Source organism: Antechinus flavipes, chromosome 3 (genome assembly GCF_016432865.1).
Source record: "Antechinus flavipes isolate AdamAnt ecotype Samford, QLD, Australia chromosome 3, AdamAnt_v2, whole genome shotgun sequence".
Lineage (NCBI taxonomy): Eukaryota > Metazoa > Chordata > Mammalia > Dasyuromorphia > Dasyuridae > Antechinus > Antechinus flavipes.
In genome coordinates, this window is record NC_067400.1 from 617,440,174 (window position 1) to 617,501,121 (window position 60,948).

Genomic DNA, 60,948 nt, shown 5'->3' on the forward strand with positions numbered 1-60,948 from the left:
GTCATGGAAATGGATGAATCAAGAAACTGGAGATTAGGTTATTTGAGAGGGTATCAGTATACACATGGAAGTCCCCTCACTTGAGTCAAGGAATTAAGGAGAAGAGAAAGACTATGAGCCCAATACTAAATTCATTGAGGAAGACAGGTGAATACCTTTGGATTGTTGAAAGATAATAACAATCAAGAGCTCAATTGGTAATAAATTTGAATAGAATGAAGCAAATGGGAAAAGATAGCACTGAGTGACATTGGTGGAGGAAGAATCTGAAAGCAGAGGCAGGAAGCAGGAAGCATTCTAACTCCTTTATTCTGATCAGAGAGACTAGGGGAATGAGACAAAGTATAGTTAGTTCTGGAAAGTGGGTGAAGGAAGCATTAGGAGGGAGCCAAACCTCCATGAGGGCCAGAAGAAGGAAGGAATGAGAAAGAAAGAGATTTATAATGAAAGGAGTTTGTTCATTTTGGGACAGACATTCAGAGGACACAGGGGAAGGGGCAGACAGGTCTGGGTGGGACTTTGGCATGGGTAGGGTCAGGTGGATAGGTATGAGAGACTAACAAAATAAACATGAGGAAAACTGTTTTTGCATATTGGAACTTGGGGGTTCCAAGTCATTGGGAAGGAGTGAATATAAGAGAAAGGGAATATATTAACCAAGCAGAGTGTCAGTGCTTGGAGAGAAGCTCCTTGAGGGATACTGTAGATTAGACTAAGGATAACAATAGCAACAATAGCAATTAGGAGAGGCAGTTTATTACAATGTATTCAGAGCACCGAAGGCAGAATAAAGGAGAATCGAGTTCAAATTCTGCCCCTGTCACTTATAGACTGTGTGGCTGAGCAAATCACTCCACCTTTGCATGTCCAGGGAGTTCTCTAAGATTATGAATTGCCGAGCAGGTGCTAACTTGCTCTCATGGGGTTTTCACAAATGTATGTAATAGGATCCACAGATCCCTTACAAGCACTCAGGGTGGCTGAATGATATCCTAGTCCCACAGCCCCATAATTTTAGTATTGCTCTGCACTCCTCATTTACCTTATATATTCAAACAGTTGCCAAATTTTGTCATTTCTACCTCTACAACATCTCTCAGATCTGAGGCCTTCCATCCATTCATGGATTCACCTCTCATCACCTTTCACCTGAACCATCTCAATAGCCTCCTTTTTTATCCCTCCATTCTAGTTCATCCTCTCCAGGCTACCCTCTCCAGGTGTTGGAAAATCAATGGTATGACACAGGAGACACTGGCATAGGACCACCTGTGAGGATGTGCCCTCTCAAGGAAGGCTCTGTGCTCTATGAGCAAAGCACTATTGAATTAGCCCCAAAGAACCCCAAATTTAGAGAAGCCACTCCAAATGTTCATATGGACTGTTTGCACATGACCTGTAGCAGAGCATTCTGAGCTCATATTGGTTTGGTCAGCCACAATCAGACATGATGCAATTCAGTCCTAACATTATGATGATCCTTTCCGAAAACAAAGGACAATAACTACCAGATGCTAAAATAATTTCCCCTAAAATCCACATATGACCCTGTTCCTCCCCTTCTGATGATTCCTCTTGCTTCTAGGGTTGAGCATAAGCTTTCTAATTAGTTTATTTTTCGGACCTTATGTAATGCCGGAGAAACTGAGGCAAGATCGAGATTAGAGAGTTTTTAATATTTTATTTGAAAGGGCGTGATGCCCCCAGGGCTGATGTCCAAAGCATCCAGAATGGAATGTGAGTTCTCAATGACATATTTACGCACAGTAGCCAAACAAAGGCTGGGAGGTGGAGTCCAAACTCTGGTGAGTGGGAATCGCTTCAGTTCTGATAGGCTGGGGGGTAGGATCATAAATTCTAACAAAGTGGGAGTTAAAGAGGTGTCCAGCTTAGAGCCTGGAAGTCTGGAGTCTCCCTTATCTTGAGTTTACACATTGACAATTTATTAGAGCAAATAGCCCTGAGTTATATCAGTCTTAATGAACCGGAGCGGGGTTTGCAACTAAGGAAATCGAGGCAGGACAATTAAGGAAACTAAGGGAGGACCAATTAGGGAAACTGAGGCAGAATAATTAGGGAAACTGAGTCAGGACAGTAAAAGGGAACTGTGGCACAACATTATTATATGAGCCCTTCCCACACAGCATGAACCAGTAAAATGGGTCTTTTTGTTGACACTTCATTTCCCATTATCACACTTTTTTATTGGCCTGGAATATGCTCCCACCTCACTTCTGTCTCTCAAAATCCATTGTTTTCTTCAAAACTCTGCTCAGATACCACTTTTTGCATGTGATCATATCAAATTAACAATATTTGTAAAGTTCCTGCTACATAGTAAGTGATTAATAAAAGCTTGTTTTCTTCCCTTTTTTTGCTTTCCCTCTGATCCTCTTCCCTCCACCTATTGCTTGGGCCTTCCTTCCAAAACTGACCTTGCATTGTTTTTGTAGAAATTTGTGTAAATGGTGTTCCCCCATAAAAGCTAAGCTGAAGGAGTTGTTTCCCTTTTAATAATAATAGCTAGCATTTTTAAAGGCCTACTATGTATCAGGCACTATGCTAAGCAATTTGTAAAGATGAACTCATTTCATCCTCAGAGAAACTCTGGAAGGTAAGTGCTTTTATTACAGATGAGGAAACCGAAGCAGGCAGAGGTAAATTACCTTCCCTAGAGTCATACAGCTAGTTAAGTGTATGAGGCTGTATTTGAACTCAGGTCTGACTCCTGACCAGTGATCTATCTACTGGGCTACCTAAAGAGTTTTTATTTTCATAGCCTCAGGATGTCCACAGTGCCTGAGTCATATTGGGTACTTAGTAAATGCTTACTTGCTGGCTGGATTAGGTTGGGTTGGACAGCCTATATTCCCCACTCCAATCTCCATTTAATGCAGAAAATTATAGGACTCCCAGAAGTAGTCCATAATCCCTTAGAAGTATCATGGTTGGGGCTGCTGGACAAGCAATAACACTTCCCATTGGGCCCACATCATCTGAAGTCACTCCCTTTATAGGGGAAGAGGAGCATGGTGTTTGTAGAAACGTCCAGGGCTATTGTTTCCCCCAAGTGACAGGGTCCTGCTCTTGCTCTTCAAGAGCTTGAGAGTCACATGGGAGATTCTCCAAAGACTTTGGTTGTTCAGAAAATCCCCCTCTGGAAGAGCAATTCTCTGAACTCTTGGACCTGAAGTAATCAACAGATTGATCCCACTCAGGATCATGCTACCTGGGAGACACAAACTCTGTTTCCTCTGCTGTAAAATGGGGATGATAATAGTATCTACTGTTCAGGAGTGTTGTGAGGATTAAGTGAAATAATAATTGCAAAGTGCCTGGCATTTTAAAAATAAATATCTACATCTTCCCTCTCCTCCCATTTAAGAATAGTTACCACTTTAGGTATTCCTTTTCTCTCATCTGGATTGTTGCAATTGCCTTCTAAATGGCTTTCTTCCTTCAGTATATGCTCCCTCTGATATATTTTTGAAATAGTTGTCGGAGAGTTACCCCCACCCCAAAAACTCAGGTCTGACCATGTCATTCCCCTACTCACTAAACTGGGGTCTTCCCATTACCATTGTCATCATCTCCCCCAAATCCTCTGGCACTTAAAGCTCTTTACAACTTGGCCCGAGCTTACCTTCTAGGCTCATTATATATTACTTCTTTTCCTACTAGATAATCTGTGCTTTTGCTCTGAGTGTATCCTATACCCAGAATGCCATCCCTCCTCATCTTCACTTTTTAGAATTTCTTATTTCTTTCAAAAGTCAGCTCAGGGATTAGTGTTTACATGAAGATGTTCTTTCCCTCCTCCCCAAGACCACCTGGTATGTAGTCTTTCTATCAGTAGAATAGGGTTCAGGGGCGATTGCAGTTTCAATTTTGCCTTTGTACTGCCCAACGTACTGTCCAGTAGATATTAGCTGCTTAATAAATGTTTGCTGCTTGATTGGAATGAGTGGACATACATATGTAGGCTTCTGCCATGAACTTCTGCTGGAAATATCTTAGTGCCTTGACCACCTTCTGAAAATAGCCTCAGTATCTGGAAACCAAAGAGTAGAGAAAAAGCTTGATCAAGGATTTTCTTTTTTTCTTTTTTTCACATTTTTAAAATTATAGCTTTTTATATACAAAACATATGCATGGGTAATTTTTCAGCATTGACCCTTGCAAAAACTTCTGTTTCAACTTTTTCCCTCTTCCCTCCACCTCCTTCCCTAGATGGCAGGTAGTCCCATCCACGTAAAATATGTTAAAGCATATGTTATATTTAACATATATGTATACATATTTATACAGTTATTTTGCCGCATGAGAAAAATCAGATTTAGAAAGAAGGTAAAAAAACCTGAGAAGAAAAAACAAAAATGCAAGCAAACAATAAGAAAGAGTAAAAATGCCTATGTTGTGGTCCATTCTCATTTCCCATAGTTCTTTCTCTGGGTGTAGCTGGATCTACATTCATTATTGATCTGTTCATTATTGATCAATTGAACCCGATTTAGATCCTCTCATTGTTGAAGAGAGCCACGCCCATCAGAATTGATCCTCATATAGTATTGTTGTTGAGGGGTATAATGATCTCTTGGTTCTGCTCATTTCACTCAGCATCAGTTCATGTAAGTCTCTTCAAGCCTCTCTGAAATCATCCTGCTGGTCATTTCTTACAGAACAATAATATTCCATGACATTCATATACCACAATTTATTCAGCCATTCTCCAATTGATGGGTATTCATTCATTTTCCAGTTTCTAGCCACTACAAAAAGGGCTACCAGAAACATTTTTGCACATGTAGGTCCCTTTCCCTTCTTTAAGATCTCTTTGGGATATAAGCCCAGTAATAACACTGCTAGATCAAAGGGTATGCACAATTTGATAACTTTTTGAGTATAGTAAGGATTTTCTCCATCAAATTGTACATATCCCTCTCCCATATAGTATGGATATATACACTGACCCCTTCATTAAGGGACAATAGACAAATCTTGATTGTGACTGCCCTCCTTCCCACCCAATATTATTGGCTATCTCTAAAGGACTGAAAAAAGCTGAAAAGAGACCACTTATTGGAAAGATATGAGCTAGAAGGGACTAATCTTGAAGAGATATAGAAAAAAGATATTTCAAGAATCTTTAACCATGGATCATCTATATTTCCAGACAAGTTAGAAAAAGTCAAATCCTGATATAATAAAGATTGGAGGTGACTCAGCTGCAACATTGATCTTAGTCAAAAAATCACATACACACATACTCATTATATACTATTTTCATTATATATCCATTTGTTAATAAAAGATATGTGTTCAGCAATTTTAATATTTACTTTAATGTAGAAAGATAAGAGTAATAATATTGAGGTTGGGAAAGGGGATCCCAAAAGTTTGGGGTCATAGACCAATGTCAGAAGGTGTCTCAAAAGAATTTGCAGACTTGGACCCATTTCCTAGTCAGGGGGCAAAGTTTTGTTGTAATTGTAATGCCATTACAAGCTAGCTAACTTCCAAAAGAAATTAGCAAAGTGCTAAGAGAGAGGTGACCCCTTTATCTAGCTTTCTATCATTGACATGCTTATTCTATGGCCCAGAGGCAGGAGAAAAGTGGTCTCCGGAATTTGGTTCTCACTGACCAGATTATCAGTAAGCAATGAGTTGAGAGTAGTCTACTCAAAATCAGACAGATTGTTGGTCTTAGATTGGGAGTGTGGGAAGTTCCTGAGTTAGGTCTCTTTGTCAAAGAAATCCACTTCCATCAGAATACATCCTCATACAATATCGTTGTTGAAGTGAATAATGAGCTCCTGGTTCTGCTCATTTCACTTAGCATCAGTTCACATAAGTCTCTCCAAAACTCTCTGTATTCATCCTGCTGGTCATTTCTTGCAGAACAATAATATTCCATCACATTCATATGTCACAATTTATCCAGCTATTCTCCAATTGATGGGCATCCATTCAATTTCCAGTTTCTAGCCACTACAAACAGGGCTGCCACAACATTTTGGCACATACAGGTCCCTTTCCCTTCTTTAGTATTTCTTTGGGATATAAGCCCAGAAGTAACACTGCTGGATCAAAGGGTATGCACAGTTTGATAACTTTTTGGGCATAATTCCAGATTGCTCTCCGGAATGGTTGGATTCGTTCACAACTCCACCAACAATGCATCAGTGTCCCAGTTTTCCAGTGTGGGAAGTTCCTGAGGCAGACTCCAAAACCAGAAGATTTAGGATTTACTGACTTATTGTTAGAACAGAAGTCCCCTTAAAATCAGGGGACCACAAAATCATATTACATCAATATCTGTTAGGAAAGGAGGTTATTTTAATTCATTAAATAATATATAAACAGAGCCTTATTCTACTGCTTCCAACCATTCTGACCCTTGGAGCCAAATAGAGTAACTCTTCCACAACCCTTTAGATATTGGAGCTATCACATGCTCCTTAAGTTTTCCATTTTTTATGCTAGAAATTCCCTGTTTTTTCAGTCAAAACTTTCATGGCACCCTATTCTTCATCATCTTGTTTGCCTTCCTCTGGACACTCTAACTAATAAATATTCTTCCTAACATATGGTACCTAGATCTGAACACAAAATAATGTCTAACCACATTAAAGACAGTTAGTTGACTCTGTGGAAAAAGCTTCAGACTCAGCCAGGTAACTAAGTTCAAATCCATATTTAGATACTTGTTAGCTGTGTGTCCCTGGACAAATCACTTAACCTCTGCCTGACTCAGTTTCTTCACCTGTAAAATGGGAATAATAATAGTACTTACCTCTCAGGGTTGCTATGAGAATCATATGAGATAATTATTGTAAAATTCCTTGCAGTGATTAATAAAAGTGAATCATCATTAATTAGCAATAACCAATAATTAGTTGTTTATTATTAACAGATTGTCTATTATTAATGTTAACATGAGCTCTGTAATGAATGTACTATGTGTTAGAATTTCTCTTCTTCACCAGGGAACAGAATGATGGAGCTACACAATAATCAGCTAATTAGATGATTTCTGAAGCTCAGATCTATTTGACATATCAATGATCCTTTGTGAGTGAACTCTAGCTGAATTTGGAGATGCCTATAGCTGCCAGAAATCACAGAACTAGCCTTGATCAGCTCAAGGACAACCTTGAGCAGAAGCTGCAGGCTTACAGTCTTGCTCAGGACTTTCTAAATATCCCACTCTTCTTGTTTTCTGTTCTTGAGTCTTGGATTCTGTGTCATTATGCTTATATAAATGTTACCCATGAACTTAGTGTTGCTATACTTGGAACCCTCCACTGTCTGGATTCTGCTCACAGAAGAACTTTGGCACCAACCCTAACTCTGATCTTGGGTGAGGAGTGAAGAGGTGGAATTCAGAAAGATAGTCAAGCAGGAGTCCATTTATTCAAAGTCCTCAGCTTTATCTACTGCATGTTTATGTAATACACTTACATACTATAGGATACTGCACATGTACTAACTATAGGATACTGTGCATGTGTGACCACATAAACTTGTTATTATGTGTAGATGTTTCCTTGCCATGTGAACATAATTCTGTTTCAAGTATGACAGAGGTTGTCATGCCCCTGACTTCTCAGGAAGCCCGAGACGTCCTTAGGGAGGATGGGGAGCCAAACCAGACATATCAGCAGGGTTCCTTACTAAACTAAAGGGTTATATATCTTGTCCAGAGGTCCCCTCTATGTGTGGCCCTCAATATCTCCCTCTTTCTTTTGTTTACTTGGAGCAGGTACATATCCATGGTTAAATCTGTAAAATAGCAGATAAGTTTCAGCTTAGGGGGAATCACACAGGCAAGCAGTAATATAACAAACAACATGAGTAAACAGAATGCTATAAAAGACTTCCATGAGTCCCAAAAGGAGGAATGGAAAATAACTGTTGTCTTGCATCTCTCATCCATTGAGCTGCCTCATGTAGATAATATATGTTTGTGGTCCCTGTTATGAGTTATTGATATACATACAAGAGGAATTCACAACCACATATACATCTCTTTTAGCAGCCACAAGATAGTCCAAAGTGAATCTATTGTCCATCACTTCATGTGCCAGGGAATCCAATGATTCCTGCAAGTTTTGAAGTCCTACAGCAGTTTCAGCAATTACACATAGGGCTAACTGCCATGATCTTTCAGTGGTTGATGTAGTCAGAAAGGGAACCACCGGATGTTTCCTGGATCTTCTCCTTCATTTTGAAGGTCTTCTCTTTTTTTCATCTCTCTGCAATGAACAAGGTGAATACAGCATACCAGCACCCATTGAGTGCTTATCCATCTGTAGAGACACAAGCAAACCCTCTCCCCCAGACTGTTAATCTATCTGGTCCCTTCCATTCACAATGCTTTGGATCTCTCCACATCACCTGGTGATTATCTAAAGATACTGGAGCTGCTTGCACTGGACACTGCCCTTTTAGGGAATTATGAAACCTATCTGCCAGAGCCAGTGGGTTCTCATCAAAAACCAAAAAATTAATAGTATAAAAAATAAATAATAATAATAATAAACAGTATAAAAATAGGGCTAAGTTTAGAAGTTCTCTAGGATTACCTGTGGCTCCCCCTTTCTTTTGTTTTTGGAGGAGCATCTTGATAAATCTGTTTCTCCTCTCTACTATTGCCTGCCCCTCATTGAATGGTTTGCCAGTTGTTTGTGAGATCTGATAACTGTGTGCAAAAGCATGTAAAATATTTGGAAGTATATGCAGGTCTATTATCTGTTTTTATTGCTTGTTGCACACCCATAAATGCAAAGGCCTGTGTAAGGAATTCAGTGACCACCTGGGCCATCTCTTTTGCTGCTGTACTGCAAAAGCAAATCTTGAGAAAGTGTCCATGGTAATGTGGCCACATAGAAGAGAGAGATGGCCAAAGGATTTATAATGAGTCACATCCATCTGCCAAATTTCACTGGGCCTCAAACCACGAGAGTTTTCCTTGGAGGCAGCGTAGGAGCATGAAAAGAGACAAGCCATGCAGGCTTTTACTACGCTCCTAGCTTCTTCTTTTGTTATCCCAAACTGCAGACATAAAGCTCATGCAGCCTGATGATATTTAGAATGAGAGGAGAATTATGCATAGGTCCCCCTTAAGGATATCCGGGCTATTACATAATTGGCTATGGGTTTTTGAAAAAAAGTTTCTAAGGACCAACAATCTTTACAGATATGTCCAAACATAACCTTTGTGTCTTATATTTTCCTGACTTAGCTATAAGTCTTGGGAGGCCTAAATTAGGGGGAGTGTTGGCTAACATTGTGAGAAGGTGATCTGCCTCTGAGTTTCCATAAAAAATAGATCCTGGAAGACCAGTATGAGAAGGGATATGCAAAAGGTAATACTTATCTGGGCAGCTTCGCTCTTGCTCTTGAAGTTCCTTAATGAGCTGAAATATGTAAGAAGCTACAAATTTTATCTGGGCTATGGCAATTTGTATCACATCTACTGAATAAGCCGAATCAGATATTATGTTTACATCTCCTGGATAACAAATAAGGACTAGAATAATTGCATACAACTAATTCTGCTGCGTAGATTGAAAGGAAGTTCTGACTACTCTTTCTATAGCTAAGTCAAGAAAATCTACAGCACAAACATTATATTTGGACACATCTGTAAAGATTGTTGGTCCTTTAAGAAGGATCTTAGAAACTTTCTTTTTTCAAAAACCCATAGCCAATTATGTAATACCTAGGCTATCCTTAAGGGGCATGTGTGCACAAAATTTGGAGCCATGGCCAATAAAATTTGCCACTGGAATGATTTCACAGCATACAGTAATTTGTACATAGATATAAAAATATATATATCTTGTTAGGTTCTATCCAAGATAATTGTATTATTCGTTTAATGGCCTTTAACAAGATTCTAGCCACAAACACTGGCTAAGAGCTAAGGCTTTGGTCTGGTTGTGCTGAGAGGGTTACCCACTATATTATACTGTTTCCTTTATGAAGGACTCTGTAGGTGTCTCTTTTGTAGCAAAAACTGATATTTCCAAGGGTTTTTGGGTGACTCTCTCAACCACATTGGATAAAGCCAGTGCAACCTCACTCAAAACTCCTTTGTAAGTTGATGGGGGGAGTCCAAAGTAGTGTCTTCCCTTATGATGTTGTACAGCGGTTGTAGTTGATGAATAGTTAAACCTAACACTGGATGCATCCATTAGATATCTTCTATAAATTTCTAAAAGTCAGTTAAAGTGTTCAACTTCTCCATTTTTTTTTTTTAGTTGAAACAACTGGGATTAAGTGACTTGCCCAGGGTCACATAGCTAGGAAATGTTAAGTGTCTGAGGCCAGATTTGAACTCAGGTCCTCCTGACTTCAGGGCTAGTGCTCTATCCATTGGGCCACCCACCTGCCCCTAAACTTCTTCATTCTTAAAGAAAGTTTTTGTATCATAAATACCTTAGGATATACTTCGTATCCTAGATATTGAAAAGGAACATGCCTTTGAATTTTTTCTGGGGCTGCATACAATTGGTAGTTCCTTAATGGTCTTTTGTAGGCATGCTTCTCACATTTGCTTCTCAGGTGCATACTCCAAGATATCATCCATATAGTGTAATAGTATAATTTGTGGAAACACTTTCCTTACTGGGGCAAGAGCAGCAGCCACATATATGTGACACATGGTGGGGCTATTTTTCATTCCTTGTGGTAAAACTGTCCATTCAAATCTTTATAAGGCTCAGCTAAATTCATGCTGAGCACTGAAAAGGCAAATCTTCATATCCTCTCTATCCAGAGGGATAGAATAGAAGCAACCTTTAATGTCTATAACCCAAAGAGGCCATTCCCTAGGCAACTGAGTAGGGCTTGGAAGCTCAGACTAAAGAGTTTCAATTGTCTCCATTTGTTCATTTACTTTTCTCAAATAGGTTAACATTCTCCATTTTCCAAAATGGAGAATTTCTCTTTTATAGCATACAGAGAAATTATAAGGACTCAGAGAAGGTTGTAGTCGTTCTTGTACTATATTTATTAAGGCCTGGATTTTTTCAGTGGTTAAGGGCCACCAGTTAAGGACTGGTTTCACCCAGTCCTGTGAATTAATTTTCCATTGGATGGGGATTAGATATAAGGCTGGCAGGCCTTCAACAGCAACTCTGCTTAAAATGCTGAAGTGTAATCCTAACTACTGCAAAATGTCTCTTCCCCACAGGTTGATGGGTATTTGTTTAATGACAAATAGGGTAAACACTACCATTTTATCTTCAAACTTCCATCTCAAAGGGGTGGCACTAAGTTCATATGATGTAGATCCTCCTATTTCAGATATATAGTTGTTTGCTGCAGTCTTTGGCAGTAGTGCTTCTAATAACCATGTGATCTGCATCCCTGTCTACCAAACCCTTCAGTGGTACACCATTTACATAGATAATGAGCATAGGCTGGTCAGCTGTAACAATTGCTATCAAGAATATTCCTGGATTTTGTTGCCAGGGTTCAAAATCTGGGTACATATCACCAAATTGCATATCAGGAGGCCTAAGGCCACTATTTCTGCTTGGTGATAGGTCACACATTGTCTACCTATATTAATGACTGGGATATTAGTAACATGCTCCACAATTTCCCAGATCAGTGTATGGATAGACACTGTTTTGTAAGCACTCTCAGGGGTGAAATGGTCAAGCCTACTGTGTGTGGAAGCAAAGGATCTATAGGCTGGAAGGGACAAATTTCACCTCTCAAGGGGATCTCTTAGTAGTCCCAGCTGCATACAACTCTATTCATCCCAATTGTGAATCCCTTCCCTAATCAGCATGTTTCTCTTCTGACTGATCATGTTGGAGTATTGAACTTTTTAAAAAAGATTCTCTGGGTGAAATAGCAGCTGCCATCATGCCCCCAAATGTTTTGTGCCTGGGGCCCTGGAGCCAAGCCCTGCCTCCCATTTCCCTGAGCCAATCTACATTCCGATGTCCAGTGGAAACTCTTGTTGCGTTTTGGACATGGGGCTTTAGGTTTTGCTCCTTTGCCCTATTCTTTCACTTTATTATTTTTATTTTTTGGCCAACATTGAGCTTTCAAATGCCCTGCTTTACCACATTAAAAGCACTGATAAGTCTCCTTGGAAGTCCCTGCCCAAGAGAGTCCCTGTTTTTCCCATGTTCAGGTCTTGAAAAACCTATATCATAGCCTGGTATAAAAGGGTATTTGTACCTACTGTGGCTCAGTGCCTTATGATCTCATCAAAAGGAGAATGCTTTTTCAGCTTTAATATAACTCTTCTACAATCCTCATTACTGGTTTTTTTTCCCTAGCAAGTTGCCTTACCATAATTTCCATTGATTCATTTTATCTAATGGTTCATGTGATGGCTGTCTGCAAATGCCCCACAAAATCATCAAAGGATTCATAGCGACTGCACTATTTTTGTGAAAGCTTTCCCTTTATCTTGTTTTCCTGGGAGGGTGCCCTATGCTTTGGTAGCAGCAGAAGTAATTTGCTCATATGCCATCAAAGGATAATTAATTTGTGCTAAGTGTCTGCGTAAGAACCTACATGTCAGTTGGTCAAAGGTGACTTGAATATTAACTCCAGGCTGCCTAATTCATTAGGCTTGTGTGCCACAGAGTTCAGTATACTCAGAAAGCCACAACAGGGTCAGTCCAGGTTCTAAACATGTTTTTGCTATGGATTTCCAGTCATTAGGGGTTAGGATTTCATAAGCCAAATTCTCTAATAGCATCCTAACATAAGGTGATGTTGGCCCATAGAGGGTGCAAGTTTTTTCCCCAGTTTTTGATAATTTCCAGATCAAAAGGAATGTCCTCTCCTGATTTGACCCAGGGGCCCATTAGGATCCAGTTCTTCAATTACAGCATATATTCCATTCAAACCAAACATATCCCATCTCTCCTCCTTTGCCTTTACCAGTGCCTTTTGTAATCGGGACATAGGAGGACAAGATGGTGGTGTGGGTGATATTGATGGTGCCATTACTCTTCCTGTTTTTCTATTTCCTGCTCACGAAGATGGAGTTAAGGGAGGAGAATGAAAAAGCAGTGGGTCAGGAAGTGGTGATTTACCAAGTGCAGGGGGAAGTGGAGGCACACTGAGAAATGGGGAAGTGCCATACCTTTCAAATCTCCTAGAGCCAGCATTGTCTTTGTTCAGTGTGCTGCACTCTTAGAGTTGTCAGCACCATCTTTTTGTTTATTTTCCTCATCTTCCTTTGTTTGGCACTTTTTACTAAAAGCCTCTCTGCCTCTCCCCCCTTTTCTTTTGATAATATGTAGGATCTCTCAAAGCCAATTTTGTTAAATTATACATAAGGAATGTATGCTTGGGGATTGAGCCAGGACCTATAATCTGGTCATATTCAGTTAGTTGTTCTCCCACTATTTTCCACTTCTCTGGCTCCGGTGTTCCCTCCTTAGAGAGTCATGGAAACATGCACTTCACAATATCTAAGCACTCAGTGATCTGCTTCTGAGCTACTAACAAACCTTGCTCTTTTATTAACCTAACCTAGCATTTTTTATACTTCAACAGGGTTCCTCACTGGACTAAAAGGTTTTATGCCTCGCTCAGGGTTTCCCACTGTCTGTGGCCCTCAATGCTTCACCTCCTTGTGCCTTAATTTACATCTATAACCTCCTCTCCCCTTCTCAGACCAGCCCATTCCCCACCTTTCTTTGTTTGAAAATAATATAAACTCATCCTTTCCCCAAATTCAGCTGTTTTAGCATTAGGCTGACTCCTCCACATGATCATGTTTGACCTGCTTAATAAAGATCACTCCTGACTTTTACATAAGCAACATCAATAGCAGCAACAATAACCAGGACCAAGTACAGTTTTATCAAATTTATTGTTTAGAATTCCAAATGCACTTCCTTGTACAGACTAAAATTCTATTAACTTTTTGGTTATCATATCACACTGTTGGCTCATATTGAATTTATGTGGTAATGCATGTGTGATATGTGTCATGAAATATCAAAGATCAGTTGTGAGGTGGTCATTTGGAAAGTCAGCTCATACCTGCTAGGCCAAGGGTAAAAATCCAGTCTAGAAGTTTGAATGAACTTATGTACAATATTTTAATTAGCCACCAAATAAGATTGGGACATAAACCAATCTTTTCCAATCCAGTGGCCATTGTTGCGTTTTCCAAATATGTTGGCATATTGAGAGCAGCACTTCAATAGCATCATCTTTTTATATTTTAAATAGTTCAGCTGGAATTCTATCACCTCTACTAGCTTTATTATTAGCAAGGCTTATTTGACTTCAATCTTCAGGATGTCTGGCTTTAGATTGTAATTGTACCATTATAGGTATTGATGATGTTAAGATCTGTCCTGTGTAGATCTTTTATATATATATATATATATTGCCATCTTGTCTTAATTTCTTCAAATTCTGGAACAATTTCACTGTTTTTGAACTCCAAAGAGGTTGTGCTCAAGATTCTGTAAGTTAGACTTCAGCAATATGTAAATCAAGAATTATCAGATTATTTTCTTTTAAAAATTTATTTATTTATTTACAAAGCATATGCATGGGTAGTTTCCTCACTCACCCTTGCAAAACCTTTTGTTCCAAATTTTCCCCATCTTCCCTCCCCACCCCTCACTATCCTTAATTGGTTGAACCAACTTAGTTGGCTGAATGTAACATTCAACATGATACATATGTTGAAATACATGTTAAATCCAATATATGTTTATATATTTATACAGTTATATATATTTATACAGTTATCTTGCTGCACAAGAAAAATCAGATCAAGAAGGAAGGAAAGGAAAAACTGAAAAAGAAAACAAAATGTAAGCAAATAACAACAGAGGGAGTGAGAACGCTATGTTGTATTTCGCACTCTGTTCTTAGGGTTCTTCCCTGGATGTAGATGGCTCTCTTCATCACTACACAAGTGGAACTGGTTTGAATACTCTCATTGTTGATGGAGAGCCACTTCCATTAGAATTGATCATCGTATAGTCTTCTTGTTGTTGTGTATAATGATCTCCCGGTTCTGCTCATTTCACTTAGCATCAGTTCATGTCAGTCTCTCCCAGCCTTTCTGAAATCATCCTCCTGGCTGTTTCTTATAAAACAATAGTATTCCATAGCATTCATATACCACAATTTACCTAACCATCCTCCAACTGATGGGCATCCACTCAGTTTCCAGTTTCCTGCCACTAAAAAGAGGGCTGCCACAAACATTTTTGCACATGTGGGTTCCTTTAAGATCCTTTTGAGATATAATCCCAGTAGAAACACTGCTGGATCAAAGGATATGCACAGTTTGATAACTTTTTGAGCATAGTTCCAAACATTTCTCCAGAATGGTTGATTCGTTCAGTTTCACCAACAACGTATCAGTATCTCAGTTTTCCACATCCCCTCCAACAATTGTCGTCATCTTTTCCTGTCAGCTAAGGTAATCCAAGAGGTGTATAGTGTTATCTCAGAGTTGCCTTAATTTGCATTTCTCTGATAAGTAGTGATTTGGAGCACCTTTTCATGTGACTACCCATAGTTTTAATTTCTTCATCTGAGAATTGTCTGTTCATATCCATTGACCATTTATCAATTGGAGAATGGCTTGGACTATTATAAATTTGAGTCAATTCTCCATATATTTTAGAGATGAGGCCTTTATCAGATCCTCTGGATATAAAAGTGTTTTCCTAATTTTTGAGCAAACTAGTTTTCAAAGAGTCAGAGAAACTGGTGACCAAATTGCCAACATTCAGATTACGGAGAAAACAAGAGAGTTCTAGAAAAACATCTACTTCATTGACTACACTAAAACCTTTGATTGTGTGTATCACAAGAAAATGTTCCACATCCTCATGGGAGTACCAGGTCTTCTTGTCTCCTGCAGAACCTGCGTGAAGGCCAAAAGGCAACAGTTAGTACTGAACATGGAATAGCTGATTGGTTTAAGATTAAGGAAAGGATGAAGGATTAAGATTAAAGGAAAAGAGTACAATAAGGTTATATCCTATCACTTTATTTATTTAACCTATATGCAGAGTATATAATGTGAAATGCTAGATTAGATAAATAAAAAACAAGAATTAAGGTTTCTGGAAGGAATAAATATCAACAATCTCAGATATATAGATGATATATATATATATATATATATATATATAGTAGTATATAGATGATGATACCACTCTGAAAGTAGAAAGTGAAGAACAATTAAGGGTCCTTTATTAGGGTGAAAGAGGAGAGTATAAAAGCTAGCTTGAAGCTTAACATCAAAAATACTCAGATCTTGGCAAATGATCCTATCACTTCTAGGCAAACAGAGGGAGAAGAAATGGAATCAGCATCAGATTTTCCATTCAAAGATCTTTGAAGATTGAGACTGAAGCTATGAAACTATAAAGTTTTTTTTTTTTTTACAGAAATCTATGACAAATATGGACATACTAGACATACTGGACAATTACTGAACTACTAAATAAATAAATCTGGCATACTAAAAGGCAGAGAAATTACCTTGTTGCAAAGTTCTATTATCAAAGCCATGGTTTTTCTAGTAGCATGGCTATGGGAGTTGGATTGTAAAGAAATCTGAGGGCCACAGACTTGATGCTTTTGAATTATACAAAACTAAAGTCTCTTCAAGAGCAGGGAGATCAGAGCAGCTAATACTTAAAGAAATTAATTTGGGCTATTCACTGGAAGATCAAATACTGAAGCTGAAATCACACATGATGAGAAAATGGAACTAATTAGAAAAGATTCTGACATTGGGAAAGATTGAAGGCAAAAGGAAAAAAGGATGGCAGAGGATGAGATGGATAGAGTATCATGGAAACAATATGCCTGAACTTAGATTTTGAGAAACTAGGGGAGGATAAAAGGGCGTGGCATGTCCACAGGTTCACAAAGAGTTGGACCCGACTGAACATTTGAACCAAAAATGTCCTGCCTGGACCACAAGATAGTGCAGTGACTAGATCGTGACACTGCAGTCAGGAAGACCTGAGTTCAAAAGTGGTCTCAGATACTTACTAGCTTGTAACCCTATATAAGTCAGCTACCCTGTTTACCTCAGTTTTACTCATCTGTAAAATGGATTAGAGAGGGAAATTACAAACCATTCTATTATCTTTGTTAAGAAAACTCTGTTGGGATCAAAGGGAGTCAGATGTGACTGAAATAATTCAACAATAGTATTCCACTTGAGTAAGCTTTTTTAAGAGGCTGCAGTATCTCTACTGGAAACCAGAGGGCATTCAAGCTTAGAAACATTTAGTTGGCATAAAGTGGCTCATAAATCCTGATTGTTCCCAGTTTAGCCTAAGAGAGGAAATATTGATAAAGCATTAAAATATGGAATCCAATTTATTATGCTTTGGTTCACCTCCTTTTAAAGGTATTATTTCTTTTCTTGAGACTCAGTATATGATCATGTAGTTTATTATACAGTATAAACTAAAATGGAAAACATGCAAAGCACTTCTTGGCCCCAATAGAGACATGATGCCCATCTCACTCCTAGATCTTTGGTAAAGAGAAGTCATAATACCCCTAGTCAGGAGAAGGACATTTAATCTCCCTTCTCAGATTTCATGGTTTCAAGCATATCAGGGAAGATGTGACTTTGGCTTAGTTCACCAGCCCGATAGTGAACAAGACTTCTCGTTGCTGTAATTCTTAGTTAATTCTTGTAGACACCACATAGTCGTGGCATGGCATTTGTTCCTGTCTGCTTAAAGGTGATCTCATGGCTTGTCTCAGTCTCCTTGGCCTGCTACCAGAAGTTTAAATGGGAAGGGAAGAGGTTGAACACAGACAGTACCTCCATTTTTCATGTTTTATTGGGGCTCCTATTCCCATGATGGGAGATATCTCAGAGTTTTCTTTCTTTCTTTCTTTTTTTTTTTTTTTTAATGAATCAGTTCTTGAGCCCAAAGAGGTAGGTAAAAAGGCAAAGTTTTCTCATTCAAAAACATTTTCCCATTCCCCCATTATAATTTTTTTTTCTGTTCAGAAACTATTGGCTAGCCTATTTGCCATCTTATTGCTTTGAAATTGATTTTTTGAACCCAACAGTAGGGACTTTGCATTTATGCTCATTACATTTCATCTGCCCCAAGATTCTGGTGTTTTTGAATTTGTCTCTTGTCATGCATACACTAACACCCTCTCCTGACTCCATACCATTTGGTAATTGTATATTTATGATCATTGATAAAAATGTTGAACATTACAGAAAAGGACACTGGAGAAGTCCCTATTGACTGACATCAACCTATGAGTCTCCATCCTTTAGACTTTGTACTTATTATTGGGTGTGGTCATTTCTAGAGCATTTAGTCTTACTCTTGTTTTTTCAGCTCATAAAAAAGACCTTTGTGATCCAAAGTCCTCACTTTACATAAGGGAGACTGACTTACAGTGTCACTTCAGGAGTAAAGAGCAAAGCCAGGATTCAAACTAGGTTCTCCAAATTGTGCATCAGGGAAACTTAATTCTGTAGTCACATAGAGTCTGAGACAGAGCTGGACCTCCTGGTTCTTTCCACAATGCTATGGTATGCTTCCTGAAAACGGTGGGCCAAGGAAAATCACGCCCAGCCTGCTCAGGGCCCTATTCACCCTCCCTTTTGTCTTCCAGAGAGGCGGGGAAAAGGCTGGGTTTGGGGAACTGAGTAGTTAGAACTAGCAGTTTGCTGGCAGGTGAGACATCTCTTGAGCTGAACTCTAACTGTGTTGCGTGCCTAGAGTGACTCACACTTACATGAATCCAATGTGTTCTAGTGCCTGAAGTAATGGCCTCTGGGCCACACTCAGGGGAGCCAGTCTAAGAGTATGTGATTGTGGATGGATGGTCAGAGACAAGAAGGGAAAGGGGATTCTCTCTCTCTCTCTCTCTCTCTCTCTCTCTCTCTCTCCCTCCCTCCCTCATTCTGTGTCTCTCTCTCTCTCTCTTTTTCTGTCTCTCTGTCTCTGATTATCCCTATTTCTATCTCTGTCTCTGTCTCTGTCTCTGTCTATCTCTTTTTCTGTCTCTGTCTCTATCTCCCTCTCTGTCTCTCTCTGTAGGAGGTAGAACCAGTTTCTGCAGGGGTGGGTTGGACCTTCAGAGTGTACTAGACGGCATCTACAGGGCTCCTAGGAATCATTGAGTATAATCCTTCCATTTTACAGATGAGGAAACTGAGGTTCAGAGAAATAGGATGATTTGCCCAAGATCACAAAGCCAAATAGAATAGTTTTAACTTGAACCCACATCTTTTGACTCCAGTCAGAGTTATCCCTGTGATAGCACACTGATTGATTTACTGTTTTTATCAGGTTCTTCTATTCCTTTACTTCTTTGAGCTCACTTGGGATAGAAGCGGGCCAGTGTTGCCATTTTATTAGGCCAGAGCAGGGAAATAGAGATGTCCTGCTCACAGCCCCAGTCTATCCCTGATACCCCAGGCTCACAGAGAAGTCTAAAAATGTACAGCATTCAAACTCCTATTCTGGCATTCAAAGCCCTCCTTCTCCTGTCCTTTTGGCCTATGCTCAATACTCTGGGTGACTTTTTGAAACTTTAGCAGGACCTGTGCTCTCCCAGCACTGAACCTTTGTTCACACAGTTGCCAGGAGAGACCTTCCTTTCCATCTCCTCTAGGAAGCTCGCCCTGATCTCACCCAGCAGTTTGCACTTCTGTAATAATCCCAGTAGAGTACCGGATCGTGCAGTAGATAGACTGCTGGATCTGAAGTCAGGAAAAGTCACCTTCCTCAGTTCAAATCCAGCCTCAGACACTTCCTAGTTGAATGACTCTGGACAAGTCACTTCACCCTGTCTGCCTCAGTTTCCTCATCTGTCAATGAGTTGGAGAAGGAAATGGCAAACCACTGTAGTGTCTTTACCTAAAAAACCCAAATGGAGTCACAGAGAGTTGGATGCAGCTGACCAAGGAAATGTGTCATTCTGTATGTTCCAATTCTCTCTGTATTTTTTTATTTCCTGATTAGACTATGAGCCATATTAGAACAAAGAACAACTCTTAATTATCTCTCGGTGTTCTGCATACAGTAGGCTCTGGAAAGTGTTTTTTATTGAATTGAACTGAATTGGATTTCAAGTGAGGAGGGATTTTAGAGATCACCTAGTCCAGCTTGTTCAGAGAGGAAAAGCAAGTTATCCGAGGGAGCGCAGCAAGTTGGTCATTCCAGGCCTGGAATCCTGACTTGGTCCCTGGTCCCACTTTCTTGAGCTGCCTCTTAGCTTAACCCAAGCTGTACCTTAGTTTATCCTTCACTCTTCTTTCTGTAATTTGCCCTGTTCCTTCCTTGTCTTTCCCATCCCATTCCTTCCCATCTGGCCTGGGGGTTAGACATGGAGATGGCCAATCCAGATGTTTACAGGCAACCAGACCGCTATTTCTGATTAGAATGAAGATGGATGCTCATCGGGCTCTTTCTTTAATATGAGGGGATGCAATAAGAGCATGTCCAGTTTCCTTTCCAGCCTGCCGTTCTCTCTTCTCCATTGTAAAGTTCCTTCTGAGCCCTAGCATTCTCTATTCTAAGCCCCCTCCCAGCTTTGGCATCCCCTGTACTGAGCCCCTTCAGCCCTGACATCCCCTGTTCTAAGAATCCTCCCAGCTCTGACATCCCCTGTTCTAAGCCCCCTCCCAACCCTGACATTCCCTGTTCTAAGGCTTCTTCCAGCCCTGACATCTCGAGTTCTAAGGCTCTTCCTCCCTCTGATGTTGTCTAAGATCCCTCCTAGTCCTGCCATTCTACATTCCACATTTTAAGTCTCTGTCCAAGTTTCCTTCTCTTTTCTTGTCTGGATTTTACCTTTTGGGCTGAAGAGCTGGTGTCCCAGTCTCAGAAACATCCACACTGACTCTTTCTTCCATTTCTGCAAAGGAGAGGGGAGAGGGAAGTTAAAAAGATGGAGAAATAGTCCCTTAGTGGGCCTGAGCAAGGAGAAGAGGTGCTTTGAGTCTAGGAAGAGGGAGGAGAACTTTGTCTCTTTAATAGTGGGGCAGAGGACTGTTCCCTTAGTGGAAGAGCTGGACTTGGGCTGGGCCAATGGACTCGGTAGGCAGTGCGTGTTGCTACCTAGGTTATCTCAGAGACAGAACTAGGATGCAGCAATGGGATGTGGCCTCCAGGCAGCAAAATTCAAAGGGGTACATGCTATGAAAAAATGAGTTATTCTATGATGATGTCATTGACAATTGAGGACAATGTCTCCCCCCTTCCCCTTCCTCCCCCCCCCCCCAGGAGGGATGGGTTACAGAATTTTTCACGACCCGCCCAGCACCGCTCCAGGAGAAAGGCTACTTGGGCATGCCCCCAGAATGGCCACCAGTTACCCTATGGAGGGGCTTCCTTACTGCAGTGCTTTCTTGTTGATCCCAGCATACAACATGCACCCAAAGAAGGTGATCAGTCCTGCCCCTCCTGCGACAGTCAGACAGATGGCAGGAACTCCAGAGAGGGAATTAACGGGATCGGGCTCAATGGGCTCAGTGTCCTCTGGAGGGGTCTCTAGAAAATGGGGAGATCGATGGAGTGAGGGCTCTCACCGGGTAATGGGACGTAACCCCCCACCGGGTAATGGGACATAACCCCCCCACCGGGTACGAGTCTGAAGCCTTCTGCTTCCTCAAGGCCCTTGAGCTCAGGAAGCCTTCCACTGAGCTCTTAACCCTGATTAAAGCTGCGCCTTAGGCATTATTAATGATACTGGTCAGGACAAATATTAGACCATTTTTGCAAATGAGGAAATTGAGGCTCAGAGAAGTGAATTGACTTGTCCACAGCCATTGTGCCAAAAAGTGACAAGAGGCAGATTGGTCTTCGGAGCCAGAGCCAGTATATTCTCCAAGGGTCACCTCCCACCTTAAATGCGTTTCATCTTTTTGGGTAGAGGATAGAGATCATGTCTTGTGCTATCCCCCCTCCCTTACCCCCCACAACGGGGCTCAAAAAGGCCTTGCTAAGTGCTCATTGATTGCTTTGGGGTGGGAGGGGGGCCATCAATGATGAACTCACTGGGCAGTTGCACTTGGATGGGGGGGGAGGTCAGCTGGCCCACGTTGTTCTGAGCCGTGCACGTGTAGTTGCCCAGGTCCTTTGGGGTCAGCCTCCGGATAATGTGCTTTTCCCCGGTACCACACACCTTGCCATTAAGGGACCAGGTGAACTGGGGTTCGGGGTTTGCCGAAGTCACACAGTCCAGAACCACCGAGTAGTTGAGGTCACTCTCAAGAATCCCCTGAGATGATTGTGGATATGATAGCGTCACTACCGCTCCTGGTCCATCTATGAGGGAATGAAGGGGTCACGGTGAAGGGGAAACTCTAAGGGTGTATCCTTGGAGAGACAACATCAAAGAGACAGAAGGGGCCCCATAATTCCCTTCCAGTGGTCGGGGAACAATATTGGAAAGGGGGAGGTCAGAGCCGGGAGGGCCCTGAAGGAACAGGAGAACCTGGCCCAGTAAGCCAAGAGCGGCCATTATATTCCTGGTTTCTTGAGTCTGAGCACAGTGTTCTTCCTACCAAAGTAGCCTGCCTCTCCCTTCTACAGGCAGCTATTCTAGACCAAAGTTTGAATGTTATGGGAAAGCAGGTTTCCCTTCTCATTAATAGTCCTAATAACTGGTATTTATGTAGCACTTTCAAGCTTCCAAAGCACTTTACAATTATTGTCTGATTTGATCCTCACCCCCACCCTGGAAGGATAAACACTATCACCATCTCAGTTTTACAGAGTTTTACAAGTGAACTCTGTTTCTTTACAAGTGAAGAAACTGAGGCAAACCAGTGGAATGACTTGTGACTGAGTCCTTGTCCGAGGCTGGATCTGAAGCTGGTTCTTCCTGTGCTGTTACATAGAGCACCCCACCAGGTGTCCCATTGCTGGATTTCAGAGCCCAAGAGTCGCCATTTGCAAAATGAGCATTGAGCTAGCGCCCCTTGCAAGGGCAGAGTGGTACAGAGCAGTCAATGCCAGTAAGGGGACTTGGACTGAGTCACTTTGGGCAAGTCACCACTACTCTGGCCTCAGTTTCCCCAGGGTCTTTGTACCAAGTGACTTCTTCTGAGCTCCGGGTCTAGGGCCCTGTGCTCCTCGAGGAGGGGTGTGCCCCTGGCACAGGCTTTCTGCCCGGGGAGAGAGGCTGGAGCCAGCTCGATGAGCTCAGTCTCTTTGCCAGCCCATTGGGGCAGGGTAGGGAGCAAGACAGGTGAATGCCAGAGGTGGCCATTACTCACAGATCACGGTCAGAACGACGGTATCGCTGGTCTTGTAGTCAGACTCGTTCCACACCCTACAGAAGTACAGCCCTTGGTCATATCGCCTCACTGACCGAATGGTCAGCGTCCTGTTATTGTTGGACAGCTCCAGCCGCTCTCCCCCCTGCAGCAGCATGCCCCCGTTATACCAGAGGACCCTTAAGCTGTCTTCGACAGTGTGACAGGTGAAGACCACCGAATCCTTTGACTCCAAAGCCACATTCATGTTGACTGAGATGTTTGGTTTTAAAAGAAACTCTAGGTGGGACAAAGGAGTAGAGGAGTGAGACATTGAGTGGAAGTCATGGAAGAAGGCTTTTAGTTCACCTGTCTCAGCTCAGTCCCTCCCTGTGTGCCCATGGGCCAGTCACTCAGAACCTCAGTTTTCTTATCTATAAAATGGAGAGGGGGATTGGTCTAAGTGGCTCCTGAAGTTTTCCCTAATGCCTAGATTCTTGATCTTAAGCATGACTTTGGGTTGATCATTCCTCTGGCCTTAGTATCCCCTTCTGTAAAATAAAGAACCTCAGAGGTCCCTTCCACCTCCATTTTAGAGGCCTTTGGGAATGTCTCATCTCCAGCATCTCCTTTGTTTCCTTTGAGGTTTGATCACACTTAACATCCCACAAATTCTCCTTGGTCTTTGATTTTTTGGGGAATATTTCGCTTGCTCCAGGAGGGAATGGGGCTGAGCCCACAGTACCCATCCCATAGTAGCCCGCTTCAAAGGGGGCTGTCCCTTCTTCCGCTTTCACCCTCATCTCCTGGGAGAAGGAGGAGGGATCCTGTGAGATTATTGGAGATGTGTGGACTTTAGACAGCATTAAGTCCTCCTTGTTTTCTAGAGGAGGAAAGTGAGGCTGAGAGAAAGGAAATGACTCACCTAATGCCACTGGGCTGAATGCACCAGATGAAGGATTAAAATTGTGCTTCCTATGAGCCCCATTCAGCAAGAATCCTTGAAGCCCTACTATCTGCTGGCTTTGTACTAGGCACTAGGGAAAAATTGAAAGGGTCCTTGCCCTTAAGGGGCTTTCCTTCTACAAGGCAGCAGAGGCTCTTACAAGAACTCAGGGCAGGTGTTAATGGCCCATGGCCACCGCAGACCCAGCTTACCAGTGTGTGTGCGCTGCACGTGGACGTAGGTGGATGCCTTCTGCAGGCCCGAGTCAGTGTTTAGCACCAGGGAATAAAAGCCAGAGTCAGAAGGAGCGATGTTGCCAATTTCCAGTGTGTTCCAGCTTGTCAAAATTTCCCTGTTGGTGTGGGCAGGACCAACGTGCTGGACACAAGGGTCCACCTGGCTGGTGGAAACACAGTGGGTGATCATGTCAGGATAGCGGGCCTGGAGCCCCGTGTACCATGTGGCATTGTGCACATGGGCTGGGAGGTTCAGGGCAGTCAGCCTCACGTTGTCTCCTTCTACAGGCCGGTCTGGGACGGTGACGATGGAGAGCCGAGCAGATCCCGGGTGGGCCCACAAGCTGAGCAGGGTAGCTTGGAGAAGGATTAGAAATGAGATTGAAGGCAGGGTGGTAAGAGTAGCTCTGGGAGGGATTCAGTGTCATCCTGGGGAAAAGTTGGTGTTCTCTTCCCGGAATGTTCCTTCCTTGTGTAGTGAGAGCGGGGCTGTAACTTTCCCATATGCATGGTTAAATGGCCCCCCCTCTTTGGGGCAGCTAGGGGGTGCAGTGGATAGAGCACCAGCCCTGAAGTCAGGAGGATCCGAATTCAAATCTGGTCTCGACACAACACTTTCTAGCTGTTTGACCCTGGGCAAGTCACTTAACCCCAATTGCCTCAACAAAAACAAACAAACAAAAAAACAAAACAAAACAAAACAAACAAAGAAGAAAGTATACCGTCTTTTCTTCCAGGGATGGTGTCATAAGGTATGGTCCATTTATTAATAAAGAGATAGAGGACTTGGGATCCCAAGGCAATGCTGTGTTTGGAGGAATCATGTAGAATCTTGGGCAATATTATTACACTCACCCTCACCTGCTGTTTCAAGGAATCATTCTTGCTAACTAGGTGCTTAGTGTAGTTACCACCTTTAGATTAACCTGGGGTGAAGCAATGGCTATGTCACCTTTATTCTCCTACTGGAAAATGTTTGTGTGAGACTCTTGTATGTCTGACAAAGTATTTCATGCTTTCTGGATTCACCTGTTGGGCCACTTCGGGATCTCTCCAAGGTCCCGCCATCTTGGCCGTATCTCTCTAAGTCTTTGGTGATGATCCCTAAGGGTCTGTCACAGATATTTCCCATAAAGCCTGGATGAAGACATAGCTAGATGTCATGCTCATAAAACTTACAAATGGCACCAAACTAAGAAAGATGGCCAATATGACGAATGACATTTAGGTTCCCCAGAGATCACGACAGGCTAGATCATAGGAGAAATTCTAATAAGATGAAACTGACTAGACATTACTGTAAAGTCAGTCCCTTGGATTGAAGAAATCAAGTCTCAAATATAAAATAAGAAAAACTAGGATGAATAGCTAATTGTCTGAAAAGAACCCCCAAACTTGAGTAGACTGCAAGCTACTCCTAGTGTTCATAGGACAAGATAGCAGACATGAAGGTCCCAGTTGGCTGCAGTATGATAGAAAGGATTTCTGGGAGAAGAGAGATGATGGTCCCTCTGTACTCTTTCCTACTGAGATTAAATCTTAGATTTAATCTAGATTCCTACTTAGATTAAAGTATGGTGTCCTATTTTGGGAAATTTGATAGGTCATTGGTTGGTGGGGTTTATAAAGGGAGGCAGTCAGGATGGAAATGATGGCATGAGACTTGGGAGCAGTGGGCAGCTATTTCCAGTGAGCCGAAGTGCTGTTACATAGAAGAGGGTCCCATTTGGTCTGCTTAGCTTATGAGGACAAAGTAAAGTAGCAAAAGGACAACTTGAAAAGAGACTTCTTTGGTCTCAGCATAAGGATCAACAGATTTCCTAAAGGTGGGAGCTGTCTCTATGTGGAATGTGCTCCGAGGCAACTGGGTACTCTCTCCTCCAGGTTATTTAGATGGTTTCAGAGGTCTCTTCCCAACTTGGGGATTCTGTAAACCTGTGTCTCTGTAGTTAAGGATGGGGGCAGGGTTGCATGGAAAGAGCATTGGAGATACTGGATTCTGTTTCTCATGCTGTAACAAAGTAATCTTGAAACTTGGGGTAATTTAGTTGGCCCTTATGGGGAAGTTTCCCCATATCTGACATTAGACAGTTATACTAGATGATTAAAAAAACAACACTCCTCTATGGCTCTGAAATTCAATGCTCTGTTCTAAGGACTTTGATATGTTCTCCTCCAAGGTCTTTGTCATTCTGCAGAGCATTTCTGGCTTGAACATTCTGGATTCTAATGCCCCTTTCAGCTCTGATCTTCTATATCGTGTTTTCTAATGGCTCCTCTAAATTCCATGTTCTGATAGCCCTGCCAGCCTGGACATTCTGACTGTCATTCTATATCTATGCATATGAGTGCCCGAGAGTCCATGTATGGGTGCCCGAGAGTCCATGTATGGGTGCCCGAGAGTCCCTGTATGGGTGCCCGAGAATCCATGTATGGGTAACCAAGAGTCACTGTATGGGTATCCGAGAGTCCCTGTAGGAGTGCCCGAGAGTCCCTGTATGGCTGCCCGAGAATTCATGTATGGGTGCCCAAGAGTCCATATATGGGTTTTTGTGTCTTGCCCAGAGTAGGCGCATCTGTCTTATTATTCCAAGTGTGGGCTTGGGTTGGTTTGAGCTCATCCTTGGATTTCCCGTCTCCCTGCCCTTATGGATCACCCTAATCACACAGTGGGATGTGGGGATGATGTCCCCCTTACCTGTGAGCAGGAACCTCTTCCAAGGGCTGCCCCAGTTATGGGGAGGATCACTGGACAGCAACATGACTGTGCCTTCAAGGGACTTGCACCTTGATTACTAGTTCTTGCCTTCCCTTCCTGAGTGGAATTGTTTTCTTGACCAGCAGCCGATGTTGCTCTTGTCCAATCTGACCCCAAAACAAACCTGTGTCTGTTCTTGTCTTTCACTTCACCAACTGGGCTTGTCTTGCTCAGGATCACATGGTCTGCCTGTTTGAGTAGGGACTTTGCCCTTGACCCTCCCTTTCCTGAGCAGTACCTGAGTTCTTTTGCCTTTCCAGGTGAGTCCTTCCTGGACTTAAACCCTTCTTAACAACGACTCTCCAGAAACCCCCTAGGCACTATCAGCTTTCTCTACATTCCAACCCATTTCTCTATTTATAAGAGAAAGGCTGTGTGTGTGTGTGTGTGTGTGTGTGTGTGTGTGTGTATTGTTGTTGTTGTTGTGTGTATATGTGACTTGAGGTGGAATAATAACCAGTTATATCTCTATAGTATTTCAAGATCATAATCCCATGGTCATACAATAATGCCTTAGGTAAGATTCTTTCTTGGGTCACCTGTTTCTGAGCTCTTTCTTTTTTTAAAAAAGGGATTTATTTATTTAAAATGATACAGAAAATACATTTAAAACAATATAGAAAAAGAAAAATGACAGGTAATAAAGAGTCATGTGCATATCAAAACATAAGAGGATTCAAAATATATAACAATAGATTTCTAATTCAAGAAAGCACATATAATAATAGAAGACATTGTATTCAGAACTGTCCATTTTTACTTCCTTGAAGGTTTTTTTTTTTTTTTGTTCTCTTCATGTACTTTTTACTTTATTCTTTTTTCCCTCTTTAATTTCCCTCCTCCACAAGCAGACAACTTAAGCATGGATATATTTATGTAAACGCACATACTCACACACCCTCTCTATCTCATACACCATACACTCACACTCATAAACACACACACACACACTAACATATATACACACACTCCCACATACACGCACATACAGATATATCCACCCTCCCTCCCCCAACACATTCACACAATCATAGACAAATAGATCTTCTCTGCTCCCATTTCTCCTCTAAGATGCCTGAGTCTTCTGCTCTCTCATCCCCAGGTAAAGAAGAGAAGAGGGGCCCCAGCTAGGTTTATCTCTTTTCCCCTGCCCATGTTCAATGTAAAATCTAGAACCCATGTGATTAGAGAAGAATGGAGTGGAAGGAGTTTCTTGCTCCTCTTAGGAGGGTTGCTGAATGGTGATGGTGGTGATGGCCTTGCTGTGTCCTCTGCTTAGTACCAAGGCCTTGTTTTAACAGGTCACATGTTCCTAATTCTTCTTGTCAGTGCTCTATGGACTTTCTCCCCACAAAATTAGATGTTCCAAACCCTTTCTCAGTCCTCATAGTGCAAAGGTTCCTAACTTGCTAGATATAACGTAAGAATAATAAAACTATTATATATTAGTCACTGAGATCAGGAAAAGACAAGGGACTCCTTACTGTTTTCTCCTCTCCCTACTTTGTTTTCAAGGCAACAGATTATAATAGCAAAAGTCCTGAACTGAGAGGCAAACCCCAGGATCCTATCCAAGGTTCTGACAGCTCCTCGAATAGAGACTGGACCAATGATCTTTCTCTCTCTCTCTCTCTCTCTCTCTCTCTCTCTCTCTCTCTCTCTCTCTCTCTTTCTTTTTTTTTTTTTTATTATAACTTTTTATTGACAGAACATATGCCAGGGTAATTTTTTACAACATTATCCCTTGCACTCACTTCTGTTCTGACTTTTCCCTTCCCTCCCTCCACTCCCTCCCCTAGATGCCAAGCAGTCTTATACATGTTAAATACATTACAGTATATCCTAGATATAATATATGTGTGCAGAACTGAACAGTTCTCTTGTTGCACAGAAAGAATTGGATTCAGAAGGTAAAAATAACCCGGGAAGAAAAATAAAAATGCAGAGTTTACTCTTTTCCAAGTGTTCCTTCTCTGGGCATAGCTGATTCTGTCCATCATTGATCAATTGGAATTGAATTAGATCTTCTTTTTGTCGAAGACATCCACTTCCATCAGAATACATCCTCATACAGTATCATTGAAGTATATAATGATCTCCTGGTTCTGCTCATTTCACTTAGCATCAGTTCATGTAAGTCATTCCAAGTCTCTCTGTATTCATCCTGCTATGGACCAATGATTTCTTTTTTATTTCTTTTTTTAAATTTTTATTTAATAATTACTTTATATTGACAGAATCCATGCCAGGGTAATTTTTTTTTTAACAACATTATCCTTTGCACTCGTTTCTGTTCCAATTTTTTTCCCCTCCCTCCCTCCACCCCCTCCCCTAGATGGCAAGCATCCTTTATATGTTGGATATGTTGCAGTATATCCTAGATACAATATATGTGTGCAGAACCAAACAGTTCTCTTGTTGCATAGGGAGCATTGGATTCAGAAGGTATAAATAACCCGGGAAGAAAAACAAAAATGCAGATAGTTCACATTCGTTTCCCAGTGTTCTTTCTTTGGGTGTAGCTGCTTCTGTCCGTCATTTATCCATTGAAACTCAGTTAGGTCTCTTTGTCAAAGAAATCCACTTCCATCAAAATATGTCCTCATACAATATCATTGTCGAAGTGTATAATGATCTCCTGGTTCTGCTCATTTCACTTAGCATCATCAGTTCATGTAAGTCTCGCCAGTCCTCTCTGTATTCATCCTGCTGTGGACCAATGATTTCAAAGGTGTAGGATACTCACAGAGGAGAAAACTCCCTTTCCTAATGGAAATCTGGCACTGCTTCCATTTCTTCTCCTTTTATTTGTCAAAATGTGTTGAGACCAATTGCCATAATCTTAGGGTTTTTGTTTTTGTTTTGATAGGAATTTGTTTTTATTTGTTACAAGTTTTTCTTTTTGGCCGTTTTGAAAATTATTTATTGGTTTTCAATATTTACTTTTATAATATTTTTATTTCCAATTTTCTCCTTCTCTCCCTCCAATTCCCTCCCCTCTCCCCAAGATGGCAAGATGATATAGATTTTATACGTACAGTGATATTAAATGTATTTTCACATTAGTCGTGTTGTGAAAGGAGAATCAAAACAAAAGAGATAAACCACCATAAAGAAAAAAATAATCAAATAAGTGAAAATACTATGTTTCAATCTACATATGTTTTTCTCTGGATGTAGACATTTTCTCTTAAACTTATAGAGAGAATTACCTGGTGTGATTTAGTGACATATAAAAGGTCTCCCTGCCACTGTGTGTGTGTGTGTGTGTGTGTGTGTGTGTGTGTGTGTATGTGAAAGAGACAGACAGAGAAAGCAATAGAGACAGAAAGACTCAGTCAGCCAAACATACTCAGACAAAGGCAGAGAAAGAGAGAGACAGAGACAGACAGAGACACACACACACAGTCAGAGACAGAGAGATAAAGAGAGAGAGACAGACAGAGACACAGAACGAGGGAGGGAGGGAGGGAGAGAGCGAGAGCGAGAGCGAGAGAGAGAGAGAGAGAGAGAGAGAGATGAAAGACATGTATCCAGGACTTTCTAGCTTTGAGGTCAGATCTCTGTTCACAAGACTATTTACATGCTACTAATGTCTTTCTGTTTCTGGGTTTCAGTTGCCTTAGTGATAAAGTAAAATATGCACTTTCCTTTCCTCTCCTCTGGTCCTGGTACTATGATCACTTCAGCGTTGCTACTCTTCCTGGAAAGGATGTATTCATCCTCATGGCCCTACTCATCAGCTCTGAAATTCTCTGGACCAAAGAGCCTCTCCTTAGCCACCACTTCCTTGTGGGTCAGCTCTCCCTGTTGGAATATAAGTTTCTTGAGAAGAGGGATGGACTTGCTTTTCTATTTATATCCTCAGTGCTCAGCACTGGAACATCTTGTTGTTCAGTTATCTAGTTGTGTCCAACTCTTCACGACTACATGGACTATAGCACGTGAGGATCTTCTCTTCTCTCCTATCTTCTGAAGTCTACCCAAGCTCATGTTCATTCCTTCCATTACAATATCCATCCATCCCATCTTCTTACCACCCCCTTTCCTTTTTGCCTTTAATCTTTCCCATCATCAAGGTCTTTTCCAATGAGTCCTGTCTTCTTGTTATGTGGCTAAAGTATATAAATTTCATCTTCACTATTTGTCCTTCCAATAAATAGTCTGAATTAAATTAAATATTGGCTGTTTTGATCTCCTTTCTGTTCCAGAGACTCTCAAAAGCTCGTCAAAAGTGTCAATTCCATGGAACTCAGCTTTCCTTATAGTCCAAATCTCACAGTCATACTTTGCTACTGGAAAATTCAGAGCTCTGACTATGTGGACCTTTGTTGGCAAGATGATATCTCAGCTTTTTAGTAGGTGGTCTAGATTTGCTATAGCTTTCCTTCCAAGCATAAAGCACCAACTGCAGTTCTCTTTGAGCCCAAGAATATAAAATCTGGCTCTGCTTCCATTTCTTCTCCCTCTATTTGTCAAAACGTGTTGAGACCAATTGCCACGATCTTAGGGTTTTTGTTTTTGTTTTGATAGGAATTTGTTTTTATTTGTTACAAAAATTTTCTTTTTATTTTTGGCTGTTTTGAAAATTATTTATTGGTTTTCAATATTTACTTTTATAATATTTTTATTTCCAATTTTCTCCTTCCTTCCCTCCAATTCCCTCCCCTCTCCCCAAGATGTCTCCTTTCATGTTGTGAAAGGAGAATCAAAACAAAAGAGATAAGCCACCATAAAGAAAAAATAACCAAAAAAGTGAAAATACTATGTTTCAGTCTACATTTAGATTCCATACGTTTTTCTCTGGATGTAGATTGCATTTGCCCTCCTGAATCTTTTGGAATTGTCTTGGATTGTAGTAATACTAAGAAGAGCAAAGTCTATCAAAGTTGATCATTCATACAATGTTGATGCAATGTGTGCAATGTTCTCCTGGCTGGGTTCATTTCACTAAGCATCAGTTCATGCTAGTCTTTTCAGGATTTTCTGAAATCTTCCTGATCAACATTTATTGTAGAATAATAGTATTACATTACATTCATATACCACAATTTGTTCAACCATTCCCCAGATAACGGGCATACACTCATTTTCCAATTTTCTATTTTTTTAATGATCTCTTTGAGGTACAGACCTAGTGGTATTTCTATATCAAAGAGTATGTACAATTTGATAGCTCTTTGGGCATAGTTTCAAATTGCTCTTCTTATGGTTGGATCAGTTTACAACTCCACCAATAATGCATTAGTGTCCCAGTTTTCTCACATCTTTTCCAACATTTATCATTTTCCTTTTCTGTCACATTAGCCAATCTAATACATATCAGGGAGGTACCTCACAGTTGTTTTAATTTGTATTTCTCTAATCAATAGTGATTTAGAACACTTTTTTTCATATGATTATAAAAGACTTTAATGTCTTCATCTGAAAACTCTTCATATCATTTGATTATTTATCAAGTGAAGAAAGATTTGTATGTTTATAAATTTGACTCAGTTCTCTACATATTTTAGAAATGAGTCCTTTATCAGAAAGATTGTCTATATAGGGATTTTTTCTCGAGCTTTCTGCTTCCTTTCTAATTTTGTTGCTTGGGCTTAATTTGTGCAAAAACTTTCTATTTTAACATAATCAGAATGATCTATCTTTCACTTCATAATGTTTTCTATTTCCTGTTTGGGTTTTACATTATGCCCTTCTCTATAGATCCGACAGGTAAACTATTCCTTGATTTCCCTAGCTTGTAGGATCTCACTTTATGTCTAAATCATCTACTTTGATAAGGCAAAAGAAGTCAGACACTGACTTTGACCTTATCTTGGTGTGGGGGAGAGATGTTGATCAGTGCCTAGTTTCTGTTATATCATTTCCCAGTGTTTTCAGCAATTTTTGTCAAATAGTAAGTTCTTATTCCAGAAGCCAGAGTCTTTGGCTTTATCAAACTGTAGATTACTATTGTGTCTTGTATACCTAACCTTAGGCTTTTTTTTTTTTTTTTCTTTTTGATGTTAAGCTTTAAGACAACTTTTACATGCTTTTTTCCCCACTCTCTTCAAGAGGCTTCTTAATTCCTCTTTATTTTTTTGCTGTCAGCATGTAACTCTTTTTCTAATCTTAAACAAATAGTAGTTCCAAGTCTGATTCTAACTATTGCTTCTTGGTTCCCATCCAGGTTCCTAAGGGGACAAATAAGATGACATGGCACTACCGTCTCTTTGAAGACTTGCCCCATTTTGTGGTGATTCACACAATCAAAGGTTTTAGTGCAGTCAAGTCACTGAGATGGAAGGAGATGCTTTCTGGAACTCTCTTGCCCTCTCCATAATCCAGCAAATGTTGGCAATTTTAACTCTAGTTCTTTTGCCTCATCAAAAACCAGGCTATACTTCTGATAATTCTTGGCTGACATATTTTTGAAGAATATTTTATTGCTTGCAGAATATTTAAATAATTACTATTTAATTTTCCCCAATTACATGTAAGGCAATTTGAACATTCTTTTTTTTTTTTTTTAAGGTTTTGAGTTTCAAATTCTCATCCTCCCTCTCTCCTTTCCCTATCCCTTATTGAAAAAGCAAGCAATTTGGTTATAATCACATAAAATACATTGTCTTTTTGTCATGTTATGCAAGGAAATACTGACCAACAAAAGTCCAAGAAAAACAGAATGAAAAATAGTGTGCTTTGATCTTCATTCACACTCCAAGAAAAACAGAGTGAAAAATAGTGTGCTTTGATCTGCATTCACACTCCATCTGTTTTTTCCCCCTCTGGAAATGGATAGCATTTCCCTCAACTTCAGTCACCTAAGGAGGAAGAATGAAGGAAGTTAGTTTCTGAGCTAGGGGAGGGAGCTTCTTGGGGAACACTGAGACTGATTGTGGCTGATCCTAGCCCCATAGTAGAATGCAAACCCATCTCTCCCACACTTTTGCCTCCCACACACTGACCCTCATTGGCCTGGGCTTGGGCTTGGGCTTGGGCTTGGTTGTTCCATTACGTCTTTAGAGCGCCCTCCAGCCAACTGCCAAATTTGTGTTCTGTGTTCTGGACTAACTGGCTGCTTGCCATTCGTCCCACATAATATGCTCTATCTTGTCTTTGGGTGTAGGCCGCTCCCTTGCTTTAATGCCCAACTTCTTCTGTTTGGATATCTGTAATCCCTAGCTTGAATCTTTAAGATTCAGCTTCCACAAGAGGCCTTTGTTGGGCGACTCCTACAATTATCTTATATATTGTCTAATCTAATATATGAATTCAAGTTGTTTCTCCTGATAGAACGGAAGCTGCTTGAGATAAGAGTCTGATTTTAGTTTGTATTCTTGGGGCACAGAATGGGTCTAAAGTCTACAGCTGTAGGTGGGTTGACTTTGTAACAGTTATTGAATTGAATTGTTCAAATTTTCAGCCCAGAGAGTGATGGCACGGGGGAGGAAGAAAGCAGGACAGACCAGAAGGGGATGGATAGGCCATTGGATGACCAGACTAGAGAAGAAGGCACACGAGGAGAAAAGTGTGAGATGCAGCTGGGAAGACTGCAGCAATGAGGACGGTGACTTCTGTGGGGTGGCAGAGGGCCATCTGAGAGGACCTATCACATGGTGGATGAAACACTGGGTGATGGATTTCTGTTCAGGATCACTTTCCCCTTGTCCCTGCCTGTCCTCCCCTTCCAATCCCACTGCCCCTCCCCCCCCAATATCCCAACATGACACAGTACCGTCTGGAGACCAGGTAGAAAATCAAAGCTCCTATGAGACTTAACAGGCCCAGGCTGACACCAATGCTGAAGAATATGACAGCTCCTTGGGGGAGGACGTAGGGAATCCCATTTGAGAAAGAAAGGTCCTCTAGATATCAAGAGAGGAAGGAGAGAGTTAGGTGCATCTTCTGGGAATCTTCCCTGGCACTCCCATCACAGAGGGACCTCTCCTTCCTTGGGACCGTTCTGGTGTGGATGCTAGAGGGCCACGCCATTGGGGTAGCAGGGATTTTGTGAGGGAGTGCCCTGGTTCACCAGCTGGACTGCTGGCTCCTTATGGCTTCCAGGGAGCTTGCTCTAACATGGGAGAGGGATCTAGTGGTCCTGCATCCCAATGCTTTCTTCCTCAAGATTTCTCTGTATGCCTGCTGTATCTCCAGGAGGATGGGAGCTTGGGTAATTGGGGTGTGTATCTCCATTGACATGACATGCAAAGAGGTGTGCTTGTGGAGTTGGGTATGTAGGAGAGGTAATCTCAGGAGTGACTGCCAAAGTAAAAAAGTCATGGGATATCAGAGCTGGGAGGAGAAAAGCTTTGGAAGAGGGAATGTCAGAGCTGGGAGGGGCCTTCAAAGAGGGGATATCAACATTAGGAAGGTCCTTAGAACAGAGGATGTCAGAGGTGGGAGGAACCTTAGAACAGGGAATGTTATTCACCAAGGAAGACAAGGATTTTCTTCCTATCAGTTGAGTCCTATTCTCTTGGGTTCCATTAGGAATATCTTTAATTTTGTGGGTTTCTCTCCCCCACGTTTCCTTTTCTATCCTGTGAGCTTCTTGTGTCCTTCTCCATTTTTTCTTTCTCTTTCTAGTGTAGGTAGATTCAGGGGACCAAGTGAAGAGGGGACCCTCCCTCTCCAGCTGATTGAGGGAAATGTTCCTACTTTTAGGATTTCATTACCAATTGTTGAGATGCCCTCCCCCCATACTCCTCCCTTCCCCAAGGCAGCAGATGATGACACTTTCCAGAAAAGCTTACCATAAACTCTGAGGACGACAGTTGAATAGAGAACTACCTGGGTCTTGGGGTTCTCTGCAATGCACCTGTAGGTGCCCACATCTGCCAAGGACATGCTACTGATGTTGTAAGTGCTGGTAGTGCTCTGCAGAGCAATGCCATTGCGAAGCCATCGATAGCGGCTTGCGGGATTTGACGTCGTGCTACACTCCATTTCCACGCCGTAGCCCAGTCGAGATTCGATTCTGCCACCATAGGTCGGAGGGGAGGATTTCCGGGATATGGAATCTGGCCCATCTGCAAGGACAGAGAGGAAGGATGCTGATCCCTGCTTCCTCTTTCCTGCCCCTTTAGGTCTGGTTCAACTTTTTCCTCCATAATTCATGAACACACTGCTTCATTCACTGATTCATTCATGCCCTTATACATTCATCCATTGACGCCTCATGCATTCATTCATTTGTGCCCTTATGTATTCATTTATTGGTGCCCTCATTCACTAATTCATTGATGCCCTCATTTATTCATGCATTGATGCTCTCATGCATTCTTTCATTCATGCCCTCATGCATTCATTCATTGGCAGCCTCATGCATTCATTCATTGATGCCCTCATTCATTCATTCATTCATTGGCACCCTCATTCATTCATTCATTGATGCCCTCATGCATTCATTCATTGATGCCCTCATTCAGTCATTCATTGACAGCTGATCCCTGCTTCCTCTTTCCTGCCCCTTAAGGTCTGGTTCAACTTTTTCCTCCATAATTCATGCACACACTGATTCATTCACTGATTTATTCATGCTCTCATACATTCATCCATTGACGCCTCATGCATTCATTCATTTGTGCCCTTATGTATTCATTTATTGGTGCCCTCATGCATTAATTCATTGACAGCCTCATGCATTCATTCATTGGCACCCTCATGAATCCATTCATTGATGCCCTCATGTAATGGGCTGAGGCTTGAGTTGATGCACTGAGGTCCCAAGCTAAATAGTAATTGGACCATACTCTATTAATATATAAGCTTGGAGAAAGAATGGCCCCTGCCCACTCTTTGTGCAAGTCCTGATGTGTTGTATAGGAAATGACAATTTTGGTGGGTGGAGGCAGGGGAGGGGAAAAGGAAGGGGAGGAGAGACTGTTTTGCTTTTTGCCATTGCAACGACCTTTCTGTTTGTTTCTCTTCTTCTTTTTGCTTTTGCTGAGGCAGTTGGGGTTAAGTGACTTGCCCATGGTCACACAACCAGGAATTGTTAAGTGTCTGAGACTGGATTTGAACTCAGGTCCTCCTGACTTCAGGGCTGGTGCTCTAACCACTGAGCCATCTCCTAGAAAGATCGTTGCAATGGCAAAAAGCAAAACAGTCTCTCTTCCCCTTCTTTTTCCACTCCCCTGCCTCCACCCACCAAAATTGTCATTTCCTATACAACACATCAGGACTTGCACAAAGAGTGGGTGGGGGCCATTCTTTCTCCAAGCTTATATATTAATAGAGTATGGTCCAATTACTATTTAGCCTCATGTGCTTGGGACCTCAGTGCATCAACTCAAGCCTCAGCCTATTACACCCTCATTCATTCATTTATTCATTGACACCCTCATTCATTCATTCATTGATGCCCTTATGCATTCATTCATTGATGCCTTCATTCAGTCATTCATTGACACCCTGGTGCATTCATTCATTGATGCCCTCATTCATTTTACTCACTATTCTGCATTCTGATCCAACCTGTCTAATTGCTAAATTTTATGAAACATGTTCTGCATGCACGCCTTGCTGGCACTAACCACATGGGTTAAAAGGCAGCAGTTCCTGCCTTCCAGGGATTTGTCTGGATGCATCCAGCACATCTACAGATTGGCTAATGAGAGGAATATGGTTTTGGCGTGGCTCTGTCATTTCCCCGGCATAGAGAACTTCCAGTGAGGTAGCTCCCTTCACCAATGCAACTGGCCACCTGCTCTTCAGCTTCTGAGCTTTTGAGCAGTGCCCCAAGGCCCTGGAGGTGAAGGGCTTGCCCAGGATCATATGAGTGGGTGGAAGCATTTCTTGCCCACAGATCTTACTCCAAAGCTGATTCACTTTTTCCTAGACCATGCTACTTAGCAAATGCAAAATTTGCAAAACATATGTAAAGTAAAAGCTGACACAATGTCATTTTTTTTTTGGAGGGGACAGCTAAGGATTTTTGCAGGAAGGGGACCTTAAGCTGAGACTTGAGACTTGCAGAGGTTAGAGGTGTGCAGAGACATGGAGGCATAGAGAAGTAGTGTAGGCAGCAGGTAGAAAATTGTGCAAATTTGCTGGGAAAGTAAGGTATACAGTTGGGACGGGGTCAGTCTGGAAATGACTGGAATGTGAGGGCCTTGAAAGACCAAACAGAGGAAATAGGGAGTCATTCAAACTCCTTGAGCGAGGGGGTGACATAGATCTGTGCTTGACAATTAACACAGAGACAGGCACACAGTAGGTGTTTAATTGATGTTCATTGACTGTTTTCAGGAACCTCAATTTGTTGTCTGCATAATTAGAAGACCATTGAATGTGGTCTTTGTGAGAAGTTATGAGGGTGTGAGATGGAGGTGGTAGTCCTGCATAAGGAGAGAAAGGGAAGGTGCGGGAAGACATTGGATGAGACTTGGGCATGGATTGTGTCTGGGAAGGGCTGATTCTGTTGAAGGGTTAGCCCCTTTCCACCCTGCCTGGGGTACCCTGGGATCCCCGATCCTCTCAGCGCTGCAGGCAGTAGTTCTCAAACCTTTGGATCTCACGATTCCTTTTCACTTTGAACAATTATTGAGGACTCCCCCTAAAATACTTTTGTTACTATGTGTTAAATCAACTAACATGGCACAGTAGATGGGTCTCTAACCTTAGAGTCAGGAGACCCCAGGGCAAAGCCAGCCTCAGACACTCGCTAGGAGTGTGCCCTCGAGCAAGACATTCAATTTTTGACTTTCGGTTTCTTCAACTGTTAAATGGGAATGATAATAGCCCCTACCTCCCAGAGTTACAGAGGAGGTTCTTGGCCAGAAGCACAGGATAGACTTAGAGAGGACCTTAGAGATGATTTAGTACAAAGTCTGAATAGTGCAGGTAGGGAAGCTGAGACTTAGAAAGTGCTGTATCTTCCCAGGTCACACAGCTAATTAGCAAACCAAGACTAGAGTCTGGATCAGCTCAAACTTGAAGTTCTTCCTCAGCTCTGACCTTCCCTGTTCTAAGACCCTCCAGTTCTCACTTTCCCTGGCTTAAGGCTCTCTAGTTCTGACCTTCCCTGTTCTGAGACCCTCCAGCTTTGACCTTCCCTATTTTAAGACCCTCCGGTTCTGACTTTCCCTGTCTTAAGGCTCTCTAGTTCTGACCTTCCCTGTTCTAAGACCCTCCAGTTCTGACTTTCCCTGTCTTAAATCTCTCCAGTTCTGATTTTCCCTGTTCTAAGGTCCTCCAGATCTGACCTTCCCTATTTTAAGACCCTCCAGATCTGACCTTCCCTGTTCTAAGACCCTCCAGCTCTGACCTTTCCTGTTCTAAGATCCTCCAATTCTGACTTTCCTTGTTCTAAAGCCCTGTATTTCTGACATATGAGTCTGTGAGCAGGCTCCATTTGGTAATCTCTCAATGGCTGAGCCCATGCTTTATACCTCTTCCATTGCTGAGGGAGATGATGGACACCCAAGTTACTCACAGTATATATCCAGATACTTAAAGATGCTCCTCTCTGAGAAGATCGGGTTTGACACTTGGCAGTAAAAGGGCCCTTTCTGGAAGCGAGTGACCCAGCCCGTGAGGGTCCTGTTGTCTGGGGACAGAGTCCACTGATCTCCCTGTGACACTGGCCCGTAGTTCAAGTACCACTTAATCTGCATGTTGCCGCTGTTTCTGGGATGGCACGTGAAGTTCACAATGTCCATCAACTCTGCTGCCGAGGTGGTGTTTACTGTGATGTCGGGTTGGAGCACGTCCTCTGGGGAAACAGGGAAGAGAGGGTGAAGAAATGGGGTCCAGCCCTCTCCAAACCCAGGCCAAATGCCTTCCTCTCCTCCCCTCAGATGTCCGGAAGGCCAGGGAAGGGGACTCAAAGCCAGACTTTATGAACCTCCATCAAAGGAGCTGGGAACAAAAGACAAAGCCCCCCAGGGTCCCTGCCCTCAAGTAACTTCTCCCAGGAAATCTAACATTTGAGCTGCTGAGAAAACCTAAGGTAATTTCAGAAAGATGCAAGGGAGCTCCCATCTGGGGAGCAGGAAAGGTTCCCCCCACTTTTCCTGGTTCAGAGCTCACCCAGCATGGCTCAGTCTGCATAGGCCTCTCTATCTTGTTTGTCACTCCTCTTCTAGAGACCTTTGGGAGGTGGGGAGGGAATGGGCCCTTTCTGTTTGACTCCCACTGACACCAGTGATAATTTGTAACTAGGAAACCTGGCTACCCCAACCCCCTTGTCTTCTGCCCCTCGGCCTTATTTTTGTAATGTGGCCCACAAAAATCTGTGAGACATTAAGGCCCAGGGACAGGGCCTTCAAACAACTTCCTTCCCATCTAACAGTGAGATGGACTTCTCAGAAAGATAGTGAGCTCCCCATTCCTGGAGTCATCCAAACTGAGGCTGTACACACCTTTCCAGGCAGGGAATCTCAGAGGTGTAAGATCACTTCTAAACCTGAGAGACCGAGGAGAAACCTGGCTTACCCCAGACTCGCATCTGTCCAGTGGCCTCCTGCGATCCCTCAGGGGTGGTCACTACTATTGTGTAATTCCCAGCATCCCTCATCTCTACTTTTGTGATATTCAGGAAGCCCTGAGCAGTCACGTTCTCCCGTCCGGTGTTTGCAAGGCCAATGATCCAGCGTGGAGGGGGGGAGACATATGAGGCCACCATGTTTAGTTCATTAGTTCCGTCCCCCCGGTACCATGTATAGTTGACATCACCGGTGGGGGCTCCGTTGATTTTCCAGATGAATGGATATCCCTCTATCCATTCTGGGTTCTTAGGGGAGAGAGTCAGTTGAGCAGTTGCCGTGGAGGCAAGCAGGATGGCTAGGAGAGAAGGGAAGGGAGATACTGGTCAGTAACTTCCAGCCCCCTGATGCAGAGGGACTGGACAAGAGACTTGAGCAGCTATTTTGGGGCAAGCAGATGGCTGTGTGTGGGGGCTGTCCTGGTATAGTCAGTGAAAGGAACCTGGATCTGATGCTACCTTGTGTGTCCTTAAGCCCCTTACATCCTTCTAGCTTCAGTTTCCTCATGTGACAAACAGATAGATGTCAACTGCATGTCTTTCTTTTTTAATTTTTATTTTTTTAATCTAGAAAAAGCTATTTCTTTTTAAAATTAAAGTCTTTTATTTTCAAAATATGTACATGGATAATTTTCAACGTTCACCCTTAAAAAACCGGTGTTCTAATTTTTTCCCTCTCTCCCCCTATCCCCTCCCTCAGTTGGCAAGTGATCCAATATATGTTAAACATGCGCACGCCTTTCTAGCTCCGATACGTTTTATATTATGTGTCCCATGTTAAGAGGCATCTTCTGGATCTATTTCTGTGTTCTAGGAGAGCTTCAAGCTCTGAAATTCTCTTTGAGAGTTTCAAAATTTTCTTTTGTATTTATATGTAGGTCTGAGCCCCAGTGGGGAAGGAGACGAAGGGCAGAGAGAACAAACTGAGGTTCTAGTGTCTCCTAGGACACGTATCCTGGTTGGATGACTCTGGGCAAGTGATTTTAACATTTTAGCATCTTGGGAAACTTTGTGAGATCTCAAAAGGAAGAGTTGTTAGTCTACATTGGTAGGAACAGTTTCCTCCCTAGGAGTAGCCGATCTCTGTGAAGTCACAGGTGTGAGCCCTCCCTCTCCCCACCAAATGAAAGTCCCCGCGTGTTCATAGGGATATATGGACATAACTTGGGGACCTTCACAAGTGAGCCCCCCTGGAGAAGTTCCCAAAGTCACGGACTTGCCTTGGCCAAGCCCGGACCCGGTATGAGCATGGATGTTCCTCCCATTCCTTCTCTGTCTCACCTCCCCAACTCCATCTAATCCTCTCACCTGTGAGCAGGAGCCTCTGACAGTGGATGCCGGTCCCAAGGAGAGCCCCTGAGGGAAGCTCCATGTTGGGGTGCTCCTGCGGTGGGAGGCTGTGCTCCGTCTCCTGAGAAGACTCAGCTGCTCTGCTCTTGATCTTGAGTCAGCCCCACAAGGCTAGTCTTACCCTACTCTGCCCTCACCCAGCCTCCTCTGTGTCCTCACTCTGTCTCCTTCCTTCTGTCTCTGTCTTTGCGTCTGTCTCTGTCTCTGTCTCTCTCTGCTTCTCGCTCTCTTTTATTGGGTCTCTCTCCGTTTCTGTGTTCTCTTTCAACCTATTTCTCTCTTTCTGCTTTTTTTTTTCTTTCTGTCTGTATCTGTCTCTTCCCCCACCCCTTCCAAACCCCTGACTTCTCTCCCACCCTGAATGCTATTTGGTCTCCCAGATCACGTGAGTGGATTGGGACTTTGGCCCAGGCTGGGAGAGACCGAAGCGCTGATGAAGTGGGCACACCTTTTCTTAATGATAGCAAGGGCATACATTTCTCTAGTGCATGAATATTTTCTAAGCACTTTTCTCAGAACACCCTCAGGACAAACATGGCACAAATATCATCATTTCATAAATGAGGAAAACTAAGGCTTGTTCTTATGTTAACAAATTTATCTTCACATGGACAGTGAGGAAGAGTCACAGAGAGCAATTTGTTTAAGAAGTTTATTTATTTATTTTTTAATGGTCTGTAAAGTCAATCTGAGACAGCAAAGTGATGAAGGCAGGGCTCATGGACTGCATTAGGAGAGTCTGTGCTTCCAGGAGTAGGAAGGCATAATCCTACTATGTGCTGCTCTTATCACATCTCCTTGAGAGTACTGTGTTCAGTTTTGGACATCCCAGATTAAGGACATGAATAAACAGGAAAGAATCCAGAGAAGAGAGATGACAAGAGGGTCATTAGTCCTGGGTTGCTTCCTTAGGGCCAATCTGTTCATAAATGTTCATCGTTGCAAAAGTGAGTTTCTGGGGGATGGAAAGGTATATGGAAAGGCACATTAAGAATATGTTGAAGCACTGAGAGAGGAGAGATGAAAGAGACCTAATCAACTATCTAATCCAAGGTTCTTAATTTGAAGCCCCCAACCCTCCAGAGATAGATTTGAACTTGCAAGGGTGAAAACACAGCTTTGTAATCTGAAATTCATGATTTTCCTCAATGATTTAAACATATAACTCAGATAAAGAGTCCAAAGGCTTCTCCAATCTCACTGCCCAAATGGTCTGTGGGTCAGGTAAAGCTAAGGACCTCTGTTCCCTAGTCCAACCCTTATATAAAAAAGACCCTCCAACTCCCTGTCCAGAGGAGAGGAAGTGTTTCATTTTTTGGTGTCTAAAGTCTGAGTCTGTCAATTATTTTGTTTTCTCCCATTTTTTTCATACTTATTATCATTCTAGTTCCTAACCATTCATTTTTTAAAATTTAATTTTTTAAAAATTAAATTAAAAAAATTAATTAAACCTTTTCATATAATAAAAATCTATTTTCTTCCCTTCCTACCTTCTTCCTTTAATCAGGGAGGAAAAATCAAACTCTGATAACAAATATCCTTAATCAAGCCTAATTAATTCCTGAATTCACTCCAGTCCTTGTTTGTTTCTTCTATATTTCTTAAGTCTCCAATTTAATCTAGACATTTGCTAAGAGTGTCCTCCTTCAGACTCAAGTAGTTTCAGTTTAATCCAGTAATTAGCCAGACAAGGGTAATTTCTGATTCTTTTCTTTTTTTCCCTTCCCTCTTCTTCCCTATTAGTAGCCTATTATTGATCAGCTCCCAGACTCTGTTTGATATCTGGCTCCTCTCCTGGTTTCCTTAGCATCTGTATGGGATCCCGTGAGGCTCTCCCAGCAGGTTTTCCACCCACTCCCATCCCCACCACTCTTGAGCACATGATCTTGGCTCTCTTCTGCTCAAAGATTTTCAACAGCTCTAAGCTTCCTGCTGAGTGAACATTCCTTTATCTGGCATTCAAAGTTCTCTACAATCTGATTCCCATTGGCCTTCCAGACTTGTCTCTTAGGACATTTCTCCAGTCAGTTAATGGATAAGCACTTCTAAAATACTCTGCTAAGCCCTGGTGACACACAAAAAGCCTTGTAGCTGACCCTCCAGCCCAAATGTTAGACCACCTCTTCTGAGCATGTTCTTTACTCTTCTCCCTTCCATGCTTTTGTTCAGAGAATCCACACCCTCATGTCTGGAAAGTCTGCCTTTCTCTTCTTTACTTTTGAATTCCTTAAGGAGTCGCTCAAATGTCATTCTGTCTAGGGAGTCTTCCCTGCTTTCCCTGTTAGCAATGATCTAGCTCTCAGATCTCACCTATTACCTTGTCTGTATTTCTCCAAGGAAACCATATAATATTATCTTTTGCAATTTCCCCTGTGAATCTTATTCACCACCTAGACAATAAGTTCCCTGAAGGAAGAGACTTGGCTTTATTTAAACTCTTCATCTTCCCTAGTTCTGAGCTGAACACACATGAATTCAAAGCAAATGGAGGAGCATTTACTAAGTGCCTACTATGTGTTACTTGTGACTTCAAAGCTCATCCCAAGCATCACCATAAAGCCTTTCTGAGCCTCTTGGCTGCTTGTGCCTCATCTTCCCAAACTCCCTTTTAGTTGGTTTTTTATACTAATAAATATAGCTCTTGTGTTACTTGAGACGAGTAAACCCCTAGAAGTCAGGGGCAGATTCCCTTTTGTCTTTGTATTACCAGGGCCTGGACAATGGGGAGCGCCAAAACTGGTGGCTGATTGATTTGAATGGAAGGTGACTGAGGGGCCCCGAAGCATAGTAGGTGCTTTAATTTAAATAAATTAAATAAGCACCTACTCTGTGTCAGGTGCTATCCTAAGTGCTGAAAGATTAGAGAATTGGACTTTCCATTATCACAAGTTGTTCCAAGTGTGACATTCCTTTTTTCAAGGTTGAGAAAGAAATTGTCCTATTTGTATTATTCCTGGAGAATATGTCAGTGGGACAGTTATAGAATGACCCTGAGATAACGTTTTCCTGGTTCTCAGAATCATAATTGGAAGGGAGGCTCAGTGGCACCTTAATCCAATCCATATACCTAAGGAATCCCCATTATCTTAGAAACGAATGGTTAGGAACTAGAATGATAATAAGTATGAAGAATAAATTACTACCCTGTCCGAGACTGGAGGAAATCAGATTGACTCCTCATGGGCCTTTATGGGCCCAATGGAGCAGGCCATAAAAATCTGACCCAGGAGAGGGCAGCATAGAGCTAAGCTCATCCACTGTCTTGGGCTTGCCTTTGGCAGGAGGGAGAGTAGATGTTTAGGGCAATCTGGGAACCAGAGTTGGTCTCTGGATGTCAAAGGTCAGATGGCAGAAAGGTCAGGGGTCTGCTAATTTAAAGTGTAGGACTACAATCTTGGAAAAAGGCAGGATCCCTAACTTCTAGTGCTGGTTCAATTCTCAATTTCCTGTGAGATTTAGACCAGTATGTTCATTCTAGGCTTAATTTTCCTATGTGTGGAATGAGCATTTTTACTAAATGACCTCTAAAGACGTTCCTAGTTCTGACATTCCTTATTCTAAGGGCCTTCCTCCCTGACATTCCCTGTTCTAAGACCCCTCCTAGTTCAGACATTCCCGGTTTTAAGGTCCCTTTCAACCTGATATTTCCTGTTCTAAGATCCTTCTCAGTCCTGACCTTCCAGGTTCTAAAGGTCCTCCCAGCTCTCACATTCCCTGTTCTAAGGTTCCCCCTCCTTTCTGCTGCCCTCCCTGCCTTGCTCCTCATCCCAAAATTCCTTGCTCTATGTACTAAAGTTCTTCCCAACCCAAACATTCTGTAATTTGACAGTGAGTTATTAATGTTGCAGACCTGGTAGGGATCTTCGATCAGGTTTGGAGAGGTGCAATAGGGGTCCACATCCTGGGTAGGGATCACCATCTGTCAATGAGGTTTTGTAGAGAGGTTAATGGAGGGATCCACTTATCTGAATGGTCAGCTAGGGTCCCAACATCCTAGAACTTGAGGGTTTTCTGGGGTCCTCTCTCTCCAACCTGGCTAGCTGACCCCAGGTTTGAGGTCTAGTGTTCTGTCCATCTAGGGGACGGCATGGAACATAGACCATGCCCTGGCTTCCCTCTACTTCCTCTAGGAGTGTCTGGATCCTACTTCATTGGGATTCTCATGGTCAGTGTGGGGATAATTCCTCCTGAGTTCCTCAATCTGTATGTTTATCTCTGTGTGAACCCACATATTTGGAATTCTGCCCAGCCACGTTTTTAATGAAATAGGAAGAGTCGAGTCATCCCAGGCGCTGGATACCTGCTCAGGTCACCCATATCCCCTCCCTTTAATGCCCATTGGCAGGAAAGGGCCCTGGCCAGTCACTTAGCTGCAGGGAAGCAGTATTCACCCTGGGAATGGAGTCTCCAAGCATGAGCTTGATTTCCTTGGATAAAGATACTTTACTGCTTTGAACTTCAGTCTCCCCATCTCTACAGGACACCCCCTTATCTTTTTTAAACTTTTTTTATTAAAGTGTTTTATTTACAAAACATATGCATGGGTAATTTTTCAACATTGACCCTTGCAAAATCTTCTGTTCTAACTTTTCTCCTCCTTCCCTCCACCCCCTCCTCTAGATGGCAGGTAGTTCAATGCATGTTAAATATGTTAAAATACATGTTAAATACAATATATGCGTACATATTTATACAGTTGTCTTGCGATACAGAAAAATTGGATTTAGAAAGAAGGTAAAAATAACCTGGGGAAAAAAACAAAAATGCAAGCAAACAATAAGAGAAAGAGGGACAACCCCTTATCTTGCAGAAATGCTTTGAGGAGAGCACTTTGTGGATGCCTATAAAAGTGGAGGACAGTCAATCTCCTCCCTCTCAAGGGTGGATGCTGATCTTTTAGTTCATCAAAAGAACTAGACGAGACCTTGGAGGCCATTGAGTGCAACCCCTTCATTTTACAGAAGAGAAACAGAGCACACTCAAGGTCGCACAGAAAGCAAGAGACAGGCTCTCTAGCTTGAGGTCCAGTGTACTAAATTACTCTGAATCCCCAAGTGAGGGAAATGAATTAGCATTTGTATGGGAGTGCTTTGTGTGCCAAGCACTATGCTAGATCCTTTATTATCCCATTTGATCTTCACAAAAACCTGGGAAAAGCACTGTTATTAGCTCCCACTTAACAGTTGGGAAAACTGAGGCAAACAGATTTTAAGGATTTGTCCAAGGTCACACATCTAGTGTCTGATGTTAGATTTGAGCTCAGGTCTTCTGAGTTCACTGTCCACTACTCTGTATCCACTAATTGCCTCAGAATCTTCATGCTCTTGTTCTTCCCTCTATTCAATCCCTCCTTAGCCAGACCATGGTAGCTCTGGGAGGGAGGTAGTGCAAACATTATTAGCCCCCACAGGAGAGGTCTTACTTGTTCATATGAGGTCTGATGTTGAAGCTGCTGACCATTTTCATACGTGGCAAAGTCACCTGAAAAAGTGAAAACAGTGATGGGGACTCTAGGTCTTAGTGTCCTGATTGAGACTTACCAACGTAGGGAAATGAGGAGAGGGGAGAGCAGTGATCCAAGACGTTCGAGGTACCTTTCTAGAGATGGACATGGTGAGAAGAAGCAAGGGGACCCCTCCCCCTTTCCCAGCCCAGGCTTAGGAGAGGGTTGATGATTGGTCCAAACAATGGAAGTATTGGTGAGGATGTGGAACCCTAGGATGGGGTCTCACAGCTTGAGAGAAAAGGGAGATTTCAGAGTCTGCTTTCAGGATAGAAATCAGAGGGATGGTGACCCAGCTGCTGGTTATACTCACAATATCTCACAGATGGCAGCTTCTTCTCTTTTTGGCCTGGCCCGCCTACTACTTCCTGTGAGTACCTGGCCAGATGGGCAAGAGGGTTAGATGAAGCCTGGGGCTAGGATTGGGAGGTTCCCTGGGTTTTAAGGGGCACAGGGCTGGGCATTCTGTCTGGCCAGGAGTCAGAGTGCTTTACAAATACCCTCTCATTCTTCCCACACCTTTCAGAGGAGGGTGTCACTTCCTTTCTTAAAGATATCAAATGGTGGGCTCTTATAGGGTCAGGAAACAGGCCCATGAGTTCATTAGTCTGGTGAACAGAAGATGCTCCTTCTGCCAGTGAAAATTGCCATCCTCCCTGCAACTTAGAAAGTTTTCTGGATCATAGAGAGGTGAAGGGTGACTAAAGGTGGCTAGAGTCACACAGCCAGTAAGGGTGGGAAACAGGATTTGAAGCCATTCAAGGTTCTTTCCCACAGGCAAATATGAGTCTTTGAGGAGCTTATTGGCAAAGGAAAAGACTACGAATTTGCCCCCAATCCCTAGATGGCTTCTGTCCAGGATGCAGGGTAGAGAGGATTCCCCCTCTGTACTCTGGACTAAAAGAGATCCCTTCCAGCTTCTGATGTCTTCATGAAAATGAGTTTCACCTGTCTAGACCTTAGCTACTGATTTGTCCATCCAGACTTATGAGAACTATGGGCTCCTATGGCTGGAAAATGTCTCATCCCAGCCTCTTGAAGCTGTCTCCACCTTGTCCCCCCTTCCTCCCAGTCCCTTGAATTGGGGGATCACAGAACCTCAAAGCTAGGCAGGCATCTTATTCACGGTCTAACCAAACAGAAATTCTCTCTACATCTTGGTCCTCCTGCTCCTGGGCACCTCTGCAGGAAATCCATCCCATTGCTGGGCAGAGTCTATAATTAGAATTCTCTATCTATTGGGGATCTACCTTCTCGAGCTCCCCCCTTCCCTCATTGGTCCCGATCCTGACTTTAGGGCCGATCAGAATACTTCCACTCCTTCTTTTGTGGAGAAAAATCCTTCCTTTCAGGCTAAATCCCCTTCAGGTGAGATAAAAAAATCCTTGTCCTGACATTGGGGTTCATCCTTAATACACACTTGTCAGTCTCCTTCCTCACTGGGGACATAGTAACTGTTTCTGGGGCCATATATCATGTGTGACTCCTCTCAGATTAAGCATCCCTTGGGCTGTGGGTTCTTTCCCTTCCACCCTCTTGCCTGGTAACACTCTCATTTGGGCCCCGGAGCCTCTTGTCTGCCGTGTAACCGATCCCTTCCAGTTTTATATTCTCTGAACATTTCCTCACCACACCCATCCATAAAGGAATAAAACCCTTTCCAGTGGGAAGCATGGCTATCATGAGTGGCGGTGACAGCGTTTTGGTCAGGGGAGGGTCTTCATGGCTGGGATGTCATTACCGATGTGCCTTTTTGCGTAGGAAATAGGCCAGGACACAGAGCAGAGCCACCACAATGAAGATTCCCACTAGGATGATAACGATGAGTAAGGAGAAAGACAAACCGGAGAGAAGGGTGACTAGAGAGAGAGAGAGGAAGGGAGTCAGACTGTAGTCTGTGACTAGAGGAACTGAGTTCAAATCCTACCTCAAAAAAAAAGGCTTTGCGACCTTCTCCAAGTCCCTTAGTCTCAGACTCAGTTTCCTCATCTGTCAAATGGGGATAATAGTATCTTTGGCACAGGGCTGTTAGGAATATAAACCAATTCTTTGCAAGCCTTGCATAACTATTGTGGTTGTTACATTGTTATTAGTATTATAATCAGCGTAACTATGTTGCCTCTATTTTTCCAAGCAACAGATACAGAGTATCTTCATTAAAAAATGCTACTCCAGGGGGATACTTAATAGCCAGCTAATCAAGTCTCAGATCTTATTTTCAAGGTGGTTGTTGATTCTTCCAAAGGTGACTCTATGTTCCAAGAAAGCTTATCTGCTGTCTCTTCCCAAACTCAACATGTCATCTTTGATCTCTCTGAGTTTTCTCAGGTGATCTCCCAGGCCTGGAGCTCCCTCCCTCCTCATCGCTGCCTCTCAGAATTCCCAGCATCCTTCAAAGTTCAGGTCAGATACCACCTCTTCCGGGAGCTTCTCCTCATCCAATCCATTGCCACCTCGTCTAGCTGTCAGCACTCTCTCCCTTCTGAAATGTCTTTGCATTTATTTGGCTCTGTGTAGGAAGTTGTCCCCTTTCAGCACACTGCTCTATCACTTTGGGACCCGGCCCAATGTACCCCCTCCTTCAATAACTTGGGACCCAGCCAGATATTCCCCCTCCTTCGTGACATTGTGGAAATGCTTACCAGACTGCCCATTTGGATAGCTAAATCATGGGAAGTGAGTAGGAGGAACTGATCACTTCTCTAGCTTCTGAGATTTTGAACCTCTGAATTTGTTGTTGTTTTTTTGGGGGAGGGATTGGAGATAGTGGAGAAAAAAATAGAGGCACCCAGTATTTTTATCTCGAGAGGCAGCATTGTAAAGTTGGAAAGGCCATGGATTGGGTTCAAATTTTTGCTGCCTTATGACCTTTGCTAAATCTCTTCTCTTTCTGTACCTCAGTTTCCTCATTTGAAAATAAAGGGGTTAGGCCAGATGACCCTCAATGTTGCTCTGGACCTCTCCCCTATGACCTTCTCCTGAAAGCAGAGAGAGCTTGTGGAGCAATTTCTAACCTAAGAATCCTCCCCGAGCCTACCATTCTGGTATGTTGCCTGTGAGGGATGCTAGCTGAGGCAGTGAGGGGATTCTCAGTGGCTTCTCACCTGGGAGGACTCACCAGATGGCTCCATGAGAGTCTTGATATAAACAAAGCTAGAGTGCCCCTGCTTCGTCAAACTGTTCCATGCTGTGCAGGTGTAGTGCCCCGGCACCAGGGAGCTCCCCTGGAGAGTGAGTTTATCCTTGTTTCTCAGCAGCACGGAATTGTTGAACAGCCAGTCATACTGGGCAGGTGGGAAAGAGTTGGCATGGCAGCTTAAGGTCAGGGTGGAATTGGCACTGACCTGGATGGAGTGGACCTCGACAGATCCCGGGTCCTGGGTGATCTTCACCTGCTCTGGTCCATCTGTGAAGACAAGAAGGAAAGACTGGATCCTGCTCACTGAGCATCCCTCGAGGGCCCATTGTGGGGGAGGCACTAGAAGAGGGCTGGGGCAGAGGTGAAAAAACCCAAACTTTCTCTTCTATGGGACAAGTCTCCAAATAAGTCAAGACAGAGTGATGTTGTGAGGAGGCTGAAGAAAGACCTCCAGTCAATCCTTGAAGGGATGAGAGGCGGTGGGGAAGGGAAAACAAGGCAGCAGGGCATTCCCAGCCTGGAGGACAGTCTGAGCAAAGACATGGAGGTGATGGAAGGCAGAATTGAGACTAGTTTGGCTGAAGGATTGAATGAAGAAGAAGTATATGAAGGTCAGGGAGAGTCTGATGGTATAAGGATGGGTAAAGCTTTCGCAGATTAAGGGATTTTTAATTTATCCTCCAGGGAATAGGGATGAAGTGAAGCTTCTTGAATAGGGGAATCCTGTGGGCAGATTTGCACTTTAGGAATATGAATTTGACAGCTTGTTGGATTATTGATTAGAGATAGTAATCATGACTAGCATTTATATAGTGCTTGTGCCAGAAACTGTGCTAAGTGCTTAATAATGACCCTCTCCTTTGATCCTTACAACAACCTTGCAATGTAGGTGTGATTCCCATTTTAGACATGGTGAAACTGAGGCAGGCAGAGGCTAAGTGGCTTGCCCAGAGTCACACAGCTAGTTTCTGAGGTCAGATTTGAACTCAGGTCTTCTTAACTTCAGACACTGCATGAACTATGGGGACAAACCTGGAAGCTTGGACACTAATTAGAAAGCTATTCTGATAATTCAGGTGAGAATTGATTAGCTGGGACTGGAGACCCCATTAGAGAGGGGAAAATAGGGAAGGAACTTACAGTTGACAGTCAGAGTAATGTGGTCGCTGCTCTGGGCGCTGACCTGGTTCCAGACTTCACATTGGTATAAGCCAGCATCCTTCCTCCCGGTCTGCTGCAGAGTCAGTGTCTTGTTATTTGTGGACAGAGACAGCGTCTTGCTCAGTGGAAGTGGCAGGTTGTTTAAGTACCACAGGATGGTGATGTCCACATCCCTGGTAAAGCACTGAAAGACCACCGAGTCTCTGGCTTCGGTGACACTGGTGGTGTTGGCTGTGATCACGGGTTTGGACACCATCTCTGGACAGATACAGGGAGAGAAGCACAGTCAGGGCTGCCATGTACGCATCGTGGGAGGGACCTCGCCTGCTGGAAATCACCCAGGCCCTGATGCCGTGGGGCTTCACAAGACACATCGCTCACCCCTGGCCCTAAACGTGTCCATCTGGAAAATGGAAGGTTTGGAATATATGGCTTCTTAGGAAGCTTCTAGCAGGAAAATCTCTGACAGGAAGAACCTGGAGTAGGGTTGGCCAATCCTGAGAGCCTTGTCATTGCAGATTTTCTCTGTAACTGTGAGAAGGTCATTGTGCCTTTGGTCCAGGACAGGGGAGTATTATAACAGCAGATAGCACTGATGGAGCATCTTGTACCCAATGCCTAATTCTTACAACTAGCCTGGTAGGTATTAAAGAGAAGGAATGGGCACCTATCCATCCATCATCAAGCATTTATTATGCACCTACATGTGTCAGATACTGGAAAGAGTATACTATACATGTAAGTACTTAATATAGTTCTACAAGTGATGATGTACTTATAATAGAGTATATAAGAGCTAAGAGATCTGGGAGGGAAGACAGACTCAGAGATAGATAGAGAAGACAGAGGACTGGAGGTTGGAGGACAGACTGGAAGATAAAGACTCTTGTGGTGGCTGGCCTGCCTCCTTCACTTCTCCACTGAGACCAAGGCCGATCTGAAGGTCCCCCAGAAAGCTAGCCCGGCCCCAAGCGAAGGAGACAGACTGTGAAGGAGACAATAAAGACTTTGGACTTTGTTCCTGACTATTCTTGTGGTGATTACTCTGCTGAAACCAAGGCCTATTTGAGGACCTCCAGAGAGCTACCAGGATGTTACAGAAGAGAAAAAAAAGGAGAAAAGAAATCATCTCTAATTTCGAGGTGCTATCCTCCCTTCCCCTCTCTCTCTCTCTCTCTCTCTCTCTCTCTCTCTCTCTCTCTCTCTCTCTCTCTCTATTTCTCTTTCTCTCATCTCTCATCTCTCTCTGTTTCTGTGTCTCTGTCTCTTGTCTCTCTTCCTCTCTCTCTGTTTCTCTCTGTCTCTGTGTCTCTGTCTCTCTCTCTGTTTCTCTCTCTCTCTCTCTCTCCCTTTCTTCCCCCCCCTGCTATTTCTTTCTCTCTGTCCTCCCATCTATGTGTAGATCAGCACATACAGCATGTTTATTTGTGTGTATATTATGCATATATTTATTGAATAACTACAAAACAAACCCAACATAGTTAAATAAAAGAGGGGGAGGAAGGAACAGGGATTGTGAAAGGGACAGCGTGGAAAGGTTCCAGAATTTGCAGCCCGGAAGATGTGGGTTTGACCTTGCCTCTGATGCCTGCTAAGTTCTAGACTCCAGGCAGATCACTCACTTTTTGGGGATCCTAACAGCACCTCCCTGACCTTCCTGCATGTATATATTAATTGAATTTAACTGAGTTTCATGGAGTCAGAGACTTAGATCTGGAAAGGACCTTTGAGGTTACTGAAACTACTTCTGCTCTTTTCCTTCCCCCCAACCCCAAATTTTACAGATGAGGAGACCGAGTCCCACAGAAACTAAGCCAGTTAGTCAGGGTCACGCAGTTGATTTGTGCTTGAGGTAGGTTTCAGCCCCAGATTTTTTCTGAGTTTTCCTCATCTGGGGGCCAGCTCTTTATATCCCCCCTCCTTCGAGTAGGTAGAGGCTTGGACTCAGAAAATGGAAGCCAGACATCATGTGGAAGCTGGGGTCCTAATTCCCACTCCCTCAACTAATACCCCCTCCCCAGTATGTGGCTGCATGCATTTGTGGCCTGGCCTGCTCTGTACCCCCCACCATGGTGAGATCCCCAGAGAAGGGGGATTTGACTTTCTCATTTGGCACCCCCCATGGGGCCATTATGTTTCTCTTTCTCTCATCTCTCATCTCTCTCTCTCTGAGATAGACAGAGAAGATAAAGGACTGGAGGTTGGAGGACAGACTGGAAGATAAAGACTCTCAGACACAATCAGCTCTAACTCTCTACTCAGACACAGACTCATGGAGCTGGGGAGGTCTCAGATGCCATCTGGTACAATCCCCTCAGTTTACTGCCTTTCCTATCATCTGAAAATCCCAGAGCCAGATCGGGGAGTCTGGGGCAAGGGGCTGGGTGGGGACCGAGCAGGGTTCTGCGGGGGCCTGAGGGACACGGGATGTCTGATGGCAAGAGGTGCAGGAACAGCAGAGGAAGCGGCCTCAGGACGCCCACATCCTTGTGTGGCAGCTTCCTCTTTTCTCCCAGGGGGCAGGGATGAAATGTCCTTCAGTCCCGCTGCAAGGAAATAGAATAGACAAGAACCCAGGATACCAAGCTCTATCTTCCCCAGGAGGGCTGTCATCTGGGGCTCGTTCAGAGATGCCAACAAGAGGAGGCTCAGGGGTGGGGGAGAGGATTTGGGCCTCAGCCTGGAGAGCCTGTGCCCCTGCCCTTGCCCGTCCCCAACCTTCACAAGACACAGCAGAGACAAAGAAATCTGCCTTGGCTGGAAGTCAGGGAGCTGGGCTGGGGCTGGGGGGGTGAATCTAGTGTTGCTTCTGCCTTGACTTTGGCCAGATCCTTTCCCTGTAAATTTTCTCATTTGTATAATGGGATAGGGGGAATGAAATGTTCTTGAAGTTTCCTTTTAGTTCTGATATGACATACCCTATATTGAAAAGTGTCTTCAAACTTCTGACATCCCCTGTTCTAAGCCTCCTCCCAGCCCTGACATCCCCTGTTCTAAGGCCCCTTCCAACCTTGACATCCCCTGTTCTAAGGCCCCTTCCAGCCTGACATTGCCTTTTCTAAGGACCCTCTCAGCCCTGACACCCCCTGTTCTAAGGCATCTCTCAGCCTTGACATTCCCTGTTCTAAACCTCCTCCCAGCCCTGACATTCCCTGTTCTAAAGCTCAATCTAGCTCTGATGTTCTAGGTTTCTACGACAGTAACATACTACCCATAGCCACCAGCATGTTGTCAGGGACAAACAAGGTGCTCGTGTTACAAGAGGACATGGGGGAAATATCTGGGGAAGTGTCTCAAGAGAGTTCATGTCCCTGGGAGGAAGTGAGCGAAAGGAGGAAGAGGGCGGTAAGGCATCCTGCTGTGTTCTCACCTCTGTTCCCCAGGGCTCCTTTGGGCCAGGCTGGGAGGACTTGTCTGAGGATTGAGATAGTGTTCGGTGTGGCCTCCCTGTGTGAGAATCCTATACCTTCCTCCTCCTCTCGACTACAAATGCTCTTCAGGGGGTTCCTGCTTCTCTTCCCCCCCAATTTAGCCCCCTTCTTTCCTCAGGATGCAAAGCTCGATATAGAAGTTGAAAGCGGAGTTATGAGGATCTGGGCTGGAAGTCTCTCTCTGACCCCCAATGTGAAAGACTGTTTGATGTAATCACTAGAATGTAGCATTTGGGGTCCAAAGCCCTGGCTTCTAATCCAGGAAGAACTATTTACCAGGTATGTGAGGGCAGTTGGATGGCACCAAAATGCCTTAGCAAATGCCAGGCCTGGCATCAGGAAGACTTATTTTACTAACCATGTAACCCTGCCAAAGTCATTTCCCTCTGCTTGCCTCAGTTTCCTCATCTGTAAAATGAGCCAGAGAAGGAAATGGCAAGTCACTCAGTATCTTTGCCAAGAAAATCCTAAACGGGGACATGACTGTAAAATAAGCCATCTCATTTTTGTGTTTATCTTCTCAGATTCTTGCCCAGTACTTGGCACATAGTAGGTACTTAGTTAATTCTTTTGAACAAACCAATCTCTGTATTTCCTGAGTACCATGGAAACTTTCTGGGATGCAGGATTATTATTATAATTTGTATTCTTAGGATTTAATGAAGCATTTTTTTTGTTCTTTGTAGGTGTTTAGTAACTGCTTATCCTATTGCTTTGCCACATTGGGGCAAGTCTTCCTTTGGCATATGTATCGTACCAGATTTCTGCTTAGGTTCTTCCGGTTCTCAGCTTCTGTGACATCCACTAAGTTGCCAAGTCTTGCCATTTCTACTTTTACATCACATAGAGAATCTGACCCATGCTTTCTGCTTAACTGATCGCTTCTTTGGTTCAGAAGTTTGCCAGCTGTCACTGGTGGGATCACAATAGCCTTTGTTTCTTCCCCTTTTAAGGCAGCCATCAAAATAATTTTCCTGATTATGACCATGTCAGTTTCTCACTCTAATAACTCTAGTGGCTCCCTAGTATCCCTAGGGAAAAATCTGGCTTTTCAAGCTCTTTATAGACTGATCCCAATGTATCTTTCAAACGTCAGCGTGCTCGATGTATGCCATAGAGTATGAGAGCTGCAGGGATCCCAGCAGCCATCTGGCTCAACCCATATGCCAAAGGAAGCCCGATTTAGCTGAGAACTAGGTGAGGTGAGGGAGAACAAGGAATTGAGGATGATAGGATACTGATACATCTGGATGGCTAGGAGGATGGTGCCCTGGACAGAAAGAAAAAATGACATTATTTGGCCCTCTATGGGGCAGCAGAACTGGCTTCATGCTGTTCCTCATACACAACTTAACTCACTGTCATAGGAAGCAGAATGCTGGATTTGGAGTCAAGATTAAAATTAAAGATCTGGGAAACTCACTAAGGCTGTGCTTGCCTCAGTTTCCTCATCTGTATTATGGGGCAATTAATGGTGCCAATGTTCCAGAATGATGAGGAATTAGGTGGCTCAATGGATGGGAAGCAGAGACTGGAATCAGGAAGAATCATCTTCCTGAATTCAAATCGGGCTTTAGACAGTTACTAGATGTGTGACCCTGGGCAAGTCACTTAATACTGTTTGGCTCAATATCCTCATATGCAAAATGAGCTGGAGAAGGAAATGGCAAACTATTATAGAATCTGTGCTAAGAATATCCAAATGGACTCACAGAGAATCAGACGTGATTGAAAAATGACTCAACAATAACCCTCCAGGAACACCACAAGGATCAAACAAGATAGTATTTGTAAAGGGCTTTACAAATCATAAAACACACACAAATGCATATTATTCTTAGTTTCATTTTGTTCCCTTTGCGCTGATTGTCCTCCATGACTTGGGATACATTCTTGCTTCTCTTTGCTATTTAGAATTTCTGGTTTCCTTGAAGATCCATCTCATGTGCCATCTCCTACATGCAGCCTTCCCTGATTTCAGCTATGGGCGCTTCTCCCATCCCAATCATCTGATACTTATTGTGTATATTTTCTCTATATGGCACAGATACATATATGTATATTATGTATATGCACACATATGTACAAAATGAAACCACCTTTGTTTTTGAGGCTACATTGTATCAAAGGAAATAATATGAGCATGTGTGTGTATGTGTATGTGCATGTGTGTATATGTACGTGTGGTGTGTATGTGTATGTGCGTGTATGTATGTGTATGTATGTGTTTCCTATTATCAATCAAATCTCTATTCCTAGCCCTCATACTTGTTTACATGGGTACATGTGCATCCCCCCAGGAGAAGGATAGCTCCATGAAACCAGGGATTGTTTCATTGTTTTCTTTGTTGCTCCGATGTCTAGCACAGCGCCTGGCACACAGTAACCGGTGCTTAATAATTGTTTGGTTAATGGAAGAAGATGTGGATTCAAATCCTATGTTGGACACTACTAGCTATGTGATCCTGAGCATTTAACTTAATGTTTCTCAAACCCAATTTCCTTATCTGTAAAATGGAGCTAATAGAACCTTTGGTCCATACTTTACTGAATTGTTGTGAGGAGAAAAAGGAAATGGCATCTATGATATTGTCGGACAGAAGGAGATTCCAATGAAAAAAAAACGTTAGATCCAGGAGAAGAGTCAAGTTTCCCTCTGAATTCTGGGGACAGAGAGAAGGCCGTCTTAGCCCACAGTGGTAGGGAGTATATCGGCATTGATAGCAATTAGGCCTCCTTTGCCTAGGCCTGAACTTGCTAGATACACCAGCTCTGTTTAGGATTTAATCCAACTCCTTAATTCTTAGAGATGAAAAAATTGTGACCGAGAGAGGTTCAGTGATTTGCTCCGGAGGACAGTGAATGGTAAGGTTTCAAATTCAAGTACCACTGGTTCCACAATTGACTATGTTTGTTTTATATCATCCTCCCCCAGTACTATCACATGGGCAGAAGCAAGATGGGCATCCTTCCCACGAAGAGGCAGGGCCCATGGGTTTTGGAAAGAAAATCCATTAGAGTCAAAGCTACTGGAGGCCCGGATAATACTTGGCCTTTCTTTGTGACCCCAGCTCTTAGCACAGTGTCTAGCACATAGTATAAAAGTATATATAGTAAATAGGCTTATAGATATTTAATAAATGCTAACTGATTGACAAACTGAACTTAAGTTTTCCTCCCTGATGTGAAGGGAAACCCAATACTCACTGTAGACTTGGATCTGCTTGGACGCGGTCGCCATGAAGAAATCTGGCCCAAGCTCTTGGAAAGTGTAGTTCCTTGTATCTGACATCTTGACCTTTTTGATCAGCAGAGAAGCATTTGAATAAATTTCCTCCCGCTTAGTGTAGCCAGGACCAGTTTTCTTGGATTTAGAGGAAACGTTGTAGGATAGAATGAGATTTTGTTGTTTAAGGCCTTCGAACCAGGAGAAGAGTTGACTTTTATTCTGAAGTCCTTGGACAGAGAGAAGAACATCTTGTCCCACAGTGGCGATGGGTGTGCTGGAGTAGATGGTGAGGCGAGTGTCACCTGGCTGGCTCCAAATGTTGAGAAATGAGGCTGGAAGAGAGACATGATGAGAGTAAATATAAAAAAGGAAAAGGGAAAGGAAGGAAAGAGAAGAGGAGGAAAGAGAAGGGAAGAAATGGGAAAAGGAGAGGAGAGGTCGAGGCAGGGGGAGAGAAAAGAGAGGAGAGAGGAGGAGATGGTTAGCAAGCACAACAATGCCTTTGGGACCATGGGATCATGGAAATAAAGCTGTAAAGGTCTTGGAGTCATTTTCTATTTGACAAATGAGGAAACTGAGGTACAGTGAGGGGAAGAGATTTGCTGAGGGCCATGTGTCAGAACTGGGATTCAAACAACTCCAATTCCATTACTCTAAGAGGAGGAAAGAAAAGTCCTTAGTCTTAATTCTTTGGAATCAAAGTGGTATCTTCCCTCAGGGAGGAGCTTTGGTTTAGCAGAGAGAGAGCTTATAGCCTTAGAATAGGGAATGTCAGAGGTAGGAAGGGCTTTAGAATAGGTGATGGTCTCCCAGCTTTGACAGTTTTTGCTCTAAGATCCCTCCCAGTTCTGACATCCTGGTCTGAGGCCCCTCTCACTCTGACATCACCTGTTCTAAAGCCTTTCCTACCTCTGACATCCCCTATTCTAAGGCCCCTCCCAGTTCTGCATTTCCTGTTCTTAGGCCCCTCCCAACTCTGCTATTCCTTGTTCTAAGGCCTTTCCCAGCTTTGACATTCCCTGTTGAAATGTCCTTCCCAGCTCTGACTTGTTCTAGGACGTTGGTTGAACTTTCTCTCACTGCCTCAGTTTTCTCTCCTGTAAAGTGGAGAAGCCTCCCTATCTCCAAGCACCATCTCAGGAACATTTTTTTATAAACAAAGCACAAAGGCAAGCTATTCCTAGACCTAGGTGTTTAATCCCTAACATGTTACAAATCAAGAAACTGAGACCAAAAATGTCCGAGTACCTTGGCATGGGCCACAGACCAAGTAAATTTCAGCACCCAGCTCTGAACCCAGATATTCTTTACAATAAATTAAGCTAGCCACACAGAAGCCACTGAAGAACCCCAACCCTTGGCATCCTGTATACCTAGACCTTCCCCTGCTTATTGGTACCAGTTTCTTTGCTTGTGAGAGGAGAGGAAACTAGATTCTTTCCAAGTTTCCCCATGCTGTTGACATTCTATGGTTCTGTGACTCAGTGTGCAATTTTGGTCTGGTCTCCTTCTTTCTTAGCTTCAGCTTCCTCATCTTTGAAGTGAAGGCTCCTCATGTCCCTTTCATTTTTCTACTTGCCAGACCAAATTGAAGACCTAAGGGATCCCTCCTAATGAATAACTGACATTTTGATAGTGGTTTAAAGATTGTAAAGGGCTTTCATGAATCACCTCATTTGTATCTTACAACAATGCTAAGGTAAGAAGAAATTAAGTGACATGCCCATAACCATCCAGCTAGTAAGTATCTGAGGTGGGATTTGAACCAAGATTTCCCTCGTACAAATCCAGTATTTTCTCCACTCTGCCCAACTACATCCTTCAATATAGAGATAAGCTTGACTCCTATGGATGAGAACTGAGTCCTTATCATCTTTCCACCCCATGAATCTCTTGCATCTCTCTCTTCCCCATTGGGTAGCCTTGATAGAGTTCAGCCCCAGAAAGCAGCCCTTGCCATCTTTCTTGCCTGGTACCTCTTCTCCTTCTTTGCCTTGTTTGGAATTTGGGATGGTCTAACTGAATAATCTTGCTGGATGGATATGTGAGTGTGTGCAGCTCTTTTCTCTTACCTGTGAGTAGGAGGGCCTTCCAGGATCCAGAAGGGTGGGAAGAAAGGTCCATCTTGTATTGATACAATCTCAAGTTTGTGCTTCTTATACTAGGCCTGATTATGACCCTCTCTGATGAGTCTGAGGTTTTTCTTTGTTTATTCTTCCCAAGGGGACTTCTCCCTTCTATTTGATCACATGGGTCAGCTGAGGTTTCCTGTCTTCTTCCTCTCTTGCCCCTCCTCCCGGATTGTGTATTTGGAAGTTCTGGTCCCTTCGTGGTCTCCTCCAGGGACCACTTGAATGTCCACATGGCTTGAGGGCCATAGGACATGACTTCCTGGAACAATTCCAGAGCAGTTCACTAGAGAGGGAAAGGGGTCCCCACCCTAAACACTGGGAAGAGATATTAGAACTAGTTCTGCTGCTGTTCTGAGGGA

The 60,948-nt window shown here is 43.0% G+C and overlaps 3 protein-coding genes across 3 annotated transcripts; all 3 read right to left on the reverse strand.

Moving 5' to 3' along the window:
- Window positions 1-14,506: 14,506 nt before the first annotated feature.
- Window positions 14,507-27,311, reverse strand: IGSF23 (immunoglobulin superfamily member 23). The gene is made up of 7 exons (XM_051989472.1): window positions 27,111-27,311; window positions 24,389-24,769; window positions 23,252-23,530; window positions 22,029-22,298; window positions 21,368-21,521; window positions 20,823-20,886; window positions 14,507-15,886 (listed from the first exon to the last, which is right to left on the reverse strand). Exons 1-6 carry the CDS (start codon window positions 27,172-27,174, stop codon window positions 20,853-20,855), a joined length of 1,182 nt encoding a protein of 393 aa, XP_051845432.1. The 5' UTR covers window positions 27,175-27,311; the 3' UTR covers window positions 14,507-15,886; window positions 20,823-20,852.
- A 4,841-nt stretch (window positions 27,312-32,152) lies between these two features.
- Window positions 32,153-42,370, reverse strand: LOC127556365 (carcinoembryonic antigen-related cell adhesion molecule 18-like). Its single transcript, XM_051989473.1, has 6 exons — window positions 41,953-42,370; window positions 40,596-40,943; window positions 39,595-39,873; window positions 35,912-36,187; window positions 34,891-35,020; window positions 32,153-33,976 (listed from the first exon to the last, which is right to left on the reverse strand). The coding sequence occupies exons 1-6, from the start codon at window positions 42,014-42,016 to the stop codon at window positions 33,973-33,975; spliced, it is 1,101 nt and encodes a 366-aa protein (XP_051845433.1). The 5' UTR covers window positions 42,017-42,370; the 3' UTR covers window positions 32,153-33,972.
- Window positions 42,371-42,632: 262 nt separating this feature from the next.
- On the reverse strand, window positions 42,633-60,648 carry LOC127556361 (carcinoembryonic antigen-related cell adhesion molecule 6-like). Its single transcript, XM_051989467.1, has 9 exons — window positions 60,530-60,648; window positions 58,436-58,789; window positions 51,777-52,055; window positions 50,616-50,903; window positions 49,239-49,356; window positions 47,811-47,875; window positions 47,417-47,475; window positions 45,845-45,913; window positions 42,633-42,949 (listed from the first exon to the last, which is right to left on the reverse strand). The coding sequence occupies exons 1-9, from the start codon at window positions 60,579-60,581 to the stop codon at window positions 42,884-42,886; spliced, it is 1,350 nt and encodes a 449-aa protein (XP_051845427.1). The 5' UTR covers window positions 60,582-60,648; the 3' UTR covers window positions 42,633-42,883.
- Window positions 60,649-60,948: the final 300 nt, after the last annotated feature.

What these genes read in the sequence shown, in the direction of transcription:
- IGSF23 (XM_051989472.1), bottom strand. Translation starts at nt 27,174, where the DNA reads ATGTTGCTGTCCAGTGATCCTCCCCATAACTGGGGCAGCCCTTGGAAG. An exon ending in GAAGAGGTTCCTGCTCACAG is followed by an intron (nt 24,770 to 27,110) that starts GTAAGGGGGACA and finishes TCCTTCTCCAAG; the next exon opens with CTACCCTGCTCAGCTTGTGG. An exon ending in CATCCAAGTGCAACTGCCCA is followed by an intron (nt 21,522 to 22,028) that starts GTGAGTTCATCA and finishes CCCATTTTCTAG; the next exon opens with AGACCCCTCCAGAGGACACT.
- LOC127556365 (XM_051989473.1), bottom strand. Translation starts at nt 42,016, where the DNA reads ATGGAGCTTCCCTCAGGGGCTCTCCTTGGGACCGGCATCCACTGTCAG. An exon ending in TGGACAGATGCGAGTCTGGG is followed by an intron (nt 39,874 to 40,595) that starts GTAAGCCAGGTT and finishes CTGTTTCCCCAG; the next exon opens with AGGACGTGCTCCAACCCGAC. An exon ending in TAAGTATCTGGATATATACT is followed by an intron (nt 36,188 to 39,594) that starts GTGAGTAACTTG and finishes CTGTCCTTGCAG; the next exon opens with ATGGGCCAGATTCCATATCC.
- LOC127556361 (XM_051989467.1), bottom strand. Translation starts at nt 60,581, where the DNA reads ATGGACCTTTCTTCCCACCCTTCTGGATCCTGGAAGGCCCTCCTACTC. An exon ending in GAAGGCCCTCCTACTCACAG is followed by an intron (nt 58,790 to 60,529) that starts GTAAGAGAAAAG and finishes TCTCTCTTCCAG; the next exon opens with CCTCATTTCTCAACATTTGG. An exon ending in CATTACTCTGACTGTCAACT is followed by an intron (nt 50,904 to 51,776) that starts GTAAGTTCCTTC and finishes TTGTCTTCACAG; the next exon opens with ATGGACCAGAGCAGGTGAAG.